The sequence below is a fragment of the Curcuma longa genome, chromosome 12, assembly GCF_044706935.1.
Source record: "Curcuma longa cultivar G26 ecotype Majalengka, Jawa Barat chromosome 12, ITB_CL_G26_1.1, whole genome shotgun sequence".
NCBI lineage: Eukaryota > Viridiplantae > Streptophyta > Magnoliopsida > Zingiberales > Zingiberaceae > Curcuma > Curcuma longa.
In genome coordinates, this window is record NC_133872.1 from 10,154,735 (window position 1) to 10,222,039 (window position 67,305).

At 35.3% G+C, this 67,305-nt stretch overlaps 2 protein-coding genes across 2 annotated transcripts; both read left to right on the forward strand.

Annotated features, from left to right (window-relative positions):
- Positions 1-32,759: 32,759 nt before the first annotated feature.
- Positions 32,760-36,675, forward strand: LOC141843632 (origin of replication complex subunit 6-like). The gene is made up of 10 exons (XM_074731680.1): positions 32,760-32,879; positions 32,946-32,992; positions 33,082-33,186; positions 33,270-33,350; positions 33,854-33,965; positions 34,056-34,118; positions 34,208-34,295; positions 34,381-34,460; positions 36,125-36,218; positions 36,339-36,675. The coding sequence occupies exons 1-10, from the start codon at positions 32,760-32,762 to the stop codon at positions 36,416-36,418; spliced, it is 870 nt and encodes a 289-aa protein (XP_074587781.1). The 3' UTR covers positions 36,419-36,675.
- A 12,339-nt stretch (positions 36,676-49,014) lies between these two features.
- On the forward strand, positions 49,015-60,634 carry LOC141843119 (uncharacterized). The gene is given in 7 exon segments (XM_074731152.1): positions 49,015-49,279; positions 49,609-49,654; positions 49,746-49,769; positions 49,772-49,813; positions 50,336-50,495; positions 59,047-59,320; positions 60,278-60,634. Coding segments are annotated over 7 exon segments (792 nt in total). The 5' UTR covers positions 49,015-49,225; the 3' UTR covers positions 60,470-60,634.
- The last annotated feature ends 6,671 nt before the right edge of the window (positions 60,635-67,305 follow it).

Consider the following 67,305-nt stretch of genomic DNA (forward strand, 5'->3'; position numbering starts at 1 on the left):
TGCAAACAGTAAACATTGTTAAATAGTCATCAGAAATATTTTTGAACTACACAATTCAAGTTACAAACCTATAATTGGATTAGTGGATATTGGCAAAGGTGAATTAAAATCATGTTTCTCCCCCTTGTAATCTTTTCGAAGACTCACTGCCTTTGTAATCACATCGCATAGCGCTCTATCCTCCTCCTTGGGCTCAAGTTTGTCCATCAAGTACTCCTTCATTGACACCCCTCGGTTCCAAACTTGCTTTGTAGCATTTTCAATTGGTGGACAAGATTCTTGGATCTTGGAGGCTATTAGTAGGGTAGCCTCTAAGGCCATAGTGTAAGCTGGTGCAAGTGTCTCTATTAGTGTCTCACCAATGGTCTTATGGCCATTAACAATGGACCCAAAGGACATGAGAGATTGAGAAAGTGCCTCTACATCATCTATGGTTTTATGGCCATTAACAAACCCGAAAGACATAGGAGATGGAGAAAGTGTCTCTACATCGTCTATGTTCTTATGGTCACTAGCCATAGAGGTGGAGGTGGAGGTGCCTGAAAGAAGGGTATCTTCTATTAATGGCTCATCGATGGTCTCATATGGCTTCTTCTCCTGTACAATCTCATTTGCGGTATTATGGTCATTAGTGGTAGAGGGAATGGATGTGGTGATCGGATCAAATGTCTTTGTCTCACAATTGGTTTTGGTTTCTGGATTCACTGTCTTCATTTTTGTCTCACCAAGGAGACTACAGTGATTCACAGTGTGTTCAGATATGGTGGTGGTAGGAGGAAGCATCATTTTCTCACTGTTGTTATGTTCATTGGTGACGAAGGTGGACCGGGTGGCGGCGGCGGCCGGAGCTTGATTCATGTTGTTATTGTTGGCTGTTGAAGGAAACACCATTGGCTTTGTATCTTTAGGTGGTGTGTTATATGCTATGCTTGGTTGTTTGGCCACATCATTGTCTTGTTTCATTTCTACTTCCCAATTTCCATTTGCGTGTGAAGTAATTCTTGTAGAACTGCTGTTTGAACTCAGGTAAAGGATCTTTGGCTCGTCTTCTTCGCGAGTTAATCCATAATCTATCAACACAATAAGTAATCAGTTACTACATATTTACGATAAATACCGTCATAATACATGTAGAAGATGATTGGTTACTTACTTGTTGCTCTATGATTCTCGTCTATTTCTTGCTCCAAGCTTGTTTGTGGTGGCTTATTGTCATTTTCATGCTTGTTGCCTTTTCTTCGCAAAATTGAATATCTCCACCTTTTGGCTTTCTCTTTTGCTCTTTTTATGATCGACTTTTGTTCATTTTCAAAGCGATGATCGTGATACTCGTAGCCGTAGAAATGCCTTGATGTCGGGGTGGTCGGTGAGGACCAATGTGTGTGGGGAGATGAGACACCTTCATATAAGTAATGATAATCAATGCAATATTTGTTTTAAGCTAACAATATATATGATGGATGTAGTAGATTCAAACCTTTATGAGTTTGTAAATTTCTAGAAGGGAGAGTCTGCCTCCCTATTTGATAGTCCAAGTCTGGCCTTTGCCTTTGTGATTGAGCCATATATGTCTTATTATTCACTCTCCCTCTTAGAATTATTCTATGATTCTAAATTCTAGAAATGAGTTTTCAGCATGGGCTAGGGTTCTTTTCTTTAACAAGGAAAAATTACTAAATTTGTAGTGATTTTGATGGTGGTGAGAAGTTGAACTTCTTGACCACCCTTTGATGAACGGTCTAAGTCCATGCCACGTGGATGGACTAGTGCTGATGTATAACAACATTTATTTATTTTTCAACACTCATATATTACACTGTTTTGTTAATATAACAACATTTACTTTTCAACACCCATGTCATATATCTATCTGTCTAATTGGATCTTTTTAAGAGGAAAAATAAACAATATGCATATTTAAGTGATTTTTGAACTTTGGTAACTTGGAGTAAAAATTTGATTAAATCGATCAAATTTAAAAATTCAATTTAATTATTTCTTAATTTTGATTATTTTTTTTAAAATTAAGTTAATTTGGTTAATTTTGATTTTAAATTTCTTATTTGATTAAATTGAATAAATCAAATTAATTAAAATAAAAAATAATTTTTAAATTCCTAAGTAAACTTATAAATTTCTAACTAATTAGTAAAATTTTTATAATATTTAAAAATTTTAATTATTTCAATTAATTCAGTTAAAAATCAAATTAATCGATATTTTATCAGTTCAGTTTATTCAATTTTTATTTAAAAATTTGATCGATTCAGTTAATTCAAAAAAATTTAATTCCGTTCAATTTCAATTAATTCGATTTAATTTTAACTGAATACTCAATCTTACTTGCCTTCGTAAAAAGAAAAAACAAATGTAAGTATTTTTAATCAAATTTTGATTATATATTTTGAGATTTCAATAATCATAATGTGTTGAAAAGATTAATTATTTTAGGATAGTTGATGAAATCCTTTATCATGAAAATTCTTTGATATAGGAAGATCATTCCTTATTTTAATTTATTCATTTCTATTTTATCAATTTCTACATACAATCAATGTACAGTGTGTATATGTATATATTTTTATGCAGAATAAGATATGAAAGTGAGAATTTCATTCCACATTTTGTGATAGGGTACCATAGCTCTAAGATTTTTTTCACCTCTGAAAATTTCTTAGAGCCTAATCGGTGCAAGATATACATCTATAAATTCCTAATATATTGATGGAGGTATGTATGTATGTACATGTGGACATATTAAAATAAAACAAGGTAAATATTATTACTATTCTACCAAATTAAAAGACAACGAGTCAGACAAAAAGAGAAGCAATCAAAATAATAGAAGAAAAACTCCACAGCAACGGAAAAGGGAAACCCAATAAATTGAATGTCAAATGGGACCGACAAACATTGATCTCTGAGCAACTCAAGGGTAGTCAACATTATATGTCCTCTATCTACTAACATGGAAGTCAAAGGAAAGAGATAATGAGTACAAATTACTCAGTGAATATAAGACAAATAGTGCATGATACTAAGTGTAAGGAAATCAATGAAAGCCATAGTACTTACTGACAAAAGTATGGGCACTCACATAACCATCTGTTAAGAAAAGAAAAGCACCAACATAACCATCTATTAACTTGCTCAACTAGGTATTATCAATAAATTGGGAGTACATATCGTACATCCAAAACCTACACACACAAAATAAAGTATTGACTGCAAGCGACAATACACGCTACCATAATCTGGTCTCATGGGCAGTGAGGTTAATATGCATAGAGTCACTGTCTGTGGGTGATAATACACGCTACCACTATCTCGTCCTGTGGGTAGATAAGATGTGTAAATAGCTATCTAGATATTGACTACGGGCAATAATACATGCTACCACGATCGAGTCTCGTGTGCAGTTAAGATGTGCAAAGAATCACTATCTGCGAGCGACAATATACGCTACCACTATCTGGTCTAGTGGGCAGATAGGATGAGGCAACTGTCTAGCTCCTCAACTACTAACTACGAGTGACAATACACGCTACCATTATTTAGTCTAGTAGGCAGTCAAAGCGTATAAAGAATCACTATGTACGGGTGACAATACACGTTATCACGATCGAATCTCGTGGGCAGATAGGATGTACAAATAATATAACAAGAAAAAGTGGGAGATTGTTAGTGTAAGGAGTACTAGTTTGTCCCTAGAGTTTCGATATTTGATAATACACCTAGGTCTGATTTGTTTGACCAAGGGTTGATCCAAATAGAACTTAATGTTTGGATATGAGTGAAGTCTAGTCAGGTTAAGATTGATCAGAAGATTAGCAAAAAGTCCTAGTCAGTTAGACCAGGCAAGGAAAGTCCTAATTGAGGCTAGGCAGAGAAAATCCTAGTTGGAGACTAGGCAGGGAAAGTCCCGATATGGAGGATTGGGCAAGGAAGACCTGGTTTGGAGGATTGGACAAGGAAGTTTTGATCTAGAGGATTATGTAAGGAAGTCCTCACTGAAAGTTGGACAAGGAAAAGTCTAAACAGGTTAAGGGTGATCAGATATTTGATAGGTGAGAAGTCTACTTATTGAAGTAACTAGTCCTAATTGGAGGTTAACTAAGGGAAAGTCCAAACAGGATGTTTGGCAAGTAGGAGGTCTACCTATAGAAGTGACTAGTCCTAATGGAAAGTTAGACATGGGTAAAGCTTAGGTAAGTCTAGTAGGTCAGACAGACTATAGGTAAACTTAGGTTGTTTGTTTGTTTGTATGCTAATCTTGTAGGGACCAAAAGTTGAAAGCAAAATAGAGGAAGCATAAGAGGAGCAAACAAAAGCAACTGAACCAAACCTAGGATCAACTTAGGTCAAACTCAAGTTAATTGGATCCGAGCGCCTGGATGTTACTCTAGGCGCTCGGACAGTCCAGGTGCCTCTGGATGGTCCAGGCGCCCGAATCAAAAGAATAACCCCCGATAAAGATCGAAGAGATCGAATCACATTGGATTAGATCTAAGTGCCCGAATAAGAATCCAAGCGCCCGGACGGGTCTATATAAGGGGTCTTAGCGTGGAGCACCAGGCTAACCCTAATCTTCACTACTCTTCATTCTGTGGTGTTATCGAACACGACCAACGCCTCACTTGTGCAACTAGGGAAGTTCTAGGAGCAGTGCACTGCGCTTAGGACTTCCAGATCGGCCCAACAGGTATTGTTCTTATTTTTAAGTCTTACATTCTTGTATTTCATTATTATATTGTGGATTGTAGGACGAGTTTCTCCACCTCCAAATAAAGGTCCGGAAGGAGACCATTAGTGTGAAGACGTCTTCCTGTGTATAGGCTTTGGACGTAGTAACCCTAGGGGGTTAGGAACCAAGTAAATTCACGTTTCTCTATCTTATTTACTAATTACACTGCAAGTATATGTGATAGAAAGAATGAACAAATGAAACAACGAGCGCTATTCACCCCTCCCTCTAGCGCACGCACCGACCCTACACCTTAGGTAATGAAAAGCCTTGGAGGAGTGAATTTTAAGCAAGGGTGAAATCTTAAAGGAGTGAACCTTAGGTAATGAGAAGTTTTGAAGGAGTGAACTATAAGCAAGTGTGATTAAAACCAACTTGGAGTTCTAAATCAAGATCAGACAGTCTAATTGTCAAAATAAATCATGCATGTATAGCTATTTTAACTCTGTTTTGCAGGGCTACTACTATTCTTATTATACTAACTTAGTTTTGTAGGTCAACAAAAATTAGAGTTGACTGAAAGTATCAGTCAACTGAATGTGTTGTTTAGTCGACAAATCAATTCAATCGATTGAACATCCAGGCGATGGAATGTTCAGTCAGCAGATAAAGGTGGATAAGTCCAGATCATGCCATGATACAATAAAGAAGGAAATACTCATTCAATCGACTGATAAAGAGTTTTAGTCGACTGATGAGTTAGGATTTTATGGTATTTTGTTGATTCATTTTGGGTTTTTGTGTGAACAATTAATTGTATAATGGATATAATTGGATTGCATATGTGGTATAATGTATGTTTGGATGATTGATCTAATTTCTATGATTTGATGATTAATTTTGTATTAATTGAGTTTGATTCTTTGTAGGACTCAAGTGGAATCACGATCGAGCCAATTGGGATCAAGTCAAGCCAAGATTGAGCAAATTCGTTGACCCAAATCTCATGATCAAGCCTCAAGTTCAATCGATTTGAATTTGGAGTGAAATTGATTGAATTCGGGTTGAACCAGGGTTAAATCAGGTTGAATCAGAGTTCAATTGGAGCTAATCTAACATGAACATGGAGCCGACCCGCTAAGCTACAGTGCCAAACCCGTTAAGCACAATAACCCAGTTATAATGAGAAATGTACAGTGTTCGCGATCCCTGTACTGTAGCATCTTCGTCTTGCGATTTTAGCTTCTATTTTCTTCATTTTTAAACGGAATCTTCAGATCTCTTCCTTCCAACTCAGTTTTCAGATCCCATGAGGCGTCTACAAGCTTAATTTGGCTTCAATTGGGAGCGAATTCTTCTGGTGAGGGTTTCGCAAGAGCAATCGTTCCGCTGCAGATTCCAGCTGAAATTTTTGGATCCAGGATGATCGGAGCTATCAATGACATTCTGAGGGGTTCTTAGAAGGTTCTTGAGGGTTCCAGAGCATTTAATTGATTGCGATTTGAAGGATTTTTAGCTGGGTTTTCAAATCTGGATCGATCTCTATTCGGCGGTTTTGGAGGGTTTCTGATATGCGTCTAGCCAATTTGATTCAGATCCATTCAACTGAGATTGATAGGAGTTCTTCTAGGATTTGTAATCTTCGATTAGATCTTGTGTGACGGCAAGATAGAGATTGGTTTGTAAGGGAAGATCTGAGTTTGTTTGTTCTGTTTGCCATTTCTCCTTCCGAAATTCATTTCTTATTAATATGTTCTGATAGGATTTGTTTCAATAATCTGTTGAATTGGTTCTTCTGGTAGATGTTTGAGCTATCATTAGTTGTTTTGATCTATTAGAACTCTTTAGCCTTAAGTTCTCAAACCTAATGAAATCTGTTTGCATTTCATTGAAACTGCAAATGGCACTGTTACTTATCAGAGGTTATGATTTTGTATCAAATTATTTGTTAGCTTAGCTTCAGCATTTGTTTCTTTTTGATAGTTAATTGTTGCTGATAGTTAGAGTGCATCTTTGTTTTGCAAGCTAGGTTGGTTTCTTTAGAATTCCATTTCTTGTCTTAGTTAACTTTTCCCTTAGTTCTTGTTTGTTGATTTCCTTTAGTTCTTGTCTAATTTGTTTTGCAATGCATTCTACATCTTAGTTACTGATTTCAATAACTTATTATAGTTCTGATCATTGCATTTTAGATTCATAAACATTAGTTGAATTTCGAATTATATGAATTGAGATGAATTGCATTTTCAGGTTTGATTTGATACCTTATTCCAATAGTGCATTCTTAGATTAGCAAAACTTGCATTCTGTTCCATTTGTTGATTTCTAATTTACATTTCATTTGAAAAACACCAAAACCCCATCTACATTTGAAAAACTAAAAAAAAATGACATTTAGCTTGACTTATACAATTTTCTACTAGTCCTTGAAAAAATATGACTCGTAGCCTCTATACTTCATTTGTTTTGTGAGCTAAGTATTTTCGATTATAAATTCTAATTTGAGATTCACTCATGACACTAGCTGTGAACTCTATCAAATTTTGGCATCGTTGCCAGAGAAATTAACTAGTAGAGATTGTTTGAATTGAGCTATTCTCATTTTTCTTTATTGTTGCTTTGATCATTGTTGGTTTAGAAAATGTATGGAAATTTATTTTATCAACAATCACTTTTTCAACAATTTGAACAGTAAAAGTTTTATTTGCAGGAACCTTATCAACATTTTCAACAACAATTTCAAAGTGAACAGTCTCTATATCAATTCCAACAACCTTATCAGGGTTTTCAACAAGTGGATCAACAATTTCAACATCAAAATCAGAATTTTCAGCAACAACTTCAGTATTCATAGCCTCAATTCTATCAATTCCAACAACAATTTCAGCAATCATTTCAAAATTTTGAGCAGCCAATTCAAAGATTCCAAAACAATAATTTTCAAGAAATTTTCAACAGCCCCAAAATTAAAGTTTTCAAGGCAACAATTTTCAACAACATTCATTAAACTTTCAAGCAAATTTTCAGCATCAAAATCAACCATTTCAACCCCCAAATCAATTCGATCAGCAATCATTTCAAAATGGACAGATTTCAAGCAATTTTCAGCAGCCCGCCTCTTTTCAAGATCAACAACACTCAATTTCAAACCAAGAAGACTATGGGAGTTCTAGTGGAATTATTCAACAACAACAAGAGCTTAAGGAGATAATGCAATAAATTTTACAACAACAACAAATTTTGCTACAACAAAGTCAATAAAAAGATGATTTCGCTCTACAAAACATTGAAAGACAAATTGAACAACTTGCAAGTAGCATGAATCAAATGCAAGCTCAAGTATCAAGCCAATTACTTTCTCAGATAATTTCAAATTCTGAAGAAAATTTTAGTGCACTAAGTTTGGAGAGTGGGGAGACTACTTCAAGTCAAAGCACTCAAAAATCAAATTTTCATGAAGAAATTCTAGCAGATCAATTTTCAACCCAAATCAACCTTGAAATGGACTTTACAATAATTAATTGTGAACCAAGTCCAAGTCCAATTTCCTCATCAATTGATCCTACAAATTTGGTTGAAGAACAAGAGATAAATAATAATTTTGGAGACCTCATAGGAGACACAGTGGCATAAGTTGATTTAAGTTTGGATGATGGAGAGGATGCATTGACTATTGAGGAAGCTGATATGAAGCCTATTTCTGATTCACTTGTAGTTGGAGATGACCACATGAGTGTAGGGGATTGTACTGAGCCCTAGGGACCACCATTATTGATTGATTTATTAGAAGATTCAGAAAATAGATATGTGAGTGTAGGGGATTGCACTGAGCCCCAAGGACCACCCATATCTATTGAGTAGTCAAAGTTGGAGTAGTGTTATTTATATGGTGTGTTGTTGATTATAGAAGGAATCTGTATCCTAATTATTTAGGCTGATGATGTCCCCTTGAAGAGCTCATAAGGATTATCATGTAAACCCTACAGGTGGACTTAGTCCGCATGATAATAAAGTTGAGTGGTACTATTCTTGGAATTATAAGTTAATTAATTAAGTTGTCAGTAATTCAATTAATTGACAGACATACGATATCTTAAATACAGAGAGATTAATGCACTCATAATAAGAAGGAACCCATATTGTAATATGGGATTGGTGCGGTAGTTCAATATTAACCCTTTAGTGGTATGAGTTATTATTGATTGACTTGAGTTGTATGTTCGGGCCGAACACGGGAAGCCCAAGCCCATCAGGAGGCCTAAACCAATTCCTCCTCTAGGTTCCTGTTGTAGCCTCTAGAAAAAGTCTCATATCCACCCCAACAGAATTCTGTTAATCTTAACAGAATTCGGTTAATCTTAAACAGAATTTCTGTTAATTCTGTTATCCAATAGAATTCTGTTAATTTTGTTATCCAATAAAACTCTGTTAATTCTGTTATTTTTTTCCTAAACTTCCTAAGGCAGCAAGGCTATAAAAGGAGAGGAAAGGGGCGACTCATGAATACATCTTGGTTCTTGATTCTCATTAGGGACGACACCACCTTATTGGTTTTCTCCTCCTTCATTAGGGTCGGCGCCACCTTATCTTCTCCTCTTTATTGCTAGGGCCGGCACCCCTTGGTTCCTCTTGTCTCTCTTTGTATTCTACCTAGGGTCGGCGCCCAAAGAAGGAAGAAGAGAAAAGAGAGGTGGCAGCTTGGAGAGGAAAGGAAGAAAGGAAGAGAGGAAGAGAGGAAGAGAAGAGAGGTGTTCCTAGCCTTGGTTCTCCCTTGGTGGTCGGTGGCTTGGAAGCAAGAAGGAAGAGGGTGGTTTCTCTTGGTAAATCGTCGTCCACACGACGTCCAAGAAGAAGAGAGGAATACAACAGAAGATCAAGAAGTCTTCGAGTAACGAACATCTTCTATACAATCTACAAAGGAAAGGTACAACTAATTTATTTATTCCACTACGTAGTTAGTTATTCTTTTGTGTTCTTTTGTATGGATCCTGAATACCAACACAAGAGTCCAACAATCTTATGTTTCGATCAAGGTGTGCTTCGATTGGTCAAGAACTTGCTTGATCAATCAAGCACATGTCTGATCGAAGATGTGGGTTGCTTGGAAAGGTTTCATCCTTGAAAATTTTTATCTTGCAAAAATTGAACAGGACGGAATTCCAGGCACCTTCAATATGATGTTATGAATTTCTTTTAAGAAAATTAAAAGATCAAGTGCCAAATTGTATAAAGCAAAGTTTAACATGAGTTATTTTTAACCTCTCATTATTCCCTTTGTTTTTGAAATGCTGAATTGAGATGGAATTAGATGATATCAGAATGCACTGAGTATTTTTTGCATTATAATGGAGCTGAGGAGTTATTTGGAGGGTTTTCTATTGATGAGAGGTTATGAAGATGAAAACAAGAAGTCAAGTTGTTTAGTGGCCGGATTTGAGCACTTATGATTTGGTTTAGTGGTCGGATTTGGGCACAAAAAGAGTCACAAAATGTTCAGAAATGATAGTGAAAAAAAGGATTCAAACTGTAGGAATTGAGCTTGTAAACCAAGTGGAAATCAAGTGCTAGCCACATGTGTCAAAACAAGTAAACAATGTGCCAAATCTAATTTAATGAGCCATATTGCTGGAAATGTGTTGAGTTAGAAAGCTAGAGAATACAGAATAAAATCTAAGTGAAAGCAACCATATTGTTGAAACAAGACTGAACTTAGAAAAGAAAATAGCTTGGTAAAAAATTCTGTGATGAGTTGTTGAAGTTGTGGAATGATTTTGCTTAGATTGTTTTCAACAAATCAGTTAAAGCTCATGAAAGAAGTGGGATTGAAGTGCAATAAACTATGGGCACAAATCATATTCGAAATGCAGCAAATCAGTAAAGAAGAAGAAAAAATAGAATGAAATCAGAAAAAAGGAAAAAAAATAGAATTGTTTAAAAGTGAGAGTAGTGTATCAAAATCCTTGATGAGATGATGAATTCCGGTGAAGCTTAAATCCAATCAAGCATTCTCTAAACAATAAACTCAGATTCTAATCTGGATTGTGGATGCAAATGAAGAAGAAAACAGAATGAAAAAAAAACAACAATAGAAAAAATAGAACTGCAGTTCTATTTTTTATTTTTTTCATGCTGAGTTTTGAATTTTTTTGAGCTACTGATCTGAACTCGAATTGCAGGGAAATTGTAGATTGATGAGCATTAGTAATCAAGCTACAAGGTAGAAAAAGAATGGATGAAAAACAGTAAGAAAAAGGAAAGAAAAACAAATGTATCAATTTGAAAAAAAGGTTAATTTGTGCCATTGATACATTGAATTTTCAGATTAATAGGAGGTGAATTGTACTTTCTGATGATTGATTGTCATTTGTTAGCTTTTACAAAGTCCAGATGTGAAGAAATTGGGTTTGGTTTCAAAGGAAAAAACAAAAGTGGCACATGTGGTGAGAATTGAAGCAAGAGTAAGTGAAAAGGGAAATAATTATGTATCAAGGATAAAAATTGAAGGAGTTTAGATCAGAATTGATTCATGGATTTGAAGAACACACAGAAACAAATAGGATACAAAAGAAAGCAATTAGAAAGAGTGCAAGGTTCATTGATGGCATTTGACTATACCCATGTTTATTATTTCATTTACTCTCTTTTCTTGAAATTCTTTTTCTCTTGAATTTGTATTTCTTAATTCCTGTTTCATTTGTCTCCGTTCATGATTTCTTTATATCTTCAATAAGCCTTAATAGGTGTGGATTTCAAATCAAGAATGGATGGTAGTCGAGAGTAGAAACCAAGCAAGCCTATGGAAGTGCATGAAACATGAGTTGCTTGAGTGAGCCCTACTTTATTTTGATCATGAATTAGAATTAGGATAAGAGCCATTGAATTTATCTATTGAAAACAACCTTGTGAGACTTAGTGTGATACATTTATCTCAATTAATCATGAAGGATGAAACTTGCTAGGTGGTTAACCAAGTACAAGAGTCTAGTTCATGAGCTTAAGCGTTTGAGACTCTACAATTTTAGGTAATTCTCTTTTAATTGTTTCTAATTATGATTGAGGATGACCTAGGGGGTACGATGGTAGTTAAGTTTCTTAGTTTTATTATTTTGACTTGAGCGAGACGCACATGGGTAAGTATGGGAGAATTTGATGAGTTAGGATTTTATGATAATTTATTGATTCATTTTGGATTTTTGTGTGAACAATTAATTGCTTAATGGATATAATTGGATTGCATTTGTGGTATAATGTGTGTTTGGATGATTGATCTAATTTCTATGATTTGATGATTAATTTTGTATTAATTGAGTTCGATTCTTTGTAGGACTCAAGTGGAACCATGATCGAGCCAATTGGGATCAAGTCAAGCCAAGATTGAGCAAATTCGTTGACCCAAATCTCATGATCAAACCTCAAGTTCAACCGATTTGAATTTGGAGTGAAATTGATTGAATTCGGAGTTAAACCAGGGTTAAATCAGGTTGAATCAGAGTTCAATTGGAGATGATCTAACATGAACACGGATCCGACCCGCTAAGCTACAGTGCCGAACCCGTTAAGTACAGTAACCTAGTTATAATGAGAAATGTACAGTGTTCGCAATCCCTGTACTATGCATCTTCGTCTTGCGATTTTAGCTTCTGTTTTCTTCATTTTTGAATAGCAATCTTCAGATCTCTTCCTTCCAACTCAGTTTCCAGATCCCATGAGGCGTCTACAAGCTTAATTTGACTTCAATTGGGAGCGAATTCTTCTGGTGAGGGTTTCGCCAGAGCAATCGTTCCGCTGCAGATTCCAACTGAAATCTTTGGATCCAGGATGATCGGAGCTATCAATGACATTCGGAGGGGATCTTAGAAGGTTCTTGAGGGTTCCAGAGCATTTAATTGATTACGATTTGAAGGATTTTTAGCTGGGTTTTCAAATTTGGATCGAGCTCTGTTCGATGATTTTGGAGGGTTTCTGATACGCATCCAGCCGATTTGATTCAGATCCATTCAAACTGAGATTGATAGGAGTTCTTCTAGGATTTGTAATCTTCGATTAGATCTTGTGTGACGGCAAGATAGAGATTGGTTTGTAAGGGAAGGTCTGAGTTTGTTTGTTCTATTTGCCATTTCCGCTTCCGAAATTCATTTCTGATTAATCTGTTCTGATAGGATTTGTTTCAATAATCTGTTGAATTGGTTCTTCCGATAGATGTTTGAGCTATCATTAGTTGTTTTGATCTATTAGAACTCTTTAGCCTTAAGTTCTCGAACCTAATTGAATCTGATTGCATTTCACTGAAACTTCAAATGGCACTGTTACGTATCAGAGGTTATGATTTTGTATTAGATTATTTGTTAGCTTAGCTTCAGCATTTGTTTGTTTTTGATAGTTAATTGTTGCTGATAGTTAGAGTGCATCTTTGTTTTGCAAGCTAGGTTGGTTTCTTTAGAATTCCATTTCTTGTCTTAGTTAACTTTTCCCTTAGTTCTAGTTTGTTGATTTCCTTTAGTTCTTGTCTAATTTGTTTTGCAATGCATTCTACATCTTAGTTACTGATTTCAATAACTTGTTACAGTTCTGATCATTGCATTTTAGATTCATAAACATTAGTTGAATTTCGAATTCTATGAATTGAGATGAATTACATTTTCAAGTTTGATTTGATACCTTGTTCCAATAGTGCATTCTTAGATTAGCAAAACTTGCATTCTGTTCCATTTGTTGATTTCAAATTTACATTTCATTTGAAAAACACCAAAACCCCATCTACATTTGAAAAACTCAAAAAGAATGACATTTAGCTTGACTCATACAATTTTCTACTAGTCCTTAGAAAAATATGACTCGTGGCCCCTATACTTCATTTGTTTTGTGAGCTAAGGGTTTTCGATTATAAATTCTAATTTGAGGTTCACTCGTAACACTAGCTGTGGGCTTTATCATCGACTGAACCCATTTGGAAAGAGCAGATCAGCTAAGATCGAATCTTGCAGCAAAAGAAATATCAAGGATCAATCGATTGAATGAGCAGATATGGTAGGGGTGATCAGATTGAAGAACACAAGGCAAGTTGAGGTTGAGTCACTTGGATGGTTCAGTCGACGGAAAAGGATCAATCGACTGATCACTCAACCAAACCTTACCTATAAAAGAGCCTTGAGATCCGAAGCTGATGAAGCTTCATCTTTAAGTTGTCAGTATATTTAATTACTTGCACTTACATTAAAAGAGATATTAGTCTGTTACTATCATCTTCATTCTTGTACTCATTTTCTTCTTCTCTGAAAGTTTTCGAAGAGAAGGATGTTAGTGAATTGCCCAATCGAAAACGGTCCAAGGGATCATGAGTCTTGGAGTAGCAGTCGTTGGATTGTGAACCAAATAACTACCCAAGTCTTTTATATTTGTATTCCCACTACGAATATCTAACTTGGTTTTGTAAAAGTAAAGAATAGTTTTCAACGAGCAAAATTCATCCCCCTCTCTCTGGTATGTCAACGACAATTAGAGTTCAAGTACGTAAAATATCTAAGAGAGGATCTTCTAGCAAAAAAGATTATGAGAGAGCGACTCTTAACTTTGGGACAAGGGTAGCTTTTTTTACAACGTAAGCATTTAACTTAGACCAATAAACCAATAGGAGTTTCCAAATCAAAGTCAAATAGGCAGTTGACTAGGATCAATTGAGTTATAAATAGTTGCTCCATTGGATTTGACATATTATGCCATAGTCATAGTTGATTAAAAAAAATTATTTTACACCTATTTATACTTCATTTATTTACTTTGAATATTTCATATTTATTTGTTAATATTAAAAAATATAGAAAGTTAGTCAACTAGTTGAAGGATTTAGTTGACCATATTAGATATAATAAAAAGAAAAATTAGAAATCAAATAATTCATAGTTATCCAGAGTTGGTCGATTAGATGTCATAACTTTGTCAACATATATTTGGCAAAAATTAATAAACTCTATTTGAGTTAGAGTTGATCAACCAGATGATACCAAATGATCGAGCACATGTTCATCCGCAAAACACATGGTCAAAGGATTGATTTGATCTAAGATAAAATCAGAATTGGTAAACCACATGTACAAGGTTAGCTGACCCCATGGAGAAGTCAATAGAAGACCAATCGACAAAAAAAGTGTAGGATCATGTCTACGCTAGAGGAGGATGAATAACATATATAAATTTTAATTAGTTGATAGTAAAATAAATAAATAAATAAACAAATAGAGTAAACAATAGAAATGAAATAAATAAGCTGTGAAATAAACTAAATTATCTAATTGACAAAATAAGCTAAGTTAGATATGCAATTAACAATTTAAGTGCACAACTTGTAATTTACTAAATCAAACTCAAACTAACTAATCATGGAATGGAATGAACTTAACCAAATATGAATTAGCTAAACTTGCTATAAACTTAATCAAAATATGAATTAGCTAAACTTGTTAGTAACTTAATCAAAATTGCAATGCTTGAATTAAACAATGATGATTCTATTAAATAGTCTCCTTTCCAAAAAGCTTCTAGAGGTGGAGAAAATATTTTAAAAAGAATCTAGAGTTAGGCACAGTATAATCAAAGTGTAAGATGTACGAAACAAAATAAAAATAGAAATTATAAGTATAACGTTGCCAATTCAAATTGAAGAGCACGAACACAACATAAAAACTATGTGTTATTTCCTACTCTGTGACATCAAATCGAGGTAAATCCATTAAGCTTTTTGATAACTAATGGCACTCTCATGAGGTTTTGAACTACTTTCGTGAACAACCCCTCAAGTCTCAAACTTTAGAAGTCAAAGAATTGGATTCACCTCTCGATCCTTTCTTGTATTCCGTGGGATATGAAAATGCACGCAAGTGTCATAGTCATGTATACATACTAATTAAAGCCAGATCATAAACCAAACACGGCATGCAATAAAAAGAAATGAATAAATATAAAATAGATGCCAACAATGAATTAGGCTACTCTATCATCCTAGACTTACGAAAATACTCCATGGAGATGGAGTTACAACACGAAGACATGAAAGAAGATATTCTACAACTCAAATCTAGAAGAAAAGAGAGAGAAAACTTAGTTGTGATGTTCGTAGTTAGCTTCGAATTGATCTCCAAGCTCTTCGATGGACAGAATCTTGATGACTCCTTGAAAACAGTGCTTTCGTAGGGTTACTTGTCACAAAGAAATTCCTCCTCCCCTAATCCTAAAGCCCTTAGGTCCTTTTAAAGCCTTTCATATCCGTTGAAACATTCAAAAAAAACACCAAGAAGGTCGCTTTGTATCATGACCATGTGGAAAAACATAGTTTGGTCATGTAAGCTGTTGGTGGCCACTTCTGCGCGTATCAAAGGGAAACATGATTGTGCCAAAAAGCTTGGCCAGCTCATGTTTCCCTCGGGAAGTCTGATTTTCACTCCATTTTCATGACTAACTCTTCGAATGAAGCAAGGTTGTGTGAGGAGACCCGGCCAAACCATGCTTCATGTTGGAAAATCACATTCTAATGCTTTTTGACTCCATTTAAGCTCTAAATTTGCATCCTATCAATAAAATCATACAAAGAATAGATCTCTAAACTACAAGAATGAAATCAATACAAAAAAGATGAAAGCATGCAAAATGTGTAGGATCCTTTTGATGCTAGAGGGGGTGGATTGCGTAATCAAATTTTCATCATTCTTTTTCTATTCGAGTTGTTAGTAGCATAATAGAAATAAAACTAAATAATAATATAAAAGAAGACACAAGAATTTTAAGTGATTCGGCAACCCCCCTAGGGTTCCTACTCCACCTAAGTCTCAAAAGTGAGCACTAGTGTTTTTCTCTTTTCTGAAAACTTTTCAGAGATGGAGAAACCTCTTACAGTTTAGTAAGGAACAATCACAAACAAAATAAGAGTAGTACGATAATAATAAGTAAAAACAAACTTATGAAATCAGATCTGAATCCCTGATGTCACAACACTCCTCCTGCACTTCTCATACCACACGAGCAAAACTTGAGCACTTTTATGAGTATGCCAATGGTGATGGATGATAGTAGTTGTTGTTAGAAGAGGTTGCATTGAGTCCCCTTTTATATAGCTCGATTGGCACACCTCCGGTCTACTGGACGCTCCTCTAGGCTACTGGACCTTCGCTGACTCGATTGCAAACTCTATCCTCCTCGAGCTAAGTTTTGACCTCTTAGTCAACTAAAAATTCTCCAGTCGCTTGGACCTTAGTCAAAACTCATCCATTGTTCAACTCGTGCAAACTTGCTCACATCAACTTTCGATCAATCAGACTTCCGATGGATCAAACTTTTAGATAACTAGACTTCCTTTCAATCAACTGGATCATGAGCCGAATGACCTAGACTGTCTTCGTCCGACTGTTATTTCCTACAAAATAAACAAGTAGGCAATAAACAAAATATGCAAGACTTAGTACTTGGTTTACCTAACATACTAGGTTTACTTGCATTACCAAGTGTTCAAATCCCAACTAACCCACTTGGAACTTAACAACCATGTAATTGATTCACGAACTTAGCATCCTACATTTGACAATTGAGTAATTTGTTTAAAGAAATCACGCTTAATAAGCTTAGTGTCATTGGTTCCCTCGAGGAGTTGAATCAACTTGTTCCAAAGTTATTTAGCGCTATTGAATGGTCAAATTAGATTTAGCTCTTCTTTTGTTAGTCCACATTATAGGGTATTTATGGCTCGAACATTGACTTGAGCTTTGCTTTTATGCTTGGGAGTCCGCCTTTCCATTTCTAGTAGCTCTCTGGATTTGTTGCCAAGTAGCGTGAATCCCATTTTGACGATGATCCACATATTGATCTCTATCTTCAAATAATACTTCATCCACCCTTTCTAGTAGTTGAAATTTTCATTGTTAAATAGATGATGTAACGCCCGAAAAATCTCAAAAATAGTTTTAGAAATATTCTATGATTTTTCTGGAATTTTAGAATATTTTTCTGGAATTTTTAGATTAGCGGAAGTAGCAAAATTAAATAGGAAGAAAAAATATTCAAGGCGAGATTCGAACCCACAACCTATAGGAATCTGCAATTCTTTAGATATTTCCAATAACCAAAAACCCAACAGATCCGTTCCGAAAAAGAAGGAACCGAAATTTAATTATAGGCGAGTTAGTTTAAAATAAATAGGAAGGAAAATGTCCGAGGCAGGATTTGAACCCGCAACCTTTAAGAATTTGCAACTTCTAAAATATCTCCAATAACCAAACGGACCCAGCAGTCTGTTCCGAATAAAAAGGAACCGAATTTTTATTTATCGGCGAATTAGGTCTAGGCATCACTTAATATAAATAGGAGGCTTAAGAGAGGGTTTTGATTATCTTCGAAAACCCTTCCCTCACCTCTCGCCCAGAACGCCGTCGCCCTCTTTTCTCCTCCCTCTCGGCGCCCCAAACCCGAAGAACGAGGATTCCGTCCCCTAGGATCACAAGGAAGGCTTACGAAAAACTTCTTCTACAAGGACTCTCCTCTCCGCGAGAAGAACGCGTAGACATAGGAAGATCGCCGAAAAGATCTCCTTTTCTAACGAAAGAATTGTAAGAAAATTAGCGCAGGAAAGTAAGTACATCTCTCACCTGCAGTATGAGTTGCTCCGTTGTTTTCTTTATTCTGTCCATAGTATGTAGAGCATGCATAAAGTATTATTTCCATGACATCATTTTATGTTAAAGCATGTGTAAATTGTTTCTTTCCAAATTGCATGATATAAGAAGTATAAGAAAAGTATTTTACTTTAGACAGGCGGGTATCGGGCGCAAGGCCCACGGGCACAAGGCCCATAAGAAAAGGAATTCTGGGCACAAGGCTCACAAAGAATTCTGGGCACAAGGCCCATAAGAAAAGGAATTCTGGGCACAAGGCCCACAAAGAATTCTGGGCACAAGGCCCACAAGAAATTTAAGTGATACCTCGCTGGGCCCAAAGAAGGATGTTTATTTATTTTCACTTATATATAATATAAGTTTTTCCCATGTCATTTCCAGCATTTCTTTCATATAATAGCATCAGTTATTACGAAGTTTTCTATGGTTTTTGTGAGTTAGATGATGTACTTACTAAGCGTTGCTTATAGTTTGCATTCCTCATATTGCAGATAAATAAAAGGAAAAGTTTTAGGAAAGAGGAGGCAGCTGGAAAAGTGTTTGATGTGTGGTGTCGGCGGAACCGCGGAATAAGATCAAGAAATTAAATAAATATTTATTTTATGTCTAAAAAGTTATTTATTTCTTTTGCTTCCGCATGTTAAACAGAAAAAGAAAAGTTATTTGAGTTATTTTATTTAATAAGTAAAAGTTAAGGAAAGTTTAAAGTACGTAACGTCTCCCTATTAGTATAAGAAAGAGGGGGGGTGTTACAAATGGTATCAGAGCAGGTTCCGCCCTTCCGCCACACTCACATCAAGCATCGATCCTGCCGCCTCTCAAGTAAGAAAGTATACATAGGTTTTACTTTCTTTTATGATTAGTATAAAGAATGATTCTTAAGTTAGATTGCTATGTTATATGAAGTTAAATGTTGGGTAATGACTCAAGTATATGAGCAAAACATGCGAATTGCAAAGATGAGAATGTTAAGGTAAATGTGTACATGATGGAAAAAAAAAGGAATTTCCTCCTAAGAGAATAGAATAGCTAGATATGGATCTTCTATTTGAATAAAAGGCTACCTAGTTTGCATCCATGTACCTTGCCATCAGAAGATGACCTTGATTACAAAACAAAATACTCCTGGAGCCCTTTCAGACTGTAGGAATTTATGTAGTTGCTTGCTTCTTGATGGTCATAGCATGAGTTCTCTAGAAATTGATTGATCATGCTAATTGATGACATACTATCATTTATGTTTTCATGGATTAGTTAGTGGATCTCCTAATGTGATTTATTAGCCTAACATTGGGTTTTATGAAACGTAGTTCTCTCCCTCTCTCTCTAAACAAGCTACTTCTCCTGAGTTTGGAAATATTGATGAAGATAAGCTTTTAGCTGTACAATTCCTTTAGTGGTATCACCATTAATGATAATGTCATCCACATACACAATAAGAAAATATGTGTCCTTAACTAAGATATAAGGTGGTTAATTAAAAGAAGGAAGAGATAGCCTTAGCCATAGCTTAGAAAGAACACTACAATAGGTAGACTTGAGAAGATCTCCCTTGTGAACTATTGAAAGTTCAAGTAGAAGCCTCTTAATATCTAGTAGAAGCATAAAGTATATTTAAGATCAACAAAGAAGAAATATTAGTTGGAGAAAAGATAATCTTGTTTATAGGACAATATCATCGTGATTCAATAGCTGATCGGAGAAGGAGGATGAGGTCTTTGGGTTGGAAAAGTGAGGCTTTGATCATGGTAGATTTGAAGAGATGAGAACGTAAAGAGGATATGAGACAAAAGTATCCTGAATTGTTTTAAGTTTCGAGGACGAAACTTTTATAAGGATGGGAGATTGTAACGCCCGAAAAATCTCAAAAATAATTTTAGAAATATTCTATGATTTTTCTAGAATTTTAGAATATTTTTCTGGAATTTTTAGATTAGCGGAAGTAGCAAAATTAAATAGGAAGAAAAAATATTCAAGGCATTCGAACCCACAACCTATAGGAATCTGCAATTCTTTAAGATATTTCCAATAACCAAAAACCCAACAGATCCAAGTTCCGAAAAAGAAGGAACCGAAATTTAATTATAGGCGAGTTAGTTTAAAATAAATAGGAAGAAAAAATGTCCAAGGCAGGATTTGAACCCGCAACCTTTAAGAATTTACAACTTCTAAAATATCTCCAATAACCAAACGACCCAGCAGTCTGTTCCGAATAAAGAAGGAACCGAATTTTTATTTATCGGCGAATTAGGTCTAGGCATCACTTAATATAAATAGGAGGCTTAGAGAGAGGGTTTTGATTATCTTCGAAAACCCTTCCCTCACCTCTCGCCCAGAACGCCGTCGCCCTCTTTTCTCCTCCCTCTCGGCGCCCCAAACCCGAAGAACGAGGAGTCCGTCCCCTAGGATTACAAGGAAGATTTCCGGAGAACTTCTTCTACAAGGACGCTCCTCTCCGCGAGAAGAACGCGTAGATATAGGAAGATCGCCGAGAAGATCTTCTTCTCTAACGGAAGAATTGTAAGGAAATTAGCGCAGAAGGTAAGTACATCTCTCACCTGCAGTATGAGTTGCTCCGTTGTTTTCTTTATTCTGTCCATAGTATGTAGAGCATGCATAAAGTATTATTTCCATGACATCATTTTATGTTAAAGCATGTGTAAATTGTTTCTTTCCAAATTGCATGATATAAGAAGTATAAGAAAAGTATTTTACTTTAGACAGGCGGGTATCGGGCGCAAGGCCCACGGGCACAAGGCCCATAAGAAAAGGAATTCTGGGCACAAGGCTCACAAAGAATTCTGGGCACAAGGCCCATAAGAAAAGGAATTCTGGGCACAAGGCCCACAAAGAATTCTGGGCACAAGGCCCACAAGAAATTTAAGTGATACCTCGCTGGGCCCAAAGAAGGATGTTTATTTATTTTCACTTATATATAATATAAGTTTTTCCCATGTCATTTCCAGCATTTCTTTCATATAATAGCATCAGTTATTACGAAGTTTTCTATGGTTTTTGTGAGTTAGATGATGTACTTACTAAGCGTTGCTTATAGTTTGCATTCCTCATATTGCAGATAAATAAAAGGAAAAGTTTTAGGAAAGAGGAGGCAGCTGGAAAAGTGTTTGATGTGTGGTGTCGGCGGAACCGCGGAATAAGATCAAGATTAAAATTAAATAAATATTTATTTTATGTCTAAGAAGTTATTTATTTCTTTTGCTTCCGCATGTTAAACAGAAAAAGAAAAGTTATTTGAGTTATTTTATTTAATAAGTAAAAGTTAAGGAAAGTTTAAAGTACGTAACGTCTCCCTATTAGTATAAGAAAGAGGGGGGGTGTTACAATGGCTAGATCGCATCACATCTAATTTGTTGGTGCAAGAAGCACTAGATCTTGCCTAGAATTTTGATGTTTGACAATACACCTAGGTCTGATCAGTTTGACCAAGGGTTGATCCAAACAGGACCTGATATTTAGATGTGAGTGAGTGAAGTCTAGTCAGGTCAGTCTGACCAGATGACTAGCGAGAAGTCCTAGTCAATTAGACTAGGCAGTGGAAGTCCTGATCTGGAAGATTGGGCAAGGGAAAGTCCTAGTTGTAGGCTAGGCAAGGGAAAGTCTTAGTTGTAGGCTAGGCAAAGGCAAGTCCTGGTTTGGAGGATCAGGTAGAAGTCTTAGCAGGTCAAGTACACCAGGTGCAAGTCCATGCAGTGTAGGAAGGACCGGGAAGCATAGCCAAAGTCCAAGCGAGTATGGTCAGGAGGACCAGAGGTTTGGTGAAGTCTGGGTGGTTAAGAGGACCGAGATCCAGCAGCAAATTCCTAGGGGTCGAGGACCACGGCTAAGCAGGAAGTCCAACAAGTCTGGAGGACTTGTTGGCAAAACTTCTCCCGAGTGGAGTGGGTAAGGGCGCGTTCCCGGAATAGAATAGTAGGCGTCAGACTAACCTAGAATTTCGGTAGAAATCTAAAGTTAGACCCATAGGATAAGGTTTAGGTTGTTTTGTTTATATGTATGCTTGTCTTGCAGGAACCAGGAGCAGGAAGCAAGATGGAGAAAGCAGAGGTGAAACAAACAAAGGCAGCTGAACCAAGCTCGGGGTCAACTCAGGTCAAACCTGAGTCAACTAGTTCCAGTCAACCCGAATAATGATTCCAGGTGATCGGATGGTCTGGGTGACCCGAATGTGGATTCCAGTCGACCTGAATATCAGACTCGGCCCGGATAAGATCAAGAAAATCGGATCGAATTAGATATTTATCCAGTTGATCAGATGAGTGATTTCAGTCGATCGGAAGAGGCTATAAAAGGAGGCAAACGTGAACAACAAGGGATATCGAATACAATCCATCTTCTCCATCCAAGTGGTGATTTTGAACACGAACGGGACCAAGCGCTTGCAACCGAAGAAGATGCAGGAGGAATGTGCGCGACGCTAAGGACTTCTAGATCGGAACAACAAGTGTTGGATTTTTATTTCTAGTCTTACTGTTTTACTTTATTGTTATTCTTTATTGGACTGTAAGACGAATTTCTCCGCCTCCGCTTCTGAAGCCTTCCATACATAGGCCTTGGATGTACTAACCCTGGGGGATTAGGAACTAAGTAAAAATCCACGTGTCCCTGCTTATATTTCTAATTTCACTGCTTAGTTTTCTGATAGAACGAACGAAAGCAAAAAAATGATGACCGCACTATTCCCCCCCCTCTAGCGCGTTACAAGATCCTACAATTGGTATCAGAGCCGACGTGCTCTTGATTGGACTAACTGCCAAGGGAGCAAGAAGGCAAAGATGGAGTGAGAGAAAGGTAATTTTAAAGTTCATTTCAAATTTCATATTATTGATTTTAAGTGCAGGGAGAGAGGACACTACAAAAATAAGTGTCCTACTCGTAAGAATCGGACAACACCACCGACGGCAATGGAACAACTTATGTCAGGAGCCCAGAGGAACAAAGAGCACATCATGTGCTTCAAGTGCCAAAAACGCAGACACTACAAGAACCGATGCATGGAGAGGAAGACGGCGGAGAAGAAACCAGAATTAATGGATGCGATTCCGATAAGTACCTTAAATTATGAAAATACCTCTAGGTTGCATGCTAGATTTTTTTTTTAATTTAGATAAGTTTAATGAAAATTTAGATAAGGTAGAAAAGGTCAATTTGACCAATTCAACAATTAATAAATTAGAAATTTTAAATAACTTAAAAAATTCAAATCTAGATAAAATAAAAAATTTAAATAACTTGAATAATTCAAATCTAGATACCATATATAATTTAGAAAATTTAAATAATTTGACCCATTCAAATTTGAACAATTCAAATTTAAAAAATTCAAACAAAACCAAAATTTTATTAAATAATTCTAAATTAAATAAATTTAAAAAAAATCAAAACTTAGACATTATCAACAATAAAAATTCATCTAATTTGAATAAATCAATTTTAAAAATCTGAATTAAATAATAATTTAACTAATTCAAATATAACAAATTCAATAATTAATAATTTAAATTTAATTAATCTAGATTTAATATAAATAAATAAAAAATTAGATCAATTCTTTAACTTATTCAACTAGGATAATGATAAATATAATAATTCAACTTTAATTAATTTAATAAATTCAAAAATTAATAAAAATTTAACCAAATAAGATAAAAGTAAAGATAGGTTGAATAATTCAAATTTACTTAGTAATTCAAAGTTAAATATTAAAGATAATCATAATAGTAAGAAGAATTAAATATTAAATCACATTCTAATGCTTTTTGACTCCATTTAAGCTCTAAATTTGCATCCTGTCAATAAAATCATACAAAGAATAGATCTCTAAACTACAAGAATGAAATCAATACAAAAAAAAAGATGAAAGCATGCAGAATATGTGTAGGATCCTTTTGATGCTAGAGGGGAGTGGATTGTGTAATCAAATTTTCATCGTTCTTTTTCTATTAGAGTTGTTAGTAGCATAATAGAAATAAAACTAAATAATAATATAAAAGAAGACACAAGAATTTTAAATGATTCAGCAACCCCCCTAGGGTTCCTACTCCACCTAAGTCTCAAAAGTGAGCACTAGTGTTTTTCTCTTTTTTGAAAATTTTTCAGAAATGGAGAAACCTCTTACAGTTTAGTAAGGAACAATCACAAACAAAATAAGAGTAGTACGATAATAACACGTAAAAACAAACTTGTGAAATCGGATCTGAAGCCTTGATGTCACAACACTCCTCCTGCGCTTCTCAGACCACACGAGCAAAACTTGAGCACTTGTATTAGTATGCCAATGATGATGAATGATAGTAGTTGTTGTTAGAAGAGGTTGCCTTGAGTCCCCTTTTATATAGCTCAATTAGCATACCTCCGGTCTACTGGACGCTCCTCTAGGCTACTGGACCTTCGCTGACTCGATTGCAAACTCGATCTTCTTCGAGCTAAGTTTTGACCTCTTGGTCAACTGAAAATTCTCTGATCATTTAGACCTTAGTCAAGACTCATCCATTGTTCAACTCGTGCAAACTCGATCACATCTACTTTCGATTAATCAGACTTCCGATGGATCGAATTTTTAGTTAACTAGACTTCCTTTCAGTCGACTACATCATGAGTCTGATGACCCAGACCATCGTCATCCGATTGTTATTTCCTACAAAATAACAAGTAGACAATAAGCAAAATATGAAAGACTTAGTACTTGGTTTACCTAACATACTAGGTTTACTTGCTTTACCAAGTGTTCAGATCCCAACTAACCCACTTGGAACTTAACAACCATGTAATTGATTCACAAACTTACCATCCTACATTTGACAATTGAGTAATTTGTTTAAAGTAAATCACGCTGAGTAACCTTAGTGTCATTAGTTCCCTCGAGGAGCTGAATCAACTTGTTCCAAAGTTATTTAGCGCTATTGAATGGTCAAATTAGATTTAGCTCTCTTTGGTTAGTCCACATTATAGGGTATTTATGGCTCGAGCATTGACTTGAGCTTTGCTTTTATGCTTGGGAGTCCGCCTTTCCATTTCTAGTAGCTCTCTGGATTTGTTGCCAAATAGCGTGAATCCCTTTTTGACGATGATCTACATATCGATCTCTATCTTCAAATAATACTTCATCCACCCTTTCTAGTAGTTGAAATTATCATTGTTAAATAGATGCGGTTAAGCGATACTGTACCCTTTTTGATGAGCCATGATTTCTTGAAAAGAACACAGCATAGCAAGCACACACACAGCCTTGCTTCTTTTCGTTTGTTGTTAGTTCTCTCTACTCCTTCATCTCCTTCTTTTACCTCTTCTCTTCTGCTCGTTCAACGGTCGTCTGAGTCCACTGCACACTGAGCCAGTCGCTGAGCCATCTGAGCTCTCCAGCACCACATCACTGAGGTCTCCTCCAGTTGCTGGACCACGCTCCTCTCAGCACACTGATCATGCAGCTCAGTCTCCCGTTGTCTTTTACCTGAAAATCAAAGGGGACCAAAGGAGGACAAACTGCACCAACGAAATGCAAGCCTTGACCCTCCCCAGAATTCAAATCCCATCTGCAAACTCAGCAAGTGATTAGCAAAGCATATATCAGAGTATCAGAATCAGAAAGAGCAGAATCAGAAATGATCAGAAGCCTCTGAACATGATCAGAAAAAGACTTAATCGATTAGGCCATCGATTAAACGTCGCAATTCGTTTCTCTGTAAACGGTGTAATCGATCAAGCCCAAGCTGTGATCGATTATCACATATCTTAATCGATCGGCCGATCGATTAAGACATGGTAATCGATCAGGTGATCGATTACCGATCGCTAATTCCATTCTCGTTAAAGCGTGTAATCGATTAACAGATCGATTACCATTGGTCATAATCGATTACCCAATCGATTATGATGTGTTCTGTGGATTTTCCAAATTCTTACAGAATGCTGTGTAATCGATCATCAGGTCGACTAACCAACTTAACCCTTGGTTAATCGATTCACCCATCGATTACACCAAAATGAATTTGAATCTCATGCAATCTGATCACTTGGTTAACTTGGGTCTCACCCGAGCCAACCACATTGGATCATGTATTCAGAGAACAAACTCCCAAGCCTACTCTGACAATGATATGGTCCGAAGATAGGATACCAAGCCTTCTCCGACCATAGTTCGGTACAGAGAACGAGCTACCGAGCCCTCTCTGACCTAATCTGGAGAACGAGCTACCGAGTCCTCTCCCACTCCATCCGGTCCAGAGAACGAGCTACCGAGCCCTCTCTGACCTAGTTCGGAGAACGAGCTACCGAGCCCTCTCCGGCTCCATCCGGTCCAGAGAACGAGCTACCAAGCCCTCTCTGACCTAGTCCGGAGAACGAGCTACCGAGCCCTCTCCGACTCCATCTGGTCCAGAGAACGAGCTACCGAGCCCTCTCTGACCTAGTCCGGAGAACGAGCTACCGAGCCCTCTCCGACTCCATCTGGTCCAGAGAACAAGCTACCGAGCCCTCTCTGACCTAGTCCGAAGAACGAGCTACCGAGCTCTCTCCGACTCCATCTAGTCCAGAGAACGAGCTACCGAGCCCTCTCTGACCTAGTTCGGAGAACGAGCTACCGAGCCCTCTCCGGTCTCATCCGTGATTGGTCAATCTGAATATATTGAACTTAATTCTTGTCCAACTAAAATGAACTTAAATCTGTGTCAACATCAAAACAACAATCGGGATAAATTGCATCAACAAAAATATTCCAAGACTTTTTAGGATCATGGGTAAGTGTTGTAATAGAAATAAAATAACTACACAAAAATTTTTAAAGAGAAGAAAATGTTTTTGAAAGGCTCGAAAGTGGTTAAACCAATTCGGAGCGTCTAAGCTCTAATACTAATTGTAGGACTAGAAAGCGCGATAGAGGGGGTGGATATCGGTCACCAAACTTTTTCATTTAAAGACATATCTTTTCAGAATCAGCATGCAGCGGGATTAAAACAAAAATAAGCTAATATAATTGGGTATTTGGTTTGCAACCCTTAAGGTTACTACTCTAAGATCTATGATCTATAATCCTATAGTGGATCATTTATAAGCAGACAATCTACTAATCTTCTCCTTCCGAAAATCTTTCAGAGTTGGAGAAAACCTCGTACAAATGAAGAAAGTATAGTAACGCTTTACTGTACCTCTAAGTACAATGCAATACAAATGAAAATGTTATTGACAACAAGATGTAGAGTTTGGAGAGGATCATTGTGTAGACATGCAAAGCTTACTCGAACAAAGAAATAAATGAAAGAATTGAGTATTGTATGTTAGTCTAAGCTCAGCCATCGAGGTACTTTTATAAGGTTTTATCGGTTGACCAATCATCATTATCGGTTGACTGATCTAGATCCGATCTCGCCAAATCAGCACTTGATTTTTGCCTTTTTTGGTAGACTGAACCCAAGCTTTCCTTGCTGGTATGATTCGATCTACTTTTTCGATCAATTGAACATCAGGATTGGTCAATCGATCCTCCAATTTCCTTCCGTGGCTAGATCGCATCATGTCTAATTCGCTGATTAAATGTAGTATTGGTCGATTGATCTACAATATCGATCGACTAATTCTGATATTTCCTTTCAAAGTCAGATCCGATCTCACTCGATCTTATCAACAGTAATCGATCGATCGAACCTCCCTGTTCGATCAACTGAAACATTCGATCGATTGAAGACTCTATTTTTCTATAAAATAAAGTTAGCAACATAGCAAATACTGATAGTCCTACAAAACATAGTTAGAAACAATATATTCATACATGCTCTATTTTGACAGTAAGACTGTCTGAACTCGACTTAGAAATTCAAGTCGATTTCTTAGTTAGATCAACGTCTAAGTGTTTCGTTCCAAAATTGGGACATATCCTTACTACCTTCTAGTCTAAAAGATCTCTCCAAGACTTACCTTACTTACCTACCAAATATCTGATTCAGCTCACTTGTTTGGACTTCCACTGCTTAGTGTAAGATCGACCCATTAGGACTTCCCCCTTTATTTGATATTGTTCAATCCAACTGACCCATCAAGTGTTGTTTTGTCATATCAACACAAGGTCTTTATTCTTTTTGATATCTGATCCTTCTAATCTACCAAGACTTCGCTACCCAGTGTACAGTTCTCCTGACCCATTAGAACTTTGTTGTCTAATGTCTGGTCGTCAATGCTTACATTAAATCTATATTGTCTAATTTTAAATCCTTGGTCATAAATTAAAATATGAATTCGATCATCAATATTGTTTGCATCAATAATCTCTTTATTTTTATATGTAGAAACTAAGTTTAAAATTTGTAAATAAATATTTAAGTTAGAAAAATAAATATGCATTTATGAATGATAAAGTTAGAAAATGAAATACAATCATGCACTTATGCATATAATTAAAATTTTCTTTTGAAATAAATTTTATAAATTTTCTCTCCCATTGAATAAAATATTCTATAAAAATTTAATATTTAAAGATTTTTAAAAACTTTAAACCCTTATCTTTTTTCTCTTATCATTTTTCATACATCAAAACTGATTCGAATCGGGAAAAAATTGAATTTTCAAGTCGATGTATCTAATATGGAGTGAAAGCATTTAAACATAATATGCAAAGAAATGAAGTCAACTAAAATAAGCTTAAAATCAAGTTAAAATAAGCTTGAAGTCAACTAAGTAAAGTGAAGTAAAGTAATGCTCAAGTCAATTAAGTAATGTTAAGTAAGCTTTATGTCAACTCAATAATTATAATCAAAGTAAGTCACATTAATCAATTAATTAAAGTAAGCATGAATTGTAATTAACCACTTAAGTAAGCATAAAGTAAAAAAATCAACCTAAGTAAGTAGAAAATAGCTGAATAAGTAAATATAAATTAAACTTAAAAGTGGGTGGTGAATAGTGTACCTTCTTTTTTTTTCTTATCTTATTTATCAAAGTTAGTTTATACAGCGGAAATAATAAAATACAAGAATAGGAACAAAAAGAGACAGTTTTTTCTTAGTTCACATCCCAAGGTGTTATGGTCAAAGCTATGCACTCAATGTGAGTCCACCAGTGTATTTTTCTTTTTTGGACACCTGTCGACAGCAAAGAAACCTTTTATACAATTCTATAAAGTACAATCTTAATAATAAAAGTAGTAACAATAACTTAAATAAAAAGTAAGCAAACTTGTGTTGATATGATCTAAAATCTTGAGTGTCGCGACATTCCTCCTAGGGCTTTCTGGATCACACGAGTAAGACTTTAAGCACTTTTCAAGCACTAAGAATAGAGAAGTTGATTGCAACTGATAATGGAAGTAGATACCGTCACTCCCCTTTTATCGAGCTTGATTGACAATCTTTTAGTTGTTTAGAAGCTCTTCTAGTCAATTGGACTTCCGCTCACTTGATTGCAAATTCCATCCTCTTCGAGTTAAGTTTTGGACTTCTGATCGCCTAGAACACCTTTTGATCACTTGGAACTCTATCAAAAGTCATCCATTGACCGCTGAACTCGTATAGGATAAAGTTGACTTCTAGTCGACTTGACCAACTCACATTTAGTCTGACCTCCGAATGGTCTTTCGAGTCTTCATTCAACTACAAGCTGCAATACAATACATGCAAACCTAGTACTTGGTCTACCTAACCTACTAGATTTTGTTGGTGCAGTTTGCACTAACGGTCTAACTCAAGTTTTGAGGAATGACAAATATGTTAAAGTTAGGTGTGTTATGGGTTTAACATTTTTACTAAGTGTGCAAGGTTGAAAGACTTAGAACCAGACACCAGACTGAAGTCCAGGATGGTTGAGTCCTGGCAAGAAGTCCAGTTGGGTTCGCGAGGCCTAACAACTGGCTAAAGACCAAGTTGGTGGAGACTTGGCAGGAAGACTATGGTGGTTGAGCCTTGGCAAAAGACCTGGTGGGTTAGAGAAGTCTAGTAAAGCTGCGCTAAGGTAAGTGAGGTAAGTCACTAGAGGAGCGAACTAGTGAGAACGAGTTCCATTTTGGAACTTTAGGCGCGGTCCAACTTAGACCCACTTGGATGATCTAAGTTGAGGCCTGGTTAGATCCTGATCTAGATTGACAGGATCTAATTAATTTTGAATATTCTATATTTTAGTATATTTTATTATTATACTAACTCTATTTTATAGGGTTTATTTGGTATATGGATAAAGTTAATTTTGCATGTGAACTCTACAAAATTAATCTTCATTTTTATTCATTTTGCTAATATGAAATTTTATTAAATGATAAAATTATTCCTATCTTTAATAAATATTTAAGGAGGATAAAATTTCCTATAAATAAATAAATATAATTTGAATTATTCTTTGATTCTGGATAAGATAAACTGCAAGAAGTGAATCAAGTTTTACGTTTTTTTTAAACATTTGCAGATCTAGATAACTCAATCGTATCTATATAAAGCTTTGGTCAGTGCAGGAATTATACAACTTTGACCAACGTCCTTCTTCTGCGGCGGCCTGAGCTTCGACACGACCACGTCCAACTTCTGCCAGAAGATCATCTCCAACATCCGAGCTCGTCCAGAATTTTCTATTGTTGGGTAACGAAGAAACTTGTTAATATTTATTTTCTGCATTTATTTAAAAGTTAAAAGTGTGGGGTTGTCACACTTTTGCTCATTGTATTCGCCTACTCTACCAGAGTTTTTTTCTAGTAGAGAGATTTAGTAGATTGCCCACAGGAAAGGTCCAAGGGACTTGGGCCTTCAAGTAGGAGTCGTTGACGACTCCGAACGAAGTAAAATCTTCGTGTTGACTTGTGATTTATCGTATTTTTTATTTTTCCACTGTGCATGATTTTCAGAAAAAAAAAACTAAAAGTCACGTGATTCACCCCCCCCCCCCTCTCACGTACACTCGATCCAACAGATTTACTTGCTTAGAATTCACTCCAAAACTTCATTATTGCCAAGTGTTCAACTCCTTGCTAGTCCACTGGGACTTTTACTGTCTAATTCTCTCAACTAGATTTTCTACTACTAAGTTTTCAATTAGGTATTCTACTACTTAGTTTTCAACTAGAACTTGTCGTTGTCAAGTTCCTAACTAAGATTTGTGGTTGTCTAATTTTCAATTAGGACTTTCCACTAACTACTTGATTTTCCTACCAAGTCTTCTATCAACTGCTAAGTATTTGGGCACTCTTGACATACTTAGAGTTTTTACTCACTTCCAAGCACCTAGTCAAATTTGACTCTCTTATACTCTACACTTAACTTGATCAATCTTGACCAAGTTACTTGACCAATCTTGACCAAACTCCATTAAATATATTGTTCAAATAAAATATGAAAACCTTGGAGACCAATTACGCTAATAATATTTTTCTTTTTGATATTTGATAATATATTTAAATTAGATTAAATTATTTAACCTAACATTTCAAGTTTTAAATCAAATTAAAAAATTATAATTTCTAACTTAATCCCTTCTTCTCTCCCTTTAACATTCATCGAAAAGAAATGTTTTTCCCAAGGACCTCCTTAGGTATGTTTCCTTTACCTTCTTGAAAGCCCTACATTTAGGGTTTTTTTTTAAAACGATCCATTTCAAAAGTATTTCAAAACCTTTGTCAAAATTCATTTTCAAGAGTCATTTTGAAAACCCCTTTTCAAAAATAACTTTCAAACTATTTTAAGGTCATTTTAAAAAATATATTTTTAAAATATTTTTCTCATTTGTAAAATATTTTGAAAAATAATTGTTGAATATATTTTCAAAAATAATTTTGAAAATATATAAGAATGAGGTGATAGTATATGGACACTACCATAAGACCTAAGAAAGAAACTTTTATGGTGTTTATTAATAAATGTGCTTTATGATTGGAAGATTTCATATTTCGTAGTGTTGTCAAGAGCAATGAAATGAAAGACGTGTTGATTTATAATTTAAATAATTAATTAAAAAAATTATTAGTCTGACTGGAAAGGAGGATGTTGTAGAGATAATGGATTTTTAATTTTAGCTAAAGGCGGGATTCGCCATTCGGTGACCCCACACGATGAGAAAGGGTATTATCTCAGTTTCGTCAAGATTTGATATTTACCCACTTCAATAAATTTATTCTGTCACAACCAACTTAATTATACTCCGGAGATGACAAATGAATTCCTAATGATTGATAAAGATTTAATCAATTAAATTCGTTATTTGTTTGATAAAGATTTAGTCGACTAATTTACTTTAACGGATTTCACATTGAACCCGTTACACGATCCGTTAGCCCAAATCGAATAATATTCGGCGTCTCTGGCGCCAAAAATTTGGCCATCAATAGGGAGCCTTCCCGCTACGCTTCCCCGCCAAATTCCCGTTTAGCGCTCTTTCATGCCCCTTCGCTCCTCGCCTCAAAAGCCCTTCCCATCTCTCACTTCTTCTCCCCTCACGTCGCCATGGACTTCGCCGCGATCGCTTCCAGGCTTGGCCTCCCAAGCTCCAAGCACCTGATCCGCAAGGCCGAGGAGCTTCGCCGCCTCTCCGACGTCCAGTTTCATTCCTCCGTCATCGGCGTCGTATGATCTCCCCTCTTCCCTTACTCCATCTCCTTTATGTCTAATAGGCTGTTGTTTTCCCCACAGGGCGAGGTCACCAAGGCTATCATCTGTTTGGAGCTCGCGGCATCGAGGTATCTACATGGCCTCCCCATCTGTTTGTTCAATTCACCCTCTGTTATCTTGGTACCGAAGCGTGATCCTTCTTGATCGGAAATTGTAGGTTTGACATGGTATTTGATCGGCAAAGTGCAATAAAGATGAGTGGGATGTCAGAAAGGGCTTACATGAGATCGCTTAATGCCATGCAGAATGGAATTGACATCAAGTGGGTTTCTTTCAACTTTTATACCCATTAGATTCATTATCCTTTTGCAAATCGCTTAGATATTCACGTGCGTTTTCTTTTAGGCCAAGTTTGGATGTTCGGCAGCTTGCTATCCAGTTTGGTTGTGTTAGGCTCATTCCATTTGTACAGAAGGGTTTGTCACTGTAAGATCTGAATTCTTTCTGCATTCTCTCCAACTTTGTTAAAGGAACAAATAGAATCATTCTAAGCAACTTTCTCAATTGATTTCTTGCAAATTCTTAACATTTATTTTTTTTATTTTCTTGAACATTTTATTTGTTATCTCGTTGTCTCTTGAGTGTGGAATCATTAGATTAGCTTGAAAATGAATTTAAATTCGGTTAGTCCCAAGACTCAAACATTAGATATTTTGTTCATTTAAAACGCTCAAACACTCTGATGTTGGGACTAAGGAGACAAGTAAACTCTCAACAGGTTGAAAGAGACCACTGTTTTGCATGAACTATTCTATATAGATCCTCTAACTTGAATTTGTTCACTTGTTTTAAAAATGGTATCAAAGAGACTTGTAAAATTTTAGTTAGAAATTTTTTTTTTCACAATCTATTTGTTCATATGGTTATTAGTAGGAAGCTTGTAATGGAAAGCTAGCTACTCAATCTGCTTCTATACTGTTATTCTGTAGCTACAAGGACCGGTTTCTGGCAGCAGTCCCACCTTCCCGTCGAGCAACCACTAATTTTAATCGTCCAGTATTTACAGCAGTTGCCTTCTATTTGTGTGCTAAAAGACATAAGGTAACACAATGCATGTTCCTTTATTTTCTTGTTTTTTTTCTTCCGCATATTCGTTTTCAAGATATTTTTTCTTTTTTCTTTATTTTGCAGCTGAAGGTTGACAAGATGAGGTTGATAGAGTTATCTGGCACATCTGAAACTGAGTTTTCTACTGTAAGTGAGATATCATCCATTAAACATCAATTTTGTATATTTTTTTTCTTTCAGTTGGACTGTATATCTGCTTTTTTCACCTGTTATAGGTTTCAACTTCTATGCGTGATCTCTGCTTTGATGTTTTTGGGATTTCAAAGGAAAAGAAGGATCCTAAACTTGTCAAGGGTAATAGAGGTGTGTTAGCTTTGCTGTGTATATGGAATACTATTGCATGTCAAAGAGTTGTTATCAAGTTAATAATACATATTTCAATTATCAGAGCTTTTAGATGCCCTACCTAGCAAAAGGAGACGTGATGATGAATGTGATTCCTCTTCTGATGATTCTTCTTTAAATGAGGTAGGTCTTAATTTGATTATCAAATAAAATGAATAACTTGGAAATATTTGGTTCTATATTTCATCTTATCAGTTGTTTCAAAATTGCAAAAATAATCATTCAAATGAGGTGAACATATCCATTTGAGACCTCAGCTTTAATTCTAATTCTTTTTACTAAGTTGACTATGGCATTTTTTATTGTTTATTATTATTTTTTGAGACTTCATACATCTTCAAGTGACCATTTGGAAATAGGCCCACTTGCATTTTCAGTTACATGAGTTTATACTGGGTTTTATGTTTCATAGTAAATATTTTCTCCTTTGCTAGTCTTAGTTATATGATGACATATCTTAGCAATACTTTTCTAAAAACCTATTAGCTTGAAATCATCAAAGGCTCTTACTCACCTGGTTTATTTCCATTGGTTTCACACCTATGAAATGAGAAGTTGTCAAGAATCTTGATGGAAGTTATGACACCTTGGTAAAAGTAACTATGATCATATCTATGTTTGTTAATTAAGCTCGACTAAGTTCATTTAAAGTGATAATACATGGTTAAGGTTTGAATGTTTTTATTCCTATCATTGTCATGAAAAAACTAAAATGCTTATTAGATAAGAAGTGTAATGCAACACAAGAAGAGATTGAATCCTATAAGAAGGTTTGTGGACTAGGAATCTGAAATTAAATGGTAAAGAAGTGTATGAAGATTGTAGAAACTTAAGTATCACACCTAAGGGTTCCTAGGCATTACACCATAGGGAAATTGCATCACACAACCTAAAAGAATCCTCAAAACTCAATTTCTATTCCATATTCTAGTAATACAACATAAATGTTTAAACTAAAAATCATAAAAGACTCACAAAAGAAACATAATGGACTTGTAAAGACACTTAAAAAATATAAAGTACTCGTAAAGACTTACATAGAAAATATAAAGACTCATCAAGACTCACATAGGAAATATAAAGGGCTCATAAAGATTCTTAATTGACACTTCAATTTTTCAAGCATTGAAAGTTAATATATTGGAATTGTTGGAATTTTATAGTTGACTTTTGGCTTTCAAATTTTGACTTCAAAACTTTGGAACTGTTGGATTTTATATCATTTCTCAAATATACTCATTATTTTCCAAAGTATGCCAAATTAAAAGTTGGGCTTTGGAATCTTTATTTCTATGTTTATAAACTTTTATTGGAGATTGCCATTTGTCTCCATCAAATTGACAATGTCATTTACACTAATGGTTTTGTTGACCACAATGTCATTTCCAAATGGTTGGGACAAATGGGGCTTAACTTTTAGGAGGATTGTACTCAGTCTTTAAGGATTCGATGCAGATTGATTGTTTAGGAGGATCTCCCACACACTTGTTTGGTAGTGCAACAATGATTTAGGGTGACACAATCTGGTTTTATCAAGGCCCTGTAGTTTTTTTACTTGAAGTCTTTAAGTCTTAAGTATTTTTATCCAATGCACACAATTTGCTTTATCAAGGCTCTGTAGTTTTTTTACTTGATACAATGATTGAGGGTGACACAATCTGGTTAAGAGCTATAGTATGCCCTTCTTTAGTATGATTGCTAAAAAACAAAGGAAAAATTATTTTATTTGTGAAAAAGTAAGGAAAGATGATTTGGTGGCATAACTAGCCTCTATGACCTACCTGCAGCTGTCAAGCTACAAGAGGCACAAAAAGATGGAGAAAGAAGCTTATGAAAAATGGAAGATTTCAGTGATTTCCTCTAACAAGGAACAGAAGCCAGGTATAGTACTATTTAAACTATGTAGTATAATTCGTAGCTTGCTAAATTATAAGGCAGCTCATCAGTATAGGCCTTGCTCATCATCTCAATGTTTTTAATTTTAATTCTTTTTTTTTGAAGCTTCCCTCAAGCCAAAGAAGCAAGCAAGGCTCGATTTCACTGCAAAATCACCAACCTCTGTTTCATTAGAAGCCATGTAGTCTAAGAATCATTTGTCACATCTTGGATGATTAAGAGAGAAGATTCTATCATATCTTTTTGATCAAAGCTTTCGAAGCTGCATCAGAACAATCACTTTATTCAATAGAGTTTGGTTTTTATTTTATAAAGATATATATTGGTTTCTAGCTTTCTATGTTTCAACAAACTGTTTGTTTATCTATATTCAAGTTGCAGTTTTTATTGCTATGCATAGTGTGCAGCTCTGTAAAGTATAATACAGCTCTTTGAATGAGATAGTGGGGGTAGGTTTTGTACCAATGTGAATGATATGTTCTCAAATACTTTCTAGTTAAAAAAACCTTTCATCTAAATCTGCTTTTGGAAATAGATATTTGTTCTTATTAGAGGCCTTGTGAGCAATTAAGGCAATGCAATAAACGCCTTCAGAAGTCTTCTAAAATCAATCAAAATCTCAAAAACTCATTCAAGATTATAAAAACTCTACACCTAAGGGCTTTCAAGTTCAAGGAGAGATCTTGTTTTAGCTTTTAAAACCTTTTGGTGTTAGTTTTGAAGAAATATTAGATATGTTTTCTTACAAGTTTTAGTGTTAAAAGATCTGCCAAAAAAAAACCTTTTTAAATGAATTTTGAGTTAACACAATTCACAAACAAATGATTAGTTAGACAAAACAAATATCTTTAATTGATCTAAATATTTTCTAACTATTGGAGACTTGAACAAAAAGCTAAAATTTGGGTCCAATAAATTGAACACAGTCCAATAGAATTAACTTCACTTCGTTGGCTTACCTAAGGTTGACCTACCATTAAACTTTGACAAATTCTCAAAAGATGCACTTCATGTTTGAGAATGTTCAAAAGACACTAAAGTTTTATGTTTCCCAAAAGATGCATTTGATTCCAAATTTACCTCTATCTCAATAGATTACTTCATTTGCGGTTTCCCAATGCATCTAAGCAATATTTTATTTATAAAATTGTGTCATTGATTTGGATGCATGAAGTAATGTTGAGCTTTGTGCTTACCTTACCTCTTCCTGTTTTACATGCAAATTGTACCATCATAAAACATACATTCTGATCGGATTTTAACAAAGCAAAAAATGCTGACGGGAAGAGTAAATGAGTAAAACCTAAAAGGTGGTATAAAATTTTGGCACTGCTCAAACTTTGAACACTAGGTGTTCTCCAAAGAAGAATGATCAAGGTTTTAGTATAGTAGCTAATTCAACATTTTTTCATTGATTCTCTTTAAAATTTTCTCATTATGTTTTTGATTTATTTGTTTATTTATATCAATTACAATAGAAAAGATTATTGTAGGGTTTTTTTTTGTTGTCCATTTCTATGTAGTTGAGGTTTTTGTAAAGTTGACGTTGTAAATACAATCATCTAATTATAAATGATTAGTTTTCTTATATGAGATATTATATGGTTACGGTAAAAATACATATACTTAGAGGTTCAAGTTTCTCCAACTTATTAGTAGTGTTTTTTACAACTTGGTGTTGAAATTTCAAAACTTGAAAGATGTATAGTAGTTCCAAACCGTAACAAAATGGTGTTGAATATTATATTTTAGCACCATTGTGGTTCTGCACTTTGCAAATTCCAACATTACTCTGGTGTTGAACTTTCTATTATAGTGCTAATGATTTAAATTCAGCACCCTATTGGTTTTGTGTCAATTGCACGAAACCATAACTTAGTTTACGAGGCTCAAGACCAAGCTTATAGGTCATATCTAGGGATGAGTATTCGGTTAAAACCGAATCGAATCGAACTGAATTAATCAAAATCGAACCGAATCAATTTTTTTTGAACTAACCAAACCGACTAAATTTTCAAATAAAACCCGAACAAATCGAACCAATAAACTATCGATTAATTCGGTCGAAAATCGAATTAACCGAAATAATCAAAATTTTTAAATATTATGAAAATTTTACTAATTAGTTAAGGATTTATAAGTTTACTTACTTAGGAATTTATAAATTATAATTTTTATTTTGATTAATTCGGGTTAACTGAATTAAAAATTTTAAAACCAAAATCGAATCGAATTAACCAATTTTTTTAGAAAAAATAATCAAATTTTGAAATAATCAAACCAAATTTTTAAATTCGGTCGGTTCAATTAGTTTATTCAGTTTAACAGAATTTTTGCTCACCCCTAACCATATCTATCCACACTTATCTCGTCCATTACATGTCAAAACTCATTGATGGACTTAGCCATTTCAGATTGCAAAATTTCATAGCAAAATTTCAAAAATTCAAATACCCTAAATTCATCAATGAATTTCGATCAAAAACCATTGATGGACCTAGAGTGCTATGATCAAGATATAGATTGATTAGAGGATGACACGGTCTATGAACTCATTAGCCATTTCAGATGTTGGCAAAATTTCATGACATATGGTCAAAAACCATTTTAAATGTGCAAGTGACATAGGTTTTTAAAGTGCCCAAGAGTTTATATGTACCAAGAGATAAGGCAATTGTCACATACACATGACATATCTAAGTTAATTTTATGGGATATTAGAACCAAGCATGGACACTATAAATACCTTCTATATACTCATCTCTTCCATTACATGCCAACTTTTTAGATATCCAAGTCCCCTAGGCCCATAAATAGGTTTCAACCAAAATCCATTGAGAACACTTTCTTCAATGCTTTCTCCCAGGTTATATATGTTTTCTTATTTGATATGGAAACGCCAAACTTAACTTTGATATCTCTTTGAATAAACCTTGATTTGTATTGTTCAAAAGCAATAATTGCTCTTCAACTTGGGATGCTACAAATGTGGATGTGTAAGATTTGTAATCAGGTGTTTTCCTAAGGCTACGACATTGGTGTTCCTATATATATTTTGTAAAGGTGAACTCTGCATCTCCCCTATCTACTAATCTCTATATATATATGTTGGATCGGGTTGGACCGGCTAGAGGGGGTGAATAGACGGTTTAAGCAAAGTCCAGAATAGACACACCTTTAAAAAAAAACTTGGTTGCAACTCGGTCGTTGCTTCCAAGGTAATTGGCGCTCAAACAAAACTCCTTTAGGCGGAGAAGCCTTTACACTTGTAGCACAGAGACTTAAAGAGAATGACAAAAGTAATTGATGTTCTAACTCTAAAACTCTAAGTCTATTTATAGCCCAAGAGAATAGATCTAGATCGTTGATCGTAGATAAATTTTCTCTTGGTCGTTGATCCGTTGATGTGATCCTAACCGTTGATCAGAGATAGGCTTGATCGTAGCCGTTGAGTAAATAAAGATAAACTTTATCTTTAATAAAAGATAAAGAGAATTATCTTTAATAAAAAATAAGTATTTATCTTTTATATGATAAAAGATAAATCTTATTATTTTTTCTTCTTTTTTTTTTTGCAACCACCACGTCCAAACGGTCCAAGTCTAAGTCTTCTTTTCTGGGTAAAGTCAACAGTCAAAGTCAAAGTCAAAGTCAACAAATTTGACTTTTGTTGACTTTTTTGGAATCTTCAATTGGGTGATTTCTGACCAACCAGAGTTAGGCTCACCCGAACCCGACTCCGGCCTTTTGCCCCTCGAGTGTGCTTCCTCTCGGATTCTCGTCCCTCGGACTTCGCGCACGACCTTCTCGCTCCACCGGCGTACTCTTCCGTAGCTTCCGCGTCCCTCGGATTGCACCGAGCCCGTCGGCTCACTTCCCCGCGCAACCCTTCTCGTCTGCTACGTTTTACGCTTGACTTCCTCCATACCTAAGTTTCTGCACACTTAGCAGAGGGATTAGAACAACACAGGACCTAACTTAATCTAGTTGATCACATCAAAACTAACCGGGGCACCAACAATATATACATGGTTGATTGAAGCTAATAACTTTAATTCTATTTAGAGGATGTCAACTGGATTATATTTGATGTTTTTAAACATAGCATGACTTGATAAGTTCATTCTTGAACTTTTGTCGAGAAGGAAAAATTCATCCAATAAAAAATTCATATTTTTTTGTTACCTCTACAATTGGTCTTGGTATTAATCGTGAATTCATAACATATGGATCATCAACAATTGGGAATTACTCCTCTAAGTCAATGTACTGATCTAGGTTAAAATCAGTTTGGTCAAATCGGATATCATCGACTAAGAAAATACTTATGAATTTGCATTGCATTCTAATTCATCTTCAATCTGAATATCTGAATCTTCCTACTAACTCCATGTGTCTCAAAATATTCTCCAAATAACGTACTTTTACTGGGTATCTCATCTTGTAATGGATTTGCTTCTTCATTTAGATCAAACGTCAAATTACTTGTATTTTTGTTTCTGTTCATCAGATTATTATTTCATAAGAAGATGGAATATTACTTGGGGTTACATTTATGGATTGTTGAGTAGCTCATTGTCTCTCTACTAAATATGAATCAATGGAGCCCATATATGATTCAAGTTTATCAGAAATATAGTCATCCCTGAAAAAAAAAATATTACAATAATAACAATTACATAGACTAAGGTATATTTAGATGGTTTATAAATATAGTTCTAATCTTTATAAATTTCTAGGTTTGGCTAATATGAGAAAATCCTTTTTCCTTGAAATTATAGAGAGTCTTGGGCGTCTTTGAGAAAATCTATGTTTCTTTTAAGATTTTTTAAGTCTTGATTTTGTTGTCCTACTGTCTGTATAAATTGTTTTAAAGTTTTGTCACTCTGAGCTTGGTAGATTTTGAAAGTCTTTCCTAGACCTATTTGTAGATCTGTGAGTGTGTTTAAATGTGCAGAACCAGAGTGCAAAGAGTGACTAGGTGATTTAAATCTGATATAACAATGATATTTGTAAAAGTCAGATGTAGTAAGTGTTCTACTTGGATAAAGAGTTAAGTCTAAGTAGTACAAACTAGGAGTAGGGGTTGAAGTCATATATATTTATGATTCAAGGTCATAGGGCTCTGATACCAATTCTTTAAGGGGTTTTTTTTTAAGTCTAGGAAATTTTAAAGGTAGCTAGTAAATGAGTAAGTGAGTGTTTTATGAAAAGATCTAGGCTAAGAAAGTAGGAATAGTCTTAGTTTCTTTCCTGTTTATCTTCTAGTGAGTCTTACTTGTGAAGATCTAGTATTGGTACTATGCCCTAGCTATCTTCAAGTCGTATGACATCAAACCTTACCTTACTTAGCCAGTACATGTCTTATTAGACCAACAAATTCTAGATCTTACAGTTATGATAAGCTTACCATCAAAGTAGAAAAACTCCACGGAATATATATAATTATGATATATTGCGTGTCTTATAATATACGATTCGCCCGCGACAGAGATTTAAGACTCTCGAAATATATAGTACAGTGTAATTTTTTATTTTTTATTTTTTTAACTTACTGTGGTTAACGTATTTAAGATTTTTTTTCCTTTATGGTTTAGGGGTGAGTTATAATATTAAACATAAAAAAAATTTTAAAATGAAAAAAATTTAGTTGCAGGGTGTGTTGAATTGTTATTCCACACTTTTTATCCACACACCTTCCGAGCAATTAAATTTTTTTCGTTTTAAAATTTTTTTTTTTGATTAATATTATAACTTAACCCCTAAAAACTAAAAAAGAAAATCTTAAATAACGGAACCGTAAATAAAAAATAAAAAAAAATTATACTATTATTATTTTGAGCACCCAGAATACTTTCAAATGTCACAATATTCTATTGTGGGCGAATTATATATATATATATACGAGTTTGATATTCTACGTGACTCTCTCGTGCGTGCCCGTGAGCGCCATGCGATTCATTGTCCATCACATGATCGCATACCAGATCTAACCGTCCAAATGTGGGAATGCACAGTGTTCCACTCCCGAACCCCGTCGCTGTCGCCGCCCTCGCCACGCTAGCTGTCCGGCCACCGGCCCCGCGATCGACGCGCAAATGTGGGAATGATCCACTCCCGAACCTCGTCGCTGTCGCCGCCCTGCCACGCTGTCCGCACCGCCGGCCTGGGCGCGATCGACACGCTGCTCGCCAGCGCATCGGTCGGCATCGGATTCCGATCGGATTGTGGCCGGAATCCAGTGCAATTTGGCCAGAAACGCGGTCGGCAGTCGCACGCTGGTCCTTCCTCGGTCGATTTCCGACCGCGATTTGGTCGGAAACCACCGCGCGCCACTACCAACCGCGTTTTCAGCCAAATTGCGTCGGATTCCAATCACAATCCGGTAGGAATCCGATGCCGGCCGAAGCGTCGGTGAGCGGTGCGTCGATCGTGCCCAGGCCGACGGCCGACGGTGGTCAGACGACACGACGAGGGCGGCGGCAACAACGATAGGTCAGCTGTGTTGCTCACGGAGTCGTACAGTGCGGGTCACACAGAATATCAAATATATATATATATATATATATATATATGTATATATATATATATATAATCTCATGCAGACATTAGATAATAATTAAGACGTCCATAAATCTACATAATTAAAATACCCTGATTTCTACATATTTGGCCTGCTACGTACGTGGGAAATCTTTCCGACCATGAGTTAGTTTTAATTTGATCGAAAGTATTATATATGCATCTAAAACGTTAATCATTGGGGATTGCCCCACTTATTTTCGATGATATTTACATAAAAATTGGGATGAATATAAATGTTCAATAGAAAAGCAGTGACATGACCAGGTATATATAATGATATATATCATCTTATCATTTCTTGTACTCTAAAACTATCGCAAACAGACAAAGCATGGCGAGAGATTACAAATAGTGGGCCCACGTGCTGCATCTTTCCCCACCATGGCGGCCCACTCCCCCACATCCTTTGGTTCTTCCTCCTCTTCCCTTCCCTTCAATCTTTACCACATAAATAATAAATAAATATATATATATATATATACGAGAATATTATCTTGTACAACATACTCATGTGTGACGCTCTGACCCATCATCGCTGCCACCACCCTTGCCGTCCGTCCGACTATCGCCGACCATCGACTCGATCGCAATCGATGCATGACTTGTCGGCGCTCCGTCCGACGGCGGATTCCGACCAGATAGTGCTCGAAATCCGACGAATTTGATCAAAAACAGGATCGATCGCAGTCGACAGTGGCTGCGCCACTGCTGAATATATTATCTTGTACGACATACTCATGCGTGACGCTCTGACCCATCGTCGCTGCCACCACCCTTGCCGTCTCGTCCGACTATCGCCGACCACCGACTCGGCCGCAATCGACGCATGACTCGTCGGCGCTCCGTCCGACGGTAGATTCCGACCGGATAGTGCTCGAAATCCGACGAATTTGATCAGAAACAGGACCGATCGCGGTCGACAGTGGCTGCGCCACTGCTGACCCTGTTTCCGACTGAAATTCGTCGAATTCCGACCACTATTCGATCGGAATCCGATGCCGGACGGAACGCCAGCGAGCTGCGCGTCAATCGCACCCGAGGAAGAGGTCAACGGTGGTCGGACGGAACGGCCACAGCGGCGATGGATCACAGGTGTCACGCACGGATCATGGATTACTTGTCGCGCAGTATAGTATTTTCTCTATATATATAATTTAGATAAAGAGACTGTTGGTGAAAAGGACAGACATCAGGCGGCTTCTGTTTCATTCTCATCTTACTCATGCTCCTTCCAAATTTAACACATCTGATCTAATCTAATAAATATGCAATAATTGCACTTGAGAAATTTTTATAGTCCACATATAATAATAATAATAATAATATATCACAAAATGTGGATGAGTAATCAATTAATCAAGCACCATCTCGCCAGCAGATGAGCATGGTGAGGCAGCGACGCATGATGTAGAACTTGGCCCGCTGCTCCTTGACCAACCCGGCGCATCGCCGCGAGAAGGACGGCGGCTCCACTCTCCGCCCGCTTCTCACGCTTGTCCTATCAGCTGTCCGTACTGGCCGCTCTCTCTTCCAAAGGTTCTGCTGCTGCTGCTGCTGCTGCCTCTTGGACAGTTTATCGTCCATGTACATCTTTCTCTCCTCTAAGAAAGAAAGCAGAAGAAGGAGAAGGAGAAGAAGAAACAGAGAGAAAGAGAAACAGGAGATTGAGTGAGTTGATGAGCCTAAGTGACGAAGATATTAATTTATAGACAATTTTTTATATAATTTAAATTTCCTTTATTTTATTTTGTGGGAAAAAATATGTTATTATTAATTTTTTTTGCATGCGTGATCGTGTCTCGGTGTTGCGCCGTGGCCCGTGGGGCCGTTGCGATGGATTTCAGAGACAAGTTAATTTTTGTGGCAGAGGCATAGTTGGCATCCTATTTAGAGTTGCGTCAACTGGATTAATCTACAGCGAGATGAATTAGAAAATCTTTAATCTACTTCAATTCAATATAGACTGGGAGTTAGACGGGCCAATCTATAGACCTGCTAAAAAATTAAAAAAAATATTAAAAATTTTAAATTTGAATTATAATTTAAATTGATTAAATTAAAATTTTTAAGTTTGAATTATAATTTTTAAATTTGAATTATAATTTAAATGGATCAAACCTACTAATTCATTGAGTTTTTTATTTTAATTTTAAAATTTAAAATAAATAAATAAACTTTTTCAATTCGCGGGTCAACTCAAGTCCGCCGCGGACTTAGATGGGCTAATCTATCTTAAAATGGATTGATAAAATTTTAATATAATCTGCCTAAATTATTTAACGGAGCAGATCAATCCGATGGGTCTAATTCAAATTGACGGTTATAATTGTGTTGTGTTTCAGATAGTGTAGATAGATACTAGTTGTAGTGTAACAATTGTTGAATGTATTTGTGAAAATTATGGTGTTTTAAATGGTTAAACGAGTAGAAGTTAAGTTGTATCAAATTAATGAGAAAACATCATGGGAAAGAAAACAAGGATGAATTTATTAATTTTTATCTCCTATTGCAACAAGCGGAGTAGTCCGGATTTTCAACCGGAGAAGACAGGACAAGACATGAACAGGACGAATTCAAATGAATTTTTTAAAAAATTTTAAAATTTTAAATTTTATTTTATAACTACATATAATAATTTTTAAAAATTATATTTCATAATTAATTATGATGTATCTGCTTCCAAAATTGACGCCTCTAAAATTTCAAAACTACTTAAAAAATATAAATGAAAATTTTTAAAAATTCGATCAATTTTCACCATCCAAAAGTTCATATTTTAAATTTAAAGAGTTGAAAATGAATTTATACTTCACCACGCGTTGTGCCACGTCAACTGATCAAGGCTTATCCCGATGCTATGTTAACCAGTCAAGCTTATTCCTATGCCATATCATCCTTCCGAGACTCATCTAGTCAACCTCGGATGCCACATCAACATTGGGTCGATCGAACCAGTCATTCAGTCTATCGAATGGTTTGATCTATTGATAAAGCCAATTGATCTCTCGATCTTGTAAAATAGAGTTAGTACAGTAATATAAAAATTAACTACAATTAAGTCTGCTAGTTGTTTAACTGCTCGATCTCGACTTTGGATTTCGAGTGAATCCCTTAATCGGATCGTCACCTAAGGATGCCTCTATAATGAAGACTCATCCTTTCTAGTTCTTCTTTTCAAAAGAATCACTTCACTTTAAGAGCTTATCTCAACTTACCATTGGCCAAACATCATGTTCTCTAGACCTGTTTAGGCTTTCGTTGTTAGCTTCTGATTATTTGACCCACTAGGACATTTTTCTGACTCGATGTTCAGTCGAACTGACCCACTTGCTAGATGTTTAATCCACAGACCCATCTAGACTTTCACTGCCTAGTGTCCTTGTTCTGCTAAGGCTACCAGTCAGCTACCTATTGACGTACTAAGACTTTCTTGATTGAGGCATACTTGATCAAACCATAAGACTTAACCTTAAATCTTTACCAACATCAAAATATATGTTCGATTCTTAGTACTCCCTACAACAAAATATTTTGATGGATTGGACAAAGAGTTTAAGTTAGTTTTGTTGACTATTTGATATGTATTTTAAGTTGCACAAGATCTACCAAGTATACAAGTTAGCTTAGGGTGATTGATAACAACCATTCTGACACATTGTTTCACTCTCATACTCAATATTGTTAACCCTCTTGTATGCTTCAATTGTTATTCTTATCATATTCTACGTGCAAGGGTTAATTTAGACCTTCATCGTAATTCTCCTATATTTAGAACATTATTTACTAAGATGTAAACTTTATCTTGTAGGAGATCAAAGGAGAGCTAAATCAAAGTCAAAGCTCACTACAGAAGCCAACATGGGATGGTTGTGTCCCCCGACACGGCCTCACCTTGTCCCCCAACACGGCCTCGTCGTGTCCCTTGACACGGCCTCACCTTGTCCCCCAACACGGCCTCGTCGTGTCCCTCGACACGGCCTCATCATGTCCCATATTGGAATGTGCTCGAAAGCTCTTTATAGGGTCCAACATCGCCCGGTCGTGCCACCACTCAAAGCAGCTAGAATGGCCTGGCCACGCCCAAGGGCACTCCGTGTGTGCCAGCCAATGAAGTATAAAGGCAAAAATCTAGATCTAGGTTGGGGTGGTCTCCTTCCTCCGTGATCTTTTTCCTCCACCATCTCCACCATCATCTAAGCACTCATCCAAATTAGAAGAGGTGATCCATCTCCACCTCCGTCTCTGATGACCATCATCATCCACAAGAATTTGTCTAGATTAGGAGAGTCACTACCATTCCATCTCCGACGACGTTCCTCTGTGCTCAACTGGATTAGGGAGAGATTGGATTCTCCACCACGCTTTGGGGTTATAAGGCATGATCCATTGATCGTCACCACTTCGACATGGAGGGAGAGATCTCCACACTTATCTTTAGTTTACCCTAGTTTAGTTTTTATGCTTGTCATTGTTTGTTTAAATACCCCTTACACTTTGTTTACTTTTGTTAATGCATTTCAATTCCTTTAATTACTTGCATGCTTGTTTCGTTTAATGCTTTAAGTTCTTGTCATTTATTTGGATGCAATTAGATTAAGTTTTGTTGAATGCTTTAATTATGTTGCCTTTATTTCTTTGCAATTGTAGTTTAGTTAGATTTACTACTTGATGAAGTTGTTGATGTTCCAGATATTAAGGGTGATGATATTGAGGCAGATGAGTGCTCTTGAATGTATCCATGTCCTCAAATACCAATGGGATATATGATATTAAGAGCAACAATTTTTTGAATACGAATCGGGCATGAAAAATGATGCCGAAAGCTTAGTATAAATGATACAATGATGATATTCACCAATCGACACCATAATTGAGATCCTTGGACTCCTCTCCTTATGAAGATATAAATTTTTTAATCTTTTCAATTGCTAAGGTATATCAGTCGATTTCGTCCAAAACTGGTTGATGGACCTATGGAGCTCAGATGACATAGAACCAGGTCCTATATGCTCGGGCAGTTCTCTTTAATATATCCACGCCCTCAAATACCAATTTAATATACATTATTGATAGCAATAATTTTGTGAACACGAATCAGACATGAGAAATGATATCAAAAGTTCATTATAAATAATACTATGATGATACTCACTGATAAATACCACAATTGAGATTATTAACTCACCTCTCTCTGAAGATATAATTTTTTTGATGACTAAGATCTATTAGTCGATTTCATCCAAAAGTGACTGATGGATCTAGAGAGCTTGGAATGACATAGAATCAAATTTTATATGCTCAAGCAGTGCTCCTGAATGTATCCATACCCTCAAACACTAATGTGATATATAGTATCAAGAGCAATTATTTTTTGAACATGAATTAGGCATTAAAAATGATATCAGAAACTTATCATAAATAATACAACAATGATATTCACTCATCGACCTAACAATTGAGATCCTTAAACTCCTCTCTTTTTGAAGATATATATATTCTTTAATTTGTTGAATGACTAAGACCCATCAATCGATTTCATCTAAAAGTAATTGATAATTGATGAAACTCAAAATAATATAGAACTATGTCTTTATATACTTGGAACAGTATTCTTAAATGTATTTATGCTCTCAAATTTCAATGTAATACAAGAACAATTAATTTTTAATCATAGAAAACTTTTAATCGATTTTTTAAAAAACTTTTTTTAATTGATTACAATAACGTAGCCATCAATTAAAATTATTTATTCATGACCACATAATCATATCGAATATATTGTTATACTGTAGTAATTGATTCAGTGAACGAATATGATTCGGAGGGACAATATTAGAATAGGATATATAATTTGATACTTTTAAAAATTACCTATGCGATTTGAGAATTTTAGAATTTTATCAACGTGATTCAATTAAATTACCGAAAGGTTTTATTGTTTAGTTGGAACTAAAAAAAAAAAAAATCTCAGTTGATCGTATTGACTCAATAAATTACCGAATCTATAGGCCAATATTTTTGATTGCGATTCCTAATTAGAGAAAAATTCTTATAAATATATCGTAGTTGAGGATCGAACTGTAGGTGTCTGAGTGACAACTTGAATATCCTAAAGCCCCAGAGACTAATTGGAACTCAAACCCGTTAGCAAAGCGTGCATATCAAGTTCGGAGCTTGATTCCGGGTCGATGGATCCGAGCTATCTGTTCCTTTCTCTCACTGGCTTGGGAGACTGCAAAAAGCAGCTGAGACGACGAAAGGGTTGTTAGGGTTCCTCGCGCGGAGAAGAGAGAGGCAATCGGCGAACCGAGATAAAGCTAGAGAGAGCTCGAGATTTTGATCGTTTAGCTACTTATGGTCTCTCTTTCCCTCTTCTTCTCCTCCTGTTGCTGCTGAGGCGACTCCTTATGGAAGACGGATACACCAGCCTTCCAACAAGCCACCTGCTCGGCTCCGTTCCCGTACGCCTTCCTCTTTTCTCTATTCCCATGATAATTGCCTCTCTTATGATTTCTACGTTGGTTTATTATTTAATTCGATATCAGACATCAGATCTTTATTCGAGCATGCCGATGTTTTTTTTTGTAATTGTTTTTCTTCGTAATTTTGTTAGATTTTTCTGCTGATTCGTCTCTGTTCTAGTTTGTAGACTCTCGCTTTTGCATCTTTGAGCTTCTAGTTGAGGACTCTCTAGGCTTGCAAGATCTTCTTTATATTCCTTTCTCTGTTTCGTCCTTTTGCATTCTTTTTCTGTAGCTGGATACATAATCACGCAAATTTCTTTCTCCAGGCTGTGGTTGCTGATGAAAAGACCAATGTCAGTGCGATCCAATCTGGTAATTTATTTTTTTTTCTTACTATAGAACATGCACTTTCATTTCAAAATCTAGTTTTTTTTTACTCACATTTTGTTGGACCTCTTTTCAGCCTCACCTGCAAACTTGCATATCTTTCCCCTCCCAACGGAGGTTATTTGTCACCTGAGAGTCCATATGGTATGCATGTAAAATTAATTTGCCTCATTCTTCTACTCTGTTTACTAGTTCATTGATTCTTTTTTGGTGGCTCATGGATATGGATGGTTTTTTTCTACCTTGTGATCCATAGATACATAGCCACAATAGTTCACAGAATTATCAATAATACACATTGTATTCATAAAATACCTGGAGTTAGGTTGTATAAACTAATGGCAGTTATTCAGGTTTATTATGTTGGATGAGCAATGATAATTGAATTAGATTCTTTACTCAATTATTTATTTGTTAGTGGCAGAATGAGTGTTGATGATTGGAGGTTAGCATTACGTGTTCTTCCAAAATTGAATATTAACCATTCCAGATGCTATCCTACAGAGTAGTTTTGATGTGTTTGTCTAGTTTATGTTATCAGTTACAACATGCTTGTCTATTCACTGGAGCTCTGGTATTGCAATACTTTGTATCGACCTGTGTGTTTCTTCCTGATGCATTTGTTTGTGTCCTTGTGGCTCTGCTCATAGCTTTTCATCCATGCAGTTGGAGATGAACAAGCCACAAACAATTGGAAAGGACTTTTGAGTATTTCATCATACACCTCATATTTCAACGTTGACACTGATGTTGTGGTTGATAGAATCATTAGTTCTGTGTATCCTTTGAATGACTTTTCAAGGAAGATTGATGGTAATCCTGATCTGTGAGTCTCCCTTCTATGCATCTTGATTAACTTGTAGATCGCATAGATCATATGTTTATCATTTAAAATATACCTAACTTATAGTTATTTGACACACTATAATTTCCAATTTAACTGTTATAATAACCAAAATTCTTAATAATCTATAGCCTTGCATAAAGGTTAATTGTTGGTTAAGATCCATCTAGCTAACCTCAAAGAGTTAGAACTTGGAACATACACTTGTTCTTGTTGTACATTGAGTAAACTAAAAAGAAAGAGGAAATGAATGACTAGGTTAGGTACAACTGAAGAAACACTTTAAGTGCATCAATTCTCGGATTTGATTATTTGTGCTTGGATTAGCTAAAGCAGTAATGTGAAAATAAACTAATGTACAATGATGAAAAACCATTGTCATGTTTTTTATTTCTTTCTTAAAACTTTTCCTACTTTACTAGTTACTTTTGAATGTGTCCAAGCTTAGTTTACTAAATATTGCTTGCATGAAATGATGTAGCATGAAGACACTATTGATGTTGAAAAACCTTGGTGCCAAGAGGTTTTCCAAACCTCCAAGACTTACTCCGTACTAAGAAACTTCTCGCCTCCAAGATTTCCTTGTTGTGCCTAATATAGGACCGGAAAGCACGATAGAGGGGGGAGGGTGAATATCGCTCGTTTTAAAATTTATCTTTTTATTTTGAAATTAAATTACTTAGAAATCAAAATGCTGTAGAATTAAAAACAAAAACAAGCTAACACAATTAACTATTTGGTTTATAGTTTAATGATTGCTACTCCAAGTTCTATGATCCCTTGGATTGTTTTCGAATAGGCAATCGACTAATATTCTCCTTTCGAAAAATATTTCGGAAGGGGAGAAAGCCTCGTACAAATGTGGAGAGTATATTACTTTACTATATCTCTATTACAATATAAAATGTAATAAATGAAATGAGTTACTGACAACAATTTAGTAAAGAAGTTTGACGTTTGGTTGTCGGAGAGATTCAGCGTGTAAATGATAGAGCTTGCACGAATAGAATGATGAATGAGAGTTGTGCATAGAGTTGTTCTTTGGAGCTCGATTGTCAAGGTATTTTTATACATTTTATTGGTCGATCTATCCCTCTGATTGGTCGACTAAACCCATTCAGATCTAGTAAATCCGACGCTTGATTTCTACCTTCATTAGTCGGCTAATCCCTTTGATTGGTCGACCAAGGTTCAATGATGCCCGGGTTCGTGTCTAGGTTCATGATCCGAGCAGATCGTATCTCCATGAAATCAAATTGATCGGTCGATCAATCCTCCTTATCGGTCGACTGACCCAATTCTGCCTTATTCGATCGTCTATTTCCATATAGGTTCGGTCGACCGATCCTTGTTATTGGCGGATTGATCCTTTGTTTCCTTTTGGACTTGGATCATATCCTTGTTATCTCTTATGTTTGGTTGACCGAACCCTTTGATCAACTAAAAACTCTGCAAAACAAAGTTAGTGATATAATGATAGTTCTGCAAAATAGAGTTAGTGACAATTTATTTATGCATGCTTTAATCTGACAGTAGGACTGCTTGATCTCGATTTTGAAATTTAGGTTGGTTTCTTAGTGGGATTATTGCTTAACTTTGTTCTCAAAATGATAACACGTCCTCACACCTTTTTAGAAGAACTTCTCTTCTCAAGAGTTTTACCTTACCTGTCAAGCATTCGATCTAGCTGACCTATTTAGATTTTCCTTTGCTTAGTGTCCGATCGACCCACTAGGGCTTCCCTCTTTACTTGATATTCGATCCAGCTGACATATCAAGTGTGTTTGCCTGGTGTTTGACCCTCCTGATCCACTAAGACTTGGCTGTCTAGTGTCCGGTTCTCCTGACTCACTAGGACTTTGCTTGTTAAGTGACCTGCACACTCAATATCAATATTAGATTCACAATGTCTAACTTTAAATCCTTTGCCAGATATACAAAATACAAGTTCAATAATCTCTCCCTTTTTGATGATTGACAACATTGCTTAAAGTTAGAAAAAATACCTTTTCTTAACAAACTTTAAAGTTTAACAAGCTTGAAACTTGACTTAGAAATTAGATTATAGCAAAAAGTTTAAGTTAAACTTGGATCAAGATTTAACTTTAGATTAAGAGTTAAAGTTTTGATAACTTAAAGTAAGTAACATACTTGGCTTTGAGTTGAAAGTTAAAGTCTTGAATTTACCATCTTAAGCTTAACTTTAAGTTCAAGTTTCCTAAGAAAGTTTCAACTCCAACTTTAAACTCATCTCTCTCCCCCTTTCTCCCTCTTTGACACACATCAAAATAGGGACCATTGCAAAAGTTGGGAAATAATTTTCAACAATGTGAAAGATTAAATTTTCAAAATATTTTACAAGGCATTTTCAAGGCATTAATTTTTTAATAAAATTTTCAAAGATACTTTGAAATAATAATGAAGAGTTTTCAATACTTAAGAAATGAATGCACTTAAGATATAGAAGCAAACATGCATGTTGAGTATTCATAGATAATAGTTTCATCACAAAAGGTAAGTCAAACATGCTAGGAGTCAAAGTACTCAAACAAAACATAAGCATAGTGCCTAACAGAATCCAGATATGCATATTTAAATCTAATCAGAAGATGGAGGGCGCTGTTGGTTGATGTGCCAAGCCCAGAGAAAATCGAACATCTTCTGCTACTGTTGCATTGCCTGGTGCTGTTGTAGCATCTCCATCTGCTGCTGCGCGATTGAATTGAATTGTCTGTCAAGCGAGTCAAACCATCTATTGATTCACTGAAACTCCTGTTGAAAGCGAGCATATGGGTCATCTGGCGCTAAAAGAGCTGCTTGAGCATAAACTGGAGGAGGAAGCTCTAGTAGAGGAGTCAAAGGGATGCCATCAGGCTGTGGTTCCTCTTCCTTGGGCTCCTTAGCCTGTGTAATGCATCTGTGTCGTTCCTTGGGCTCTGGCCACTCGTTATCCCAACCAAGGACAACTATTTAATATCTATCTTGTCAAAATGAGTGGATATTGGTTTAACATTACCTATTGCAGTGTTTATGCCCTGAGATCCCAATAATGCAGTAATGATATGACAATAGGCCATGTGAACCTTTCTGGAGGAACTACATCCAGAATAATGAATAATGGTCTTCAACACCCATAGACCTATGTTAATGTCAAGTCAATGTTTAAGATCATGCATAAGAAATAAATGATGGGGTCGAATGATAGTTTTATCCCGAGTGGATAAGGGCAGGATGCAACCTATAATTGCTTTGTAAAAAGCATTGTCCTGTGGTCTTAGATCAATTGAGTCCATAACTTTAGGACGAGGATCCTCAAAGAAGTCAACATACATGAAATCCAAGGTAAGATGAGAGTAGGTCTCGGGATAGTTCGGGAAGCAATAAAAGGTGTCATTAGTATGTCGAGTATGAAGAAATCGAATCATGTCAACATTAAATAAAAAATCTTAACATGCAACCCTAGTTCTATAATTGTACTCGTCAATTTGCTGAAGATTGTGGTAAAATTCAGCACATAGATTAAGATTAACAAAATGTATGCAGTTTAGTAGATCTAACAATGCATAATAGTTGAAAACTACCATCACATTAGGATAGTATGTAGTGAAAAATGATAGGTGTAAGTATCGAGTCCCTATGGAATGAAAAGTCTTGGTTTGAAATGAATGCCTTAGTTCTTTTGTGGGGAACCTAAGGTCTTGGTTGGGGTTCTAGGGACCAACTTGGTCTTGGGTAGCCCAATGTGTTTGACTATAGAATTTATTGAAATAAGTAAAGAAAATTAAGATGGAAATAATGGAAAGATTAGAGTCGTTATCAAGACATTTTCGATGCTTTGGAGGCTTCGGAGGCTTCGGAAGGCTTCAGAGGTTTTGGAGACCTTGGTTTTAGCATTGGAAGAGAGAAATAGAATGCTCGGATTGATGGATTAAGCCTCCCCTCGGCAGTGCTTTTATAAAGTGGGATCAGGACTGATTAGGGTGATTGGTTGATTGATTCCTTTAATGCCTAGTCGATCGATTAGCTTTATCTGTTTCAGGATGATCAATCGACTAAAAGGCCTTATCGGTTGACCGGTAGATGACATCTCTAATCATGGGTCCTCGAGTTGATTTATGAGGCTAATTGGTCGACCTATCCCTAGGGATCGGTCGACCAAGACTTTCATGTCGATTAAACTTACGATCAAACTTTGACCGTGTATGATTAGGGTTTAGGTTTGAACGGTCGATCGATACATGTGTTTGATTGACTGGATGTAACTTTTTGCGAAAAGTAATAAGTTTTCAAATCTTATTTCAAAATAGTAATTTAACTAAAAATTATCCTTAAACAAAATGTCTAATTCTTTTTCGTTGATCCAAATGATATTGATTAATCGTCAAGTCTAGTATGAGTTAGCCATCGTAGTAGTCAATTTATGTTTATATTCCTTTTGGTTCATTTTGATGCACTGATCTACATTGGGAACATGGGGTCAAACTCTAACATCTCACTCCTATCTACGTAGCTCAATACATAAACAAGTTAAAGTTAGGTGTTATGAGATGCAAAGATAGCCTAGATCTAGAGGTATATGAAATCTACGATCATGCTTAGGCTAATTCCATTTTGCACATAAGTAAATAGAATATAGCATAAATCAATTCTATCTATCTACTAGTTTCCTAATTCCTATAGATTTAAGTTGAGTAGTTTGTCAATTTTATTAACATCTCATCCATTCTAACTTATCACTCATGGTTTGATTAATTAGTGATTAGGGGAAAGAAACTTAACCTTGGATTAGATTCAAATTTACTTTTAAGTTAGCTCAGTAAGTATTTTTTAAATCGGTTTCCAATTTATGGCGAGGCTCAGGGGCCTACTTTGGAGCAACCACATTCTAGACAAAGTCGATAATAGAAATTACATACTCAATTAACTTAATTCTAAACTTTGATCTAACTAGTTCAGGATTAGGTGAGTTAGCTTTAGCTAGTTCCACCTACCTAGGTGTACTAGATAGGATACGCCTTATCCAGCTTAGACATGCACTTTTGTTAGACTTTACTAATGTACTATCAACTCATCTAATTCTGATACTATATTGTCAATGTTAGATTATCTTTATTCCTATCTAGCAGTTTTAAATTAAGCATAAAATATAACATTTGAAGCATGAATTAAAATAATCAAATATAGTAAAATTCAAATGCTCCCCCTTAATTAAAGATACAATTTTACTTTTCCCTCCTCCTGGATCACAACTTTGATAACCCATGCTTAGACTCTTTTGTTGGCATGCTTATTTATTAAAAACAAATAGGTTCTATATTGAGTGTTAGATTTGAATCCAAGTCTAGATTTGTTGTACACAATCCTTTGAGTTTCAAGTATCATATTCAGGTATTTGGAGTTTGAAGTAAACTTTTCCAACGTTACCTTAAGTTCTTTAATTTGACCTTTCAAGACAAAATTCTCTTTCTCAAGTTTTTGGACTTAAGTTGAGGTTTCTTCTTGAACTTGGTTAGTTGAAGAATTTAGGTTGATCTACCCCTTAAGGTCTTTTACCTTCTTAAGAAGGGATCTAACCCGTTCATCAAATTTAGCTAACTTATTTGTTAAACATGTAATTATACTATACAATTTATCAACTAAGGTAGAGGTTACCACATTGTCTGAGTCTGACTCGGACTCTGGTTCTAATTCGGATCCGGATCCAATTATTTCCTCCTTTGCTGTTAGTGCTATGAAGTTGGTCTGGTTTGATTCTTTTGATTCTGACTCTAAGGATGATTCATCCCAAGTAGCTTCGAGTGCTTTCTTTTTCCTTAACTTTTTGGGTTTTTCCTCCTTTAGCTTGGGGCATTCAGATTTGTAGTATCCCTTTTCGTTGCATCCGTAGCACGTTACTTCCGATTTGGGCTTGCTTGGTTTACTCTGACCCACTTGCTTGCCTTTTGACTGGATCACTATTTTGATATCTCTTTGATGAAGTCCTCCTTTTAAACATCTTTCGGATTAGGTTTACGATTTCAGAGGTTAAGTCTTCGTCTTCCTCATTCGATTTCGACTGATCTTCTGATTTTAGCTCCGGTTGGGATTTTGATTTTGTTTCTTTACTTTAGACTTGTCCTGCAACTAAAGTTATACCTTTCTCATGTGGATTCAAGTTAGCCTACTTATGTAATTATAATTCACAGAATAATTCGTCTAAGTTTTGGAGAAAAATCCCTAGACACTTTGTATACATCAATCATTGATGCCTACAATGTGTTTCGGAGAAAAGCTTTTAAGACATACCATATAATGCCGTGGTTTTCAACCGTTTGTTCAATTGATGAACTTTGTTTAATATTTCTTTGATCCTTGTTTGTAGTTGATTTGCAAACTCTTCACTTTGCATTGACAGTTAAATAATTGATTTAATAAAAGATCCCTTTTTGTTACCTTTGGATCGGTGGTTCTTTCGTAGAGTTCGATCAATTTATCACAAAGATTTTTGGCACTATCAAATGGTCCTATTCGACTTGGCTCTTCTTTCGTTAGTCCACATTGTAGGGTGTTTACGGCTTGAGTATTGATTTGAGCTTTCTTTTTGATGTCTGAGATACACTTCTAAGGGATCTACGGATTCGTCAATTGGCATTGTGAACCCTTCTTGACGATGATCCATATGTTGATCTTCGTCTTTAGGTAATACTCCATTCACCCCTTCTCATAATTGAAGTTGTCTTTGAAGAGGGGTGGATGAGCGGTGTTGAATCCTTCTTGTTGAGCCATATCCTTTTTGCAAAAAAGAAATATTCCAAGACTTTTTGGGTTTTGGGAAAGTAATGCAATAGATACAAAATAAAAGATTTAAAAATTTATTTTTAGAAAAAGAAATTTTTTTAAAGAGACTCAAAAGGTGGTCAAACCTATTTAGAGCAATTTTGCTTCGATACCAATTATAAGATCGGAAAGCGTGATAGAGGGGGTGAATATTTTAAAATTTATCTTTTTCTTTTAAAATCAGAAATCAGAATGCAACAGAATTAAAAACAAAAACAAGCTAATACAATTAGTTACTTGGTTTATGGTTCAATTGCTACTCCAAGGTCTACGATTCCTTGGATCGTTTTCCGATAGGCAATCAATTAATATTCTCTTTCTGAAAAATATTTCGGAGGCAGAGAAAGCCTCGTACAAATGTAGAGTATAGTACTTCTTTATTATACCTTTATTACAGTATAAAATGCAATAAATGAAATGAGTTACCGACAACAATAGAATAAAGAAGTTTGACGTTTGGTTGTCAGAGAGATTCGGCGTGTAGATGACAGAGCTTGCATGAATAGATTAATGAATGAGAGTTGTGTACAGAGTTGGTCACTGGAGTTTGGCTGTCGAGGTATTTTTATACACTTTTATCGGTCGACTGAACCCAATCAGATCTTGGAAATCCAACGCTTGATTTCTCCCTTTATCAATCAACTAATTCCTCTGATCGGTTGACCGAACTTCAATGATGCCCAGGTTCGCGTCCAGGTTCATGATTTGAGCTGATCGTATCTCCGCAAAATCATCTTGATCGGTTGACTGATCCTCCTTATTGGTTGACTGATCCTCAGGATTTTCTTCACAGCTCGATCCCATCCTATGTTTCCATATAGGTTCGGTTGACCGACCCTTACTATCGGTCGATTGATCCTTTGTTTCCTTTTGGACTTGGATCGTATCCTGGTTGTATAAATCTCTTATGTTCGGTCGACCGAACCTCCTTGTTCTGTCAAGAAGATCATGTAGCACAAAGACACTTATAAAATTGATGTAGCATGGATTTAGCATTTGGACTCTTGATGCTAAATTGATGCAACATAAAGACACTTTGATAACCAACTAATGGTCTGATACCAAATTGATGCAATATCAAATTGAACCCAAACTCATTTTGAATTGGAGCAAAGTTGACATGGAACTAGGGATAAATATTCCATGTAGAAAAACAACAAACTCATTGAGAATGAAATTCACTAAGAATAATATTATTAGGCAATAATTTTAATTACATGAGGTTGAATTTGGGTTCTTTTAAAGACCCCGAACCAGGCAAATTTGAAATAAACCAAAAAACAATTAAGGATATAATTTGCCTCTATACTTAAAGGTCTCACTAAAATTATGAAATAAATCAATTAACAAATTAGGAAATCAAGCTAGATTAATTTACCATTACCAACACTTCCTAAGCTTCTAAATAGAACAATTGCCAAGTTGGACAATTTACAAATAAGGAAAAAATCCAAAGTAACTTGAACCTTTATAAATTTTTTCTACTGTCTAAATACAACATTTACCTACTTGGAACTTCCATTAACATTTATTAAAGTGGAGAACCTACTAATGTAACATAAATTTTAAAACTTTATGAAATTAATTTCTTTGTTTGCATTATGGAATCTAGAATTAACAATCTCAATATTCATGCAATAATGGTTTTTTTAAATACTTCATGCAATTATGGAATCTAGAATTAACAATCTCAATATCCATGCAACTAATACTTCAGGTATGGCCCTGTTTGGATTTCTACTACATTGGTCTTCATTCTTGCTGCCCTGGGAAACTATGCTAGTTATCTGATTCATAAAAGAAGTGAACAAGATGTTGATTGGGAATTTGATGTCAATTATATAAACTGGGCAGCATGTGTGATATATGGGTATGCAGTTGCTGTGCCAGTTGCATTCTACTTCTTGCTTCAGTATTTTGGAGTTACTGCAAGCCTAGTGCGTCTCTGGTGTTTGTGGGGTTACTCTTTGTTCATCTTTATACCCACTTCAGTAAGTTATTCTTTCTTTTCTCCATATCCATACAATTAAATTTATCTTCTTTGCTCCTACTGTATAATTCTTTGATTTGACATGAAACAGCCAAGCCCTAGTATTAAGGTTAGACTTCTTATCGATCATCATATTGAAGCAAGTAAAGATGATGCCACATTTTTTTTTTCATTTAGTATACTGTTGTGCATTAAAATTTGTGAAAATCCATGTTAAAACACACATCTCTCTCTTTCTTCGCACGGACTATAGAGCTTCTTTTCATGGTGTCAATTCGAGTGCCATACTAGGCTGATATTTTCTCAACCATTATCTTCTTCAATGCTTTTGTTTAGTGATTGCTATCCTCTCTTTATCTTATGAGAATGTATGATGAATGTGTGATCTGCAACTAATGAAGAAAGAATCTTGGTCTCTCTCTTTTTTTATTGACCAACAATTTATTGATTCAATTTGGTGGGATTTTTCATTTAGCAATCTATTGCATCTCTAGCACCAACCAAATATCTGAGGAATATATACTTTTTGCATCTATTGTGACAGAGCCACTTCAGTTTGCTAAACCATTCTCCAAGAGATTATGAGGCAGTGACCTGATAGTTTATTGTCATTGGAAATTTTTGCTAAAGTAGGAAAATTAGGATATGATTGTGTAAATGTAAAGATAATAATGGTCTGATATGGTTTGATTGATAGAAGACCCACAAAGGCTGCTAATATACCTGTTTTGTCATGCTCAGAGTAATAACAATAGCTACGCACTTAGAATCAGATTGAATGTACACTAAGGTTTTCTTGGCCAAAGCATGGCTTTAACACTTATTTGTTTGGAGTGCAATTATGGTGGATCTCAATGCAATTTCAAAATTATACTGTTATTCTATTGCATTTTTTGATGGTTTTCCTTTTCAAAGTTCTTGTATGAGTGATACGGGCTTCTTTTGAACTATCCACTAGTTGTTCTTGCTTGTTCCTTGGGAGCTCTTTAGGTGGATCATTATTATTCTTGCTGGTTCTGCATCGTCTTGGTTCATCTATCTGAACCTGAAGATTTCTACCGAGGGGCGTGATATGATGCTTCTTGTTGTCAGCGCCGTGGTGTTACAATTTGCCTTGGCACTTTTCATCAAAATTTTCTTCTTTGCATAGAAAACTTGTCTTGAGGTTCTTTTTCAGAGCATTTATAGTTAAACACTTAAATTCTGGGTAATGGACGCATGGACTGTATTTTGAATTGTGTAATCATATGGTGATTTGCATGCTGCTAATAACTCTTGATGACTTGTTCAAATTCCAGAATTTTTGAACGTACAATCTCTTGATACTTTTGTAGTATCCTTGAACAAGATCAAGCAGTGGCATGAATCTTTTCTGATCCTGTTTTGTCCGTCAGGTGAGATGCTTAGCTGAAATTATTCCTTGGACTCATTCTCACTTGGTGAGTGTGTCCGGTTCATAAAATATCCTATAATCTCAGGCTTATCTTTACAAATAGAATTTTTTTTGGCAACAGTAATAATTTAAATCTGCGGTATAAACTCACCAAACTGCAGTCTGGTTTACCTACTGTTAGTACTTTGTATAGCTTTTTGATTGTTGTAGTGAATTTTAACATATGAGTTGTGCTTTTTTAAGTTTAATAACCATTTGTAGTGAACTTTAGGAAATAGGTTTATCGAAGTGGCTTCGGTGCAAAGATTGAATTATGAAAGAGGCATTAACTCAAATAATAACAATAAAGGGTAGACTAGTGATAAAATATTAATATGTAGTTTAACTATTTGGCTATAAGAAAGTTCCGTATTATGAGCCCTTTCTATTACAATAAGTAATTAAGTTCCTGTTCCATAGAAATTAACGTTAAATCTCTCTCAATATATAATATTTTACGCTATACTCTTTATAGCATTAGATCTTCTCATGTTAATTCTTTTCTTTTATCTTTTAGTTCTTAAATTTTTTTTTTTCATTATCTATATCTGTAGTTTGATTCATTGCTTACTACATATAAAAGTAGGCTGTTGTAATAATAAATACCATATTTAAGCAGTTAATAATTTGATTTTATCTTTCCCTTTTTTGTTGCATCCAAAATACACAATATTTCCTTTATGCGATTAGATATTTGTTTTTGAAGTGTCCTTTTTTGTTGCATCCAAAATACACAATATACTCCTTATTCTTCCTTTGGGTGCAGATCAGCTTGAACTTGTAAGATTTCTTCAATTGTGTTGAACTTTTCTTCATCCTTCGAAGAGGTATTTGCTTCTCCTCTCAAGTCATCCAATCTACAAGGTCTTGCAATCTCTTTCTCCACTACAGGATCGTTTTTGACTACTTGGATTTGACCCTCTACCTGGGATTCTTGTGAATGTGCAAGGTCTTTCTCCAAAGATCTCTTGTATCTTCACACTCTTCTATCTTATTCAAAATTCTTCGGCATAACGGAATTTAAAGAGCTGACAATCTTCTTGTACCCTTCATAAATCTCAGTTTGTTGCTTTGTCTAATCTTTTTTACTCATTTTTCTTCCTTCATCTCTAGGCCTTTGATAACAAAAAAACATAGTCAGATTTCTGCCAGTCATATAGCAATGCTCCACCATGCCCTTCCAAATATTAAAATCGTAGTTCTGATACCACTTGTTGGAATAAGATCAGTGAATAGTGTCCGGTATTTGCAATTGTGATTTACAACAACTCTTGCTATCAATCTAGCAAGGTTATAAACATTTTGAGCGAATGAAACAAGCATAAAATACAATAAACACTTGAACAATCACTAACATGTTTAATGTGATTTGGAAGTTTTTTGGATGCCTATTCCATAGTCTATAATTTGTCAGTGGATTGCTCTTGAAAAACACAAGTAACATTAGCTTTCTTTGTCAACTATTGAATGTGGAGAAACCTTTCATATGCAAAGGATTATAAGAAAATTAGAATTTTGTCAAACAAGACTCACCAATCTAAGAATCACTAGCTTTGAAACCTCCTCGAAGTCCTCTTGTTGATTGAACCCAACCATGGTCAAGCAGTAATGACTCATTTTTTACTTTCCATCCTTAGACATTAGTCATCTCTATTGGATTAGATGGTACAACTAGAAAAAAATGATAATCCCAGCTAGTCCTAGGGGTGATCGGTCCTCCGGTCCCACAGAAATTTTTTACCGACCATCAGGGTAAATTGGGAAGCGCATGCAGCGGCCAACCCAGACGCCTAGCATCCTTGGGTTGCGTTTCCCTATTTGGAGAAAATTTTTTATAAATACGTCGTAGTTGAGGATCGAACCGCGGGTGCTTAGGTAGATGGTACGACTAGAGAAAAGGGAAGAGAAGGGTGCATAATGTCTATATCACAATGATATAGATTTTGTATAAAATAGGAAGATGGTAAGGTAACCACCAGACTCAATGTTAATTTATGCATCTAAACCAACAAAATAAAATTTTAATTAAAATGTAACTCGGATGTACTGAGAATCCATGAATGAAGTAATCGATTGAGGGAGGGGTAAATTTAGAATCAAGTACTTCTTTTGGGGGAAATGAAATTTGGGTGTGTGCCTTTTGAGCATTTTCAAAGTTGAAGTGTATCTTTTGAGAAATTGTCATACATACATAGATATATTATTTTTTTAATTCATCATAAACTTTCATTTTTCTAAAATTTAGTGTAACATTTAGTTTAAGATGACCGAATTATATTAGAAAAAAAATAATAAAATAATCTAAATAATACATTAAGCATTCAGTTCTACATTCATACACAATCAATCATCCTAGTTGAGGACAAATGTATATTTACGCTTTCAAAATAACGAAAATTTATATTTTCGCTTTCAAAATAACGAAAATTTATATTTTCCATTACCAAATTTAAGATCTCATATAATAACAATCTTTAGTTATTTGTTTGAGCCTACCATTTGTTTTAGTGTGAGCCTACCATTTGTTTTGAATATGTTAATTAACTTAGTTGATAAAAAGTCTTGTTGTTAAAATCTTGCGTCCAAAATTCACCTTTATCAAAATTATAAGGGCTTCAATAACTGAAAAATACTATTTATTATTTTTTTTCAAAACAATCATTAGTTAAAATTGTATATCCAAATTATTATAATTGCAATTTATTATTTTGTGATATATCTCTTTGATTACATTACATTTTATTTATTTATCCTTATTTCCATACCATTGTTTACATAAGTTATTTAAAACTAATTAAGGTAATTAGTTATATTGGTATTTATTATTTTGTACAGCTTGAAATTTCACAATGGCAAATTTAAAAAAACTAAAATCTAAAATGATATGTAAAATGTCTTGAAATTTCACAATGACAAATTAAAAAAAATAAAATTTAAAATGATATGTAAGATTTTTTTTTCTAATTTAATAAAATTAGTCGGATAGATTTACTTAAATTAATAATTGAAATGTGGATCTTTACTCTAAATAAAAACATCCCAAATTTTAAGTTTTGGTAAACTTTCTAAGCGTTAGGAGAGTAAAGAAGAGAAAAAGGTTAAAAGAAATCATAATTTGAGATTTGAGTGATTTAGATAAATGTAATAAAGTTCGCATAATAATGAGGTTTAAGTAATAGAGTTTCTTTATAAGTACCAAAAGTGCAATATTTAGAGATGTAAAAAGGCATATAATAATATGTCATTTTAAAATGTTTTTTAAATTAATTGAATTAATTTTAAATTTAATTAATAGGTTGCATGCTTACATAATGCAGTTTATTAAGGCTATGTTTACTTGAGAGGAAGGAAATAAAAATTACGGAAAAGTTTTGGTCGTGGAAAATTTTCCTCCGTTTACTTCATAAAAAAGGACGGATTATTTTCTTTTCTTTTGTTTACTAAATGGACAGACCGAATTAAAAATCCATTATGGATCAATTTTTTCTGTCTAAATTGGACGGAAAGTAATTCTCTCCTCTCAACTCAGCTCTGATCCATTAAGTTCACGCAAGGCGGCGACCTTGCAGTCGACATCCTGTGCAAGGAGGCGACCTCGCGCGACCACTGCTGGCGATATCGAGAGGGCAAGGTCGCCTCAAGTGGCCATGGCGAGTGACATCGCAAGTGAGAGGTAGGCATGTGGTTGTCTAGCGAGTGCGAGGTTATGATAGAACAGACTTATTGAAATGAACAAGGGTCGAATCTTAGCGAAGCCAAGATAATACCCTCCTCGTCGTGGCCAATTACAGCTTCTCGATTTTCCTCTTCACATATGGTCATGAGATCGATCGTATGAAATTGCAAGAGTGACAGATTTTATTTTTTTATTAAAAAAATAAATATTTACAAATATTTGTGCTAATATATTCGCATTCATGTGCAGGCCGATCGTGAGAGGAGAGGAGGAGGAGGAGGCCGTCAATGGGCCAACCAGTTAGGGAATAGCTAGGGTTCGAAAAAACATATTATAGGTTAAAAAATAATTTTATTTTTTTAACCTTAACCTAATTATCGAGCATATAGAGATCATAAAAATTTTTAAACCCCTTTTAAATCATAAATTGTAAAAAAAAAAGAAGTTAAAATGAATTTACAACTATGGTGATGACTATGCGGCGGTGCTAGGAGGTGGTGATGATATTTTATATTTTAATTTATATTTTATATATCTTATTTTAGGAAAATAGCTCCTTAATGAAAAATGATGACTTTATTTTATTATTTGAGGATATCTATTTTTTTTAAAAAAAATTCATCTCAAATTCATGTGTAAATTCAGTATCTCTGTCTAATTAACTTTGATAAATATTTCATATAACTCAAATAATCTTAAGTGTTATTTTTTTATTCATTTGAAAAATTAATTTATAATAGTTGTGAAATACCATCTATCCCATATATATTTACTAATTGGTTATAATTAAAATTAATTATCAACATAAATTACTATACTTATTAGGAGATCCCTAAAGGTACATGTATATAGTGTATATAGAATTGTTACCTCGCTCACCCATCTATGGCCAACTCATGAGCATTTGTTGATGTGGTAAATTGATTCAATATTTATTTTTTAAATTTTGTTTTCAGAGTTTGGGATTTTAGGATTTACCGTCCAGCCACCGCCAGCTGTTGGACCGGGTCCGATCGACGACCAACTCGCCGGTGTAGGAAAAAATCGATAGAGTAATCTTAACAGAAAACCCTAAACGCTACTCAATTCTCAAGAAATCACAAGTATAATAATCAGAATTGCGGAAGCATACCAGGATTCATGATTTGCAGTCGATCTAGAGTCAAGATCTTCAATTTGCAGACTTTCCTGAGGTTCCAGAGAGTTTCGTCGATGGGGAACAAAACTAAAAACGTCGTTCTGCAAACTGGGACCATAACCCCTTTTATAATTATCTTTATTTGCTTATTTCTAATTTGGCCCCTCAACAAATTAGAAATTGCACATGTGGTATCCACACTTTTATATTCATGACAATTAAGCCCTTAAGCCAAATTCCTTAATCATAATTTGACCACATTAATTTCTTTGACTTATTTAATTGATGACATGACATTTATAATTACATTAATGATCCCAAAATTCTAATAATCTCCCACTGGATCATATATGTAAATTTATAAATGTGTTAACTTTAGTGAGCTCAAAATTTTGTCATCATAGTCATAGGACTTTCCTTAACAAATCTCCTCTCCATTAATTATATAGACATAGGATCAATGCAGTCTTTGTTGTATCTATCACAACTAAACCATCAATGGTCACATACATCAATATAATTAAATGACATAGATCAATCATGAATGTGTGGCATGAAAATTATATGCAAGGTGATCTATTCATGTCAATTTTCAACTGGTCCTTCTTAACCAAAGTGAGATCAAAACATTAACTCAAATTGTACAAAGTGTACTGAAGTAAACATTAAACTTTATTTCTGATCAGAAAAAACTTGGTATATAACCAAACATATATAGAAAACATATATAGTACAAACTCCCATTAGATCTAGATTTCACCAAATTGAGTAACACTCATATGAGTGATATGCTCATAGAAGACATTGGGTGGAAACCCTTTGTAGGATATGCTATCATGGAGTTTGTGCCTATGTGTTCTATCGAAATCTGTCCACTTTGTACTCTTTCTTTCACAACAAGGAACTTGATATCGATGTGCTTCGATTTTGTCGAGCTCCTATTGTTGTTGGAATATAATACAGCTGATTTATTATCACAAAATAACTTCAATGGTCTCTCAACCATTCCCAAAATACGCAGCCCAGAGATAAAATTTTTCAGCCATATTGCATGATTTGATGCCTCATAACATGCTATAAATTCTGCTGCCATGGTGGAAGAAGCTGTCAGTGCTTGTTTAGCACTTCTCCAAGAGATAGCTCCGCCAGCCAATAGAAAAACATAGCCTGAAGTGGATCTCATACTATCTTGGCATCCCGCAAAATCAGAGTCAGAATATCCCATGATCTCAAGAGTATCTGACCTCTTATATGTGAGCATGTATTCACTAGTTCTTTTTAAATATCTCATTACCCTCTTTGCTGCTTTCCAATGATCCATTCCTGGGTTGCTCAAATATCTGCCCAACACTCCAACAATGTACGCAATATCCGGACGCGTACAAACTTGAGCATACATAAGACTTCCTACTGCCGAAGCATAGGGAATCTTTTGCATTTCTTGAGTCTCGAGGCTTCCTTTAGGGCACTGTTTAAGACTAAACTTGTCTCCTTTAGCGACCGGGGTGCTACCTGGTTTACAATCTTTCATGCCAAATCTTTCAAGCACCTTATTGATATAGCTCTTTTGCGATAATCCAAGAATACCTCGAGAACGATCTCGGTGTATTTGGATTCCTAATACAAAAGATGCATTACCAAGATCTTTCATTTCAAAATTTTTAGAAAGAAATCTCTTAGTATCATTTAACATAGCTATATCATTTGTGGCAAGTAAAATATCATCAACATATAGAACCA

Bases quoted from the DNA above. Each gene is read 5' to 3' on its own strand.
- LOC141843632 (XM_074731680.1), top strand. From the start codon at position 32,760: ATGGACTTCGCCGCGATCGCTTCCAGGCTTGGCCTCCCAAGCTCCAAG. The intron at 32,880-32,945 runs GTATGATCTCCC...TTTTCCCCACAG, and splicing joins ATTCCTCCGTCATCGGCGTC to GGCGAGGTCACCAAGGCTAT. The intron at 34,461-36,124 runs GTAGGTCTTAAT...ACCTACCTGCAG, and splicing joins ATGATTCTTCTTTAAATGAG to CTGTCAAGCTACAAGAGGCA.